Source organism: Rattus rattus, chromosome 11 (genome assembly GCF_011064425.1).
Source record: "Rattus rattus isolate New Zealand chromosome 11, Rrattus_CSIRO_v1, whole genome shotgun sequence".
Taxonomy (NCBI): Eukaryota; Metazoa; Chordata; class Mammalia; order Rodentia; family Muridae; genus Rattus; species Rattus rattus.
Window position 1 is genome coordinate 86297733 of NC_046164.1, and position 72089 is coordinate 86369821.

The 72089-nt window shown below is 40.2% G+C and overlaps 1 protein-coding gene across 2 annotated transcripts; it reads right to left on the reverse strand.

Annotated features, from left to right (window-relative positions):
* Positions 1–24988: 24988 nt before the first annotated feature.
* Etaa1 (ETAA1 activator of ATR kinase) lies at positions 24989–39501 on the reverse strand. 2 transcript variants are annotated; one of them, XM_032916549.1, is made up of 6 exons: positions 39192–39501; positions 38209–38334; positions 37872–37948; positions 33780–33892; positions 31600–33548; positions 24989–25255 (listed from the first exon to the last, which is right to left on the reverse strand). In XM_032916549.1, exons 1-6 carry the CDS (start codon positions 39412–39414, stop codon positions 25128–25130), a joined length of 2616 nt encoding a protein of 871 aa, XP_032772440.1. In that variant the 5' UTR covers positions 39415–39501; the 3' UTR covers positions 24989–25127. The 2 variants fall into 2 exon arrangements, with proteins under 2 accessions (XP_032772440.1, XP_032772441.1); XM_032916550.1 differs by having other exon boundaries at positions 38214–38334; positions 39192–39495.
* Positions 39502–72089: the final 32588 nt, after the last annotated feature.

Below are 72089 nucleotides of genomic sequence, written 5' to 3' on the forward strand. Positions count from 1 at the left end.
CTGTTTCCCCCTCCTCTCCCTCTTGCTTTCTTTGCCCTCTCTCCTTTGTCCCTTCTCTCCCCATTTCCCTTCCCCCTTCCCTCCACATGCCCATGGTTGGCTTTTCCTCTCTTCTTCTACTCTTCTTCTCTCATTAAACCTTTCCACATGGAACCATGTTGGCTTGATGTGTTTTGTCCAGACATGGGCCAAGATTTAAACCCCAACAAAGGTGTGCTATAGAATTGCATCAGATTCTCAGAAAAAAGAAACAAAGGTCATTAAAAAATACTATGAAAATATTCACCATCCTTTGCCATCAGAGAATCGCACATTACAATTGATTTTAGACTTCGTCTTACACAAATCAGCGTTGTTAAGATTAAGGGAAAAAACTACATCAGATTCTGCCATAGATGGAGGGGAAGAGGAATATCTATTCACTATTTGGGAGTGCAATACAATGCAGGTACTGTGGAAATCATTTCGGTGGTCCAGAAATAGATCTGCCATATGACCCAGATATACCACCACTTCTGGAATAGGACTATTTCCTACTCCAGAGACACATGCTTACCCATGCCCATTGCTGCTCTGTCCCTAACAGGTAGGACATAGTAAGAGCCCAGATGTCCATCAGCTGATGAACACATAATAAAAATATGGTACCTACACACTGAAATGTTATTCAGCTGTAAAGAGAAATGAAATTATAATTAATTATTGTTCAAAATATATGAGACTAATGTACCTTTCATTCAATTATATCAGAGTCTGGAAATCTAAAAATCCATTCTTTCTAAGACAAATGAAGGATGAAGTAAATCTATTTGGGAGAATATCCTATTTCTATTATACAACTGCTGTCAGGACTATGACTACAAACATTCAAAAATGTACTGAATGTTGGGGTAGCACATCATATCAAGGAAACAAAATAAATAGTTGACCCAAACCATTTAGAATCTGGTGAGGAGCACTTGGGCAAAACTCTGGAGCATAGTTACACAGTGCAATGGTCTAACAAGGAGGGGTACAGCTAGCAGCCAGATCACTCCCCGTACTGCTCAGAACCAAGAAAGAACTGCTGAAAGCTTCTAGTTGTCTTCTTGAGAATACAAATATTAAATAAAGGGGGATGTTTATGGCAGAAGGCAACTAAGATGGTGTGGTGACTCAGGGAAATTAATTACAGAGCATGCCTGTAAAGGTTTCATTGTGGTCATCATTGATGAGAGCTGCTTTGAGGGCATATGCCCTGAGGGATCTGCCCTCTTAGCAGCCCAAAAGAGAAGCAGGGGAGTCCCCAGGAGATGGAAATGTGTAGAAACTGAAATTATCTCTCATGCCTCCTTTGATATTAATTAATGTAGGAAAGAAAATTTTCTGAGAGTTGATTAAGATGGATGGAAATTGTTCAAATATGGACGTTATTGGCAGTTCAGAGAGTCTGTTCTGAAGCTCTGTCTCTTAATGGTCTGCTTTATATGGACTTCCGCTAGCTCTGAGTGACCACTTCACCTGATGACAAAACTACTCGTGTGTCATCTAGCACTAGGCTGGGAATTCAGGCTGCGAGATGATTTTATCCATATCAAGGATTTCATATTGTTTAAAAAGATGATGGAAACTATGTAAGTGGCTGTGGTAACTGCAGCCCTGAGGTTGCCAGCCACTGCTGCAAAACACACTTCTCAATCCCTCCGAGACGGCTGTGAGGTCTCTGGGGTATCTCTGCTCTCTCACATATCTGTGTCAGATCACACTGGTTTCAGGTTTTAGTGAGATACAACACAAGAAAGTGAAAATGCTCAAACTGTATAAACCCAGAATAAACCTGAATAATAACAATTGCAGAAAACACTCCTTTGAGGAGAGGGGTTGAGCAGAAGAGCTGCTTGGATATTTTTACGCTGACTCTCAGATATGGTTGGATCACACACTGACATTTGAAAAGCACACTTAAATGGTGTTAAAGAGAACCCTTGAGACAGGCAAAAATTTACTTAAAAATAACTAAATGAAACTCAAGGGCTCTTAAGTCTCACCATTTGGTGATTGAAAGTAAAATTCATATTCTAGTCACAGTCAATGTATTTGGAGTTCAGAAGGCTCTCGTAATATTGTATAAAACAATATTACACTCAGAAAGCATAATGGCAGGCATTTTATTCCCTAAAAAAATTGAACTTCTATATAACAAAAGGTAATTTTTTTATATTAGCATCTCCATGCAATATTCCCTTCAGTGTTAAAGAGGACAGGGGATATTTGGACGATTACTTCCAGAAGAGATTGTCTTGAAACGAAAGCAAATATAGAGAACCCTGGAGCAGCATAAACGTCTACAGACAGGTTGATATAGTTAAAAGATTCCTTGGGTAATTGATGCTTCCATGTGGTAAGATTGTAGCTCAAGGAACCAAGAGAGAGATAACACTCGATTGTTTTTAAATATCATGATACCAGATAAGCAGTTATTTTTATAAACTCACAGTGTTCTCCATCCATTCTTCTTTTAATATTTTCTTTGGGGCATTTAAAAAACTCTGTACACTCTTCCTCCAGAACAAAAATACAAATGCCTATAGGCATGGTGTCTTCTAGGAAGGTAGAAAGATTGTGCCCCCCTTGGAAAAGCAGGAGAAACTCTAGCAAATATAACAGTTTGAAGGAATTACTGTGGTAAAGAAATTCTACATGGAAACCCACAGAATCAACCAACCTGAGTCCATAGGAAGTCACAGAGACAAAACCTCCAATCAGGAATCCTGCATAGAAATGACCCAAGTCCCTCCACACATAAGTTACAATTGTATACCCTGATCTTCTTGTGGGACTTCTAACAGTGGGAATAGGGGCTGTCTTCTGATTATATTGCTTGTCTTTGGGATCCTTTCCCTCTACTGGGTTGCCATATCTAATCTTAAGAGAAGATATTATTTTTATTGCTGGTTGATATCTATCAAGGCTCATGCTTTTCCAAAGAGAAATGGAGTGGTAGGTGGGGGCAGGACAGGGATGGGAGGAGAGGAGAAAGGGGAAACTTAGGTTGGAATGTAAAATTAATAAAATTAAAATGAAGAAAGAAGGAAAGAAGAAGAAAGGAAGAAAGAAAGCAAGCAAGGAAGGAAGGAAGGAAGGAACTCACTTTCTCCAACTTAAATATACCCATACTATGCTTTAGGAGAAACCCATTTCCAGAACAGAGAGAGAGGGATTTTGAATGCATGCGCATTGCCACAACACCAGTATGTGAGCTTCGAACGGTTCCTATCTGCAGGCAGCCTGGTACTCTCAACTGCCCCCTTTTCACAGCAGCACATCTGAGTCCTATTTGTTTATGATCCAGAAAACCCTGAAGCCCATTGCTTTAGAGTTTGCCCACAGCTGTTCATGCCTGTGCGTGGAGCTATTGATGTAGGTTTTGAAAAATATTTAACAAATAGCCTCAATTCATTTTCCACACGAACAACATTTATTCCTGTTTCACAAGTTTTAAAATGTTTGGTAGTTCTAGGCAAAACTTCATTTTCCTCTAAAACTATAATGGAACATTCTGGAACCTGCCAGGAGTATAAATAATGACTCAGAGGCTTCTAATATAGTTTAAAGCTTAGGCCTTTTACTAGGGCAGGCTCCCAGCTATCTCATCTAATGTACTCAATTATTCTAGCCTAGGACCTGCGGCATGGCAATCTCTATACCTCTCTACTCCTCTGTGGTCCATGTCGGTTTCCCTCCAAATCAGCTCCTGAACCGCCTCCCCTCCCACCCCACACACACACACACACACACACACACACACACACACACACACACACACACACACACACACACACTGCCTTCTTCTCCCAGGGTTACTATCTCTGCCTGGAAGGCCCACCCCTACTTCCTGCTACACCCATTGGTCATCAGCTTTATATTACAACCAATCAGCAGTGAGACAACCTTTGATACATTTCTAGATAGCCTTTAAGCAGGTGAGGAGTGACAGATATTTACAAAATATGAGGTGGACGATGGTTCATAAAAATGACAATACCAGAATCCTTCCAGCACTTACTTCTCTGTTGTACAGAATAAATAATTGACAATACAGAGACTAGCTTTCAAACAAAGTCAAAGAGGTTATCCCAATATAAAACAAGATAGTAACGGTATTTATCTAAGAAGACTATAAGACTAAATAGAAGAGCACATGGGAAGTGGAGAGTAAAATGCCTGGTAAAGAGGAAATACTCACTCGGAACTGAACCTGTCCCACAGCTCTCTGCATTTAAAGCCAAACTCCCAGAAGTGCAGACAATCCTGAGATCTTAGGAGAGACCACCACTTCTGCCCAGTTCTGCTCACATTCCTGGCCCAAGAGGAACCTCTATAGCGGCCTCTGGATGCTGGAATATAAGAGCAGGCAGCTGCAGGAACCTGCTGGATTCTGCCTGCACTTAGAACTGAACAGAACCGGTCCCACCCCGCCCTGCACCCAAATCCCATGGTGGAGAGAGCTGGACCCTCAAAAGTGCAGACAATCCTGAGAACACAGAGGAGACAACTATTTCTGACCACATTCCTGACCCAAGAGGAAACTGTCAAGTGCCATTTGTGCCCTCTGGGCACAGGGACCTAGGAGCGATCAGGGTCAGAACCCTTCATGTTTCTGCCTATGCCTAGAGCTGAAAGTCAGATGCCAGGAGTGCCTACACACCTGAGAGCAGAGGAAAATCCAACTCTTCTGCCCCAAACAACCTACCTGGAGGTTCAGGTCACACAAACCCAGGAGCAGCTGTCTGTTCCCAGATGTGGCTGGAAGAAAGCAGGAGTGCTGACACACACAGGCCTACAGGAAGTTCAAGACACTGTCAGAGACAGCAAGACAAGCTAACACCAGAGACAACCTGATGGCAAGAGGCAATCGCAGGAACCTAAGCAACAGAAACCAAGAATACTTGACATCATCAGAGCCCAGTTCTCCCATCAAAGCAAATACTGGATATACAAACACACCGGAAAAGCAAGATATAGATTTAAAATCACATGTTATGATGATGATAGAGGACCATACGAAGGATTTAAATAACTCCCTTAAAGAAATACAGGACAACACAAATAAACAAGTAGAAGACCTGAAAGAGGAATCCCTTAAAGAATTACAGGAAAACACAACCACACAGGGGAAGGAATTGAAAAAACCATCCAGAATTTAAAAATGGAAATAGAAATAATAAAGAAAGCACAAAGAGAGAAAACCCTGGAGATAGAAAAATCTAGGGAAGAGATAAGGAATCATAGATGCAAGCATCACCAATAGAATACAAGAGATAGAAGAGAGAATTTCAGGGGCAGAAGATACCATAGAAAATACCAACATAACTGTCAAAGATAATGTAAAAGGCAAAAAGTTCCTAGCCCACAACATCTAGGAAATCCAGGAAACGAAAGTGAAGATCAAATCTAAAGATAATAGGTATAGAAGAGAGGAAAGATGTGCAACTTAAAGGGCCAGTAAATATCTCCAATAAAATTATAGAAGAAAACTTCCCTAACCTAAAGAAAAAGATGCCCATAAACATAAAAGAAGCCTACAGAACTACAAATAGATCAGACCAGAAGACAAATTCCTCTTGTTGCATAATAGTCAAAACACCAAATGCACAAAACAAAGAAAGAATATTAAAAGCAGTATGAGAAAAAAGTCAAGTAACATTTAAAGGCAAACCAATGAGAATTACACCAGACTTCTCACGAGAGACTCTGAAAGCCAGAAGGTCCTGGGCAAATGTCACACAGACCCTAAGAGAACACAAATGCCAACCCAAGCTACTATATCCATCAAAACTCTCAATTGACGCAGATGGAGAAACCAAGATATTCCAAGATAAAACCAAATTTACACAATGTTTTTCTACAAATTCATCCCTACAAAGGATAATAGATGGAAAACTACAACCCAAGGAGGGAAACTACACCCTAGAAAAAGCAAGAAAGTAATCTCCTTGCAATGAAACTAAAAGAAGAGAGACACATAAACATAATTCCACCTCTATCAACAAAAATAACAAGAAGCAACAACCAATATTCCTTAATATCTCTCAACATAAATGGACTCAATTCCCCAATAGAAAGACAGACTGGGTATATAAAGAGGACCCAGAATTTGGCTGCATACAAGAAACACACCTCAGAGACAAAGACAGACACTACCTCAAAGTAAAATACTGGAAAGCAACTTTCCAAGCTAATGGTCCAAAGAATCAAGCTGGAGCCATCCTAATATCAAATAAAATCAACTCTCAGCCAAAAATCATCAAAAAAGATAAGGAAGGACACTTCATATTCATCAAAGGAAAAATCCACCAAGATGAACTCTTAATCCTAAATATCTATGCTCCAAATGTAAGGGTACCTATATTCATAAAAGAAACCTTATTAAAGCTCAAAGCACACATTGCACCTCACACAATAACAGTAGGAGATTTCAACACCCCACTCTTGCCAATGAACAGATCATGAAAACAAAAAGAAACATAGAGAAACTAAGAGAAGTTATGAACCAAATGGACTTAACAGGTATTTATAGAACATTCCATCCCAAAACAAAAGAATATACCTTTTTCTCAGCACCTCATGGTACCTTCTCCAAAACTGACCATATAATTGGTCACAAAACAGGCCTCAACAGATACAGGAAGATAGAAATAATCCCATGCATCCTATCAGATCACCACAGACTAAGGCTGGTCTTCAATAACAACAAAAACCAGAAAGCCCACATATACATGAAAGTTGAACAACGCTCTACTCAATGACAACTTGGTCAAGGAAGAAATAAAGAAAGAAATTAAAGACTGCTTAGAATTTAATGAAATGAAGGTACAACATACCCAAACTTATGGGGCACAAAAAAAGTTGTGTTAAGAGGAAAACTCATGGGGTTGGGGATTTAGCTCAGTGGTAGAGCGCTTGCCTAGGAAGCGCAAGGCCCTGGGTTCGGTCCCCAGCTCCGGAAAAAAAAAAAAAAAAAAAAAAAAAAACTCATAGCTCTGAGTGCCTGCAAAAAGAAACATCAGCAGCTTGACAGCACACCTAAAAGCTCTAGAACAAAAAGAAGCAAATATACCCAAGAGGAGTAGAAGGCAGGAAATAATCAAACTCAGGGCTGAAATCAATCAAGTAGAAACAAAAAGGACTATATAAAGAATCAACAAAACCAGGAGCTTGTTCTTTGAGAAAATCAACAAGATAGATAAACCCTTAGCAAGACTAACCAGAGGGCACAGAGAGTGTATCTAAATTTAAAAAATCAGAAGTGAAAAGGGATACATAACAACAGAATCTGAGTAAATTCAAAAGCTCATCAGATCCTACTCCAAAAGCCTATATTCAACAAAATTCTACATATAGGTGAAAGGGCAAAATAGACAAATACTAGGTACTAAAATTAAATCAGGAACAGATAAACCATCTAAGCAACCCCATAACTCCTGAAAAAATAGAAGCAGTTATTAAAAGTCTCCCAAAGAAAAAGAGCTAGGAGCAGATGGGTTTAGTGCAGTATTCTATCAGACCTTCGTAGAAGACCTCACACCAATACTCTCCAAATTATTCCACAAAATAGAAACAGATGGAGCACTACCAAATTCCTTCTATGAAGCCACAATAACTCTTATACCTAAACCACACAAAGACCCAGCAAAAAAAAAGAAAACTTCAAACCAATTTCCCTTATGAATATTGACACAAAGATATTCAATAAAATTCTTGCAAATTGAATCCAAGAACACATCAAAACAATCATCCATCATGATCATGTAGGTTTCATCCCAGGGATGCAGAGACGGTTCAATACATGAAAATCCATCAACATAATCAACTATATAAACAAACTCAAAGATAAAAACCACATGATCATTTCATTAGGTGCTGAGAAAGCATTTGACAAAATTCAACACTCCTTCATGATAAAAGTCCTGGAAGGATCAGGAACTCAAGGCCCAAACCTAAACATAGTAAAAGCAATATACAGCAAACTGGTAGCTAACATTTCACTAAATGGAGAGAAACTTAAAGCGATACCATGAAAGTCAGGGACTAGACAAGGCTACCCACTCTCTCCCTACTTATTCAATATAGTTCTCAAACTCCTAGCCAGAGCAATCAGACAACGAAAGTGGGTCAATGAGATATAAATTAGAAAGGAAGAAGTCAAAATATCACTATTTGTAGATGATACAATAATATGCTTAAGTGACCCTAAAAGTTCCACCAGAGAACTACTAAGCCTGATAAACAACTTCGGCAAAGTGATTGGGTATAAAATTAACTCAAACAAATCAGTAGCCTTCCTCTATTCAAAGGATCAACAGGCTGAGAAAGAAATTATGGAAATGACGCCCTTCACAATAATCCCAAATAATATAAAATACCTCTGTGTGACTTTAACCAAGCAAGTGCAAGCTCTGTATGACAAGAACTACAAGTCTCTGAAGAAAGAAATTGAAGAAGATATCAAGAGAAGGAAAGACCTCCCATGCTCACGGATTGACAGGATTAGTATAGTAAAAATGGCCATTTTGCCAAAAGCAATCTACAGATTGATGGAATCCCCATCAAAATTCCAACTCAATTCTTCATGGAGGTAGAAAAAGCAATTCTCAATTTCATATAGAAGAACAAAACACCCAAGATAGCAAAAAATATTCTCGATAATAAAAGAACTTCTGGAGAATCTCCATTCCTCACTCAAGCAGTACTACATCATATACCTTAGCCAAAAGAGTGGGCCATCTGGATGTTGCTTGGAGACCTGGCAATAAAGCCTAGCAGTAGATCTGAAGACGCCCCCTACTTTTACCTGCATTGTAATCCCAGTCAGGTCATGTGAGGGAAAGGCAGCATCAATCAGGACAGGATTCTGGGTTTGGAACCCTGTCTTACACTGGGACAAATTTCCAAGCCTCTAGTAGAAGTCTTTCCCTCTCTTTGGTGGTGAAAAGGACCTGAAAGAGCTGTTGACAATCATCCTATGTGGGTTGGTGGGTGAAGAGAACAGTTTCTAAGAGACTTATTAATTCCTTTTGGGTTATCAGAGAATGTGTTTTGAGTACTCCGATTAAAGAGGTCTGCAACTGCAAAGGGCCAGTAATGGTGGGGTTAATTCCTTGTTGGTCGACAGGCCCCACTACCTGAAGAGGTAGGAAAATGGAATCTGCCTCAGGGACCTCAGCCCTTGGAGAAGCTCCTCTCTCACTCCCAGTTCCCTGGGCCTGTCTTTCACCTAGATTAGGGTTGACTGGGTGTTGGGGAGGGGCAGCATTGGGCTGGAGGAATGGGGTTTGGGGAAGGAGGTGTCAGAGAAGGAGGCTGGTAGGGTGGAAAATGACTTCCTTCAGCACAGAGTCCTGCAAGATGGGGTAAAGAAGAGCCGTGGGTGTTGGAGCCCACTGGTCTTCAAGTTTTGTCACCAAGGCAGGGGCAGTCTCCAGAGGTATGGTCTAGTCACCTGTAGAGGGGTCTAAGAAAGGTGTGGTCCATGAAGGAGTTTGGGTGACCATATCCTTCCAGACAACAATGTAAGGAACCTGGTCAGGATGTCCATGGACCCTTTGAAAACCCTGGATTCCATTGCTAAGATGGCAGAGGGTTCCCTCAGGGAGCCAGTTGACATAGACGTCTGGCCATTCAGAACAGCTGAAGGTCACCATTTTTCCCGTTTTTAACATCTAAAAAGGTTTTGGGCTCTGTCTGAACTCTCTGAAATGGGCCAGGATTAAGTCTAGGGGGTGGGAAATAGTCTGCCTCATGGTGTTTGTCATTGTCACAGTTTAACACAAGATGTAGATCAGCAAACGACAGACAGAAAAAAAAAGCAAAACTTAAGGAGACAGATGACCGGTGCCCTGGAAGCAAAAACTAAAAACTCGGTCTTGACACTCCTAGTTCCTCAGAGCAGCACAGGCATAGAGTCGATCAGCAGTGGGGCTCTCTGTCCTCCACCAAAGGGCTCTCTGTCCCCACATGGGAGTCAAGAACATCTCCTTGCCTCCCACGGCAGTGACCCTCCAGCATATCTGCTCCAGCCACGGTTAGCCATTTTTACAGAACTTCAAGTCTTTAAATACTTATCTTTTTTTCTGCGCACCTATCAGAAAGCAAAACGTTACTCACCAGCTGACTTATCTTCCTCTTGGCTCATGGTCCTTTGGAGTCTAGCAAGTCCCGGATAAGTCTCCAAATGTTATGCCTGATTTGTGAGACTCCCAAAAAGACCACCAAGGACTCAAGGTCTGATGCAAACACAAGGTTTATTTGCGAATTCGAGTGCAGACTGCAATCCACCCTGACACAGCAGGGTCAGAGGCTCAGGGGTTTATAAAGGAAATAAACCACGGAGGGGTGTCCATGACTTGGCATTACGTGATTGGGAAACAGTGTATGGGGGAATGGGCCAAACCAAAAGGGGTGTTTCTAATTTAAAAAAATAGAATAACTCATCTAACATAAAGTTAAATGTCAGTATCTTCCTTTCCATTCCCTGGTCCCTCAGGAAAGGTTGCTGCAAGTGATGGGAGAGCAAGACAGAGATGTAAGTCCTAGTATTTGCATTTACATGGGTTGTATTCTCGTCACCTTTTCTAAGTCCTTTCAACTGTATGTCTGCAAAAATTCTTGCTACCGTCTTCTCTGCACAGCTTTCCATTAATTCTGAGTTCCCTGAAACTTCTTAATAATCTGATTTTGTTCAACAGAAAGAGACAGAGGGAGAGAAAGGAGAGGAAGGAGGAGGAGAGGTGGAGCCGAGGTGGGAGAGGAAGAGGGAGAGAGAAAGAGAGAGAGAGAGAATAATAGAATTGGGTATTGATTTTCCGGCTGATGCAGTTGATTCAATTGGGAACTTATATCTTGTGGTTGTTCTTCGAACTGGGACATCCTGGTACCTGAGGAGGTGGAAGACTAGAGGGCCATGACAACCACCAATTTCCTCTTTCTTAAGCTCTCAGTGTAAATGTCATGTTTGCCTGCCTGCTGCCATGTTTCCTGCCATGATGGTCATGGACTGACTTTCTGAATTTATAAATAAAACATGCAGTTCTCTTTTCTTCACTATTATAGTTCTGCTTCATATCTAATGTCAGCTAAATTAACTATCTTTGCTTTGCCCTGTTCTTTTTTTCTCACATCTTACACACACCATATTATGTATGTTTTTTCTCTCCAAAATTATTGCAGCTAACAAATAATTTAATGGCTATTCATTATCATAGTGATTCTGCCCATTTGTTGTGATTACTTCCATAGTTAATAGTTTGCTTTCAGAGTTGGAAATAATAGAATTCTAGTGCCTAGAACATATGCTCTGAAGACTTACCTAATGAGCTACAACAGCAAGGCCAGTGAGGAAAACTGGAACTTCAAGTCAAATACAACCTAGTCACACTTAAATTGTGCAAATACTTTCATTGAAAGGTTAACAATTATTGATGAATAAAAACTAATCCATGGTTAAGGGTGTGGCTCAGTTGGTAACATGCTTGCCCAGCATATATGAAAGCCCTAGGTTCAATCCCAAGCACTACATAAACTGATTAAGGTGGCACACTCCTTTAATCTAGCACTTAGGAGATAGAGAAAGAAAAAAAACCCCAGATATACAGGATCACCTAGGTACTACACCATTGTATTCAAGACCAGTGTGGGTACAAAAACTGGTCTCAAAAATATTTAGATAGCAGAAAGGGGAAGGAGGAGAAGGAAGAGGAAAAGAAAGAAGAAGAGGGAGAGGGAGAAGGAAAAGAAGAAGAAGAGGGAGAAGGAGGAGAAGAAGAGGGAGGAGGAAAAGAAGAGAGAGAAGGAGGAGAAGGAGGAGGAGGAGGAGATGAAGGGGGATACTATATAAGGGCTTGAGACAACATAGATGAATTAGAATAGTCAACAAGGGCAAAAATAAAATGAACCGAAAATAAAATAGAACACACAAGATCTGTGATAAAATGTGAGGTTCAAATTGAACCTCTTCCAGGACCTCCTGAATGAGACTCACGGAGATGGTGATGGATGCAAAAGCAAGAGGAGTTTAATCATTCCAACATGTTGGGTTAACCAAAAGAGAGACAACCCAACAGATTTTAACAAGGGATTATATATCTTGCAAACAATTGGGGCAGAGTTCAAACAATTGAGGCAGAATTTGCACAATGGTAACTAGGCAGCGTAGTATGTGCATTTGGTGGAATGAGACAATTTTCAAATTGACTTAGTGTATTGGTCAGGACTTTCTGAGGTAGGGGATCGGTTGAGAGTCACAGGTAGCTTTGTGTGATAGTTTGGTAGTTTGGCTTGCAACTGTTCCGGGAACTAAACTAGCTTTTTTTTTTTTTCTTCCTAAAAGGGAGGAGCCCTTGTGCTCCGAGGTTTGCAGTGGAATTTTCCCACTGACCTTAGATTGACCCCAACTCTGGCTCTTTCAATACCATTGAAAATGGGCTTAGAAAGAGAAGTGTAAGTTAAAAGCATATAGCACTCAGAATACAGAATGAAGTGTAAATCTTGAAGTGAGTCTTAACTACTGGGAAATCCCTCAAGTGAGACACGAGAATGGGAGTTCGTTGCAAACAAAAGAGGTTGAATTTTCCAGCGACACTCAATCAGTCCTTCATGGCGAGTGACTAGAAGGTGACCCTGAATGACTATAACAAGCAATTTTCATACATTTTAGGGGTACAGGTTACATCAGCAAGGTTACAGTTTAAACTCTTTGGCTAAGCATATTGACCATTGAATCTATTGGCTAGCAAGCATATGACATGCATTTGAACTTTATCTGGGCCCAGAGGGTCAGGTGACTATCAGTACATTCTATGGGTTTTCAAGAATGTTCCTGCTCCTCCTGAGAACTGTGGGTGGAGAATGGAACTTGGCCTAGCCTTGAACTGAGGCAGGAAGCAGGTATTTGACCTAATCTTGACCTGAGGCAGTGGGTATAAGACTGGCAAAAGCCGCTAGGGTCCTTCAGAACCATACTGAAAGTTTTCAGAATAAAAGCAGATTTTTAACTACACACTGTAAAGGCTGGATAATGAAGGCACAATGTATGGTTTTGAGCTTGGCGTGGCCCTGGTGAGGGCAGAGGAACATTATTTCCTGCCCCTGGGACAGGGTCACCGTGTGAACCTCCATGACTGCCAATGGTTGTTGTGGGTGGAAGATTTGTTTGTGTAATAATGCACATATTTTCTGGACCCACTAGCAGTAGAGGACTCTTTCATGGTGTGGCTATGTCTCAGCAATATGACTGGGACCTACAGGACTGCTCTTAGGGCTGTGGGAAAGAGTTCTAAATACATGAGTTCGAAAACGATATAATTTCTCGACTATGCAAAAATAAGGGTACAATATGAATTATGAGGGGCTTCATGAGTCTCAAGGAGCAAAGGCAGCTGCGCTGTCAGCCAACATGTTAGGAAATTACTAAGGAAGGAGAGAAAGAGATTTGGGAAATGTTGATCACAGGAGATCCCACTCAACTGAGTTTCTTTGTTTGTGCTTACAAGAGCAGAGAGATTCCTGAGTTTAGCATAAGCCTAGAGCAGAGCAAATGTTAGGCTCTGAAGTGTTGGAAATGATAATTTCAGGACAGGGTCCCACCCAAAGAGTTTCTCGTCTGTGCTTGACCAAGGCAGACAGATCTCTGAATTCTTTTGAAATGTTAAGGAAAAAAATTGTATGCTTGTTGTCTCCAAATCAAAGGGCTGAGGTCGTGGGATGTTCATTTGTAAGACAATCAAAAGGAAAAGGTCAAGTAAATGACTGGAATGATATGGAAAATGAAAACTGGACCTGCGATTTGCAGGAGCTGGGTTACCCAGAGAACTTTTTCAGAATAAAAAGAACTGCACGGAGAACACACACACACACACACACACACACACACACACACACACACACACACACACAAAACAAACAAGCAGGACATGGACAGAAAGACCTCTTAATATAGCAAGCAGAATATAGACAGAGAAATCTCCAGAGAGAAAGCAGAACACAGAGAGAAGCAGCCTGGAAAAGCTGTAGCAAATAGAACACAGGTCATCAGCTTGGATCCATGATTGACTTCCAGTCATTCTTTTCACCACTACCAGACACCCATTCTCTCAGAACTCCTCTCCAAGCTGAGGCTGGTCCTTGGCAGTATAGCAAGTTCTGGATGATAGTAACTCCTAGTGCAGATGGCTATATCCAGAAAAGCTATTCTTCATAATTGACACAGAAAGAAAAAAAATCTCTACAGTAAACACTATAAGGGTCCAAAAATTGCTGAAGAAAGACCCCAGAATCAGATAGTATGCAAAAATAAAGAGCATTTATTCTGCAGAAATAACCAACATGCAGCAGTCAACCATTCTCTAAAATGTCGACCCTAGACGAAGGCATGCAGGCCTTAGAGGGAACAGAGAAACCCTCTTGAAGGACTAGGTAATCTAAAATTTCATTGGTGCATGCTAGGGTGTCATAGGTGGTCAGTGGTCTGCATTCCTATGTCATGAATGTACTACTATGTGATGAAATAGGGCCTCCCAACACAAATGGCCCATTCTCAGATAAGATATTTCCACATTTTTGTGGTTGTTCCCCAGGCTGTTCTTTGGGAGGGGGTTTTATGATCTTGTTCTGGATTTTATGGTCTGTTCTGAGAGCCGGTGTCTTATGATTTAGTTTAGTCTATTCCTAAAGCTGGTAACTTATGGCCTCTTTTAAAATCAGGCCTGGTCCTTAAATGAAAACAAATGGGGTCCTTAAATGGAGACAAATGGGGTTTATGTTGCCCTTTCATTCCCCCCCTTGAGAAAAGCCCATCTCAAATCCTTGAGATAGCTCCATGGGCTGACATTGCTGCTTAAGAGTCATCAACTGGATGCTAAGGATTATAAATTTAACTAGATCATTTACTGTTGGCATTTCCTCTATGCTCTGCCCAAGAGTTACTTAGCAACAGTCAGGTAGGCTTGGTTTGCTATACAAGGGTCTATTTGCCACACTCCCCTCTGACTCTCTGCCCCTTTTCTCTCTCTGACTCCCTTTGCCCTCTCTCCCTTTCCCTCTCCCACCTCTTTCCCCACATGTTCCTGGCTGGCCTTCCTCTTTCTTTCTCTCTGTTTTTACTCCCTTCTCAACTCCCCTTCACATTCTCCCAAATAAACTCTATTTTATATTACACCCATTATATTTCTGGTATCTGAGGGACTGGGTGCCTCAGCATGGGCTGGCTGAGGTATCCTGACCTACCACACCAAACCTCGATCTACAAAATGTACCATTGGTTTTATAAAACATATCATGACCAAGCACAAGGTCCACAAATCAGAACAGTTAGCAAGAGCAGTATTGGTCCCATTAGTACCTATATTATCATGTTCAACCAGAGGACCTTTTGAAATTAGGCCTGGTCCTTAAATGGAGACAAATGGGGTTTATGTTGCCCCTTCAAACACAACCAAAGAAACCATAACTATTAAAGGAGTACTCCAGAAGACACTTGAAGAAATCCTGCATCCTGGAGAGAAAGGTAAGAATATCCACAAAGCTATACAAGGAGCAAACTGAGTGAGGACAATGAATGGGTAGATACATAATGGGAGAGTACTAAGTACCACAGGAAAGCCCAAAGGATAGGATCAAGTACATCCACATAAACCAGATACACTGAATCTAATAGAAGAGAAAGTGGAGAAAAGCCTTGAACACATGGGCACAGGAGAAAATTACCTGAAATGAAGACCAATGGCGTATGCTCCAAGATCAACAATCAACAAATGGGACCTCAAAAAATTGCAAAGCTTCTGCAAGGCAAAGTACACTGCCAATAGGATAAAATGGCAACCACCAGATTGGGAAAAGATTTTTTACCAATCCTACATCCAATAGAGGGCAAATATTCATTATGTACAAAGATCTCAAGAAGTTAGACTTCAGAGAACCAAATAATCCTATTTAAAATGGGGTATAGTGTTAAACACAGAATTCTCAACTGAGAAAGATTGAATAAGTGAGAAGTACCTAAAGAAATATTAAATACCCTTAGGCATCTGGAAAATGCAAATCAAAACATCCCTGAGATTCCACTTCACACCAGTCAGAATGGCCAAGATCAAAAATCTCAGGTGACAGCAGATGCTGGCAAAGATGTGGAAAAAGAGGTACCCTCCTCCATTGGTGGTGGAATTGCAAGCTGGTACAACCACTTTAGAAATCATTCTGGCAGGTCCTCAGAAAATTGGTTTAGAGGCACATAAAAAGTGTTCAACATCCTTATTCATCAGAGAAATGCAAATCAAAACAACTCTGAGATTCTACCTCACACCACTCAGAATGGCTAAGATCAAAATCTCAGGTGATAGCAGATGTTGGCAAGGATGTGGAGAAAGAAAAACACTCCTCCATTTTTAGTGGGATTGCAAGCTGGTACAACCACTCTGGAAATGGGTCTGGAGGTTCCTCTGAAAATTGGACATACTACTATCTGAAGGCCCAGCTATACCACTATGGGCATATACCCAGAAGATGCTTCAATGTATAACAAGAACACATGTTCCATGATGTTCATAGTAGCCTTATTTATAATAGCCAGAAGCTGGAAAGGACCCAGATGTCCCTCAACAGAGGAATGGATACAGAAAATTTACCCAGTGGAATACTACTCAGGTATTAAAAACAATGACTTCATGAAATTCTTAGGCAAATAGATGATTGAACTAGAAAATATCATCCTGAGTGAGGTACCCCAGTCACAAAAGAACACATATGGTATGCACTCATTGATAAGTGGATATTATCCCAAAAGCTTTGAATACCCAAGATACAATTCACAGACCAAATGAAGCTCAAGAAGAAGGAAGACCGAAGTGTTGATGCTTCAGTCCTTCTTAGAAGGGGGAACAAAAATACTCACAGGAGGAAATACGGAGACAAAGTGTGGAGCAGAGACTCTAGGAAAGGCCATCCAGAGAATTAATTGTTCATTTGTAATGATCATAACTCTGAAGTTTGGTTATACATTCATTGTATTTGTTAATTTTATTTCAATTTCCTTTGTCTACAGTGTATAATATAAATTTCTTACTAGAAGAAAGTGAAGTACAAAACATGCTTTGCTTCAGATGAATTGTGGGTAGGGAACTGATCTCTGCCAGAAGTGAAATGATAATCTCTCATTATTATTCACATTGTGTACATAATAACCTAGGAACTGAGCAACCGATAGTCTGGATCTTTTGGGAAAATTCAACTCATGTATGGGATTGTCAATTATTGGTTATCAACTTAACCTGACTGAAACATCAAAAGAACTGGTAAAACTTCCAAGTGTGCCTGAATGAGCATTTGTGGAGATGATTGTTATGTGGGTCAACAACTAATGAAGACTTACCCTAGAGTGTATACAACTAGCCAGGAGTTGGGAATCAGGGTGGAACAAAAAGAGAAAAACAAAATTATCCATTTCTTTGAACCTTATAAGAATGTGACCATTTTGCTTTTGTTACTGTCCATACACATCTGTGTTAGTGTTTTCTAGAGAGACAGAACTGATAAAATGAATATCTTAAAAGTGGATTACACAGGTTTACATGATAAGGTCCAGATAATCCAACAATGGCTGTTTCATTTCACTGAGGCCAAGAATCCTTTAATTATTTAGTCTATGAGGCTGAAAGTCTGAGAAGTCCTGATCTGGCACTGGAGGTCTGTACTCCTGGAGAACTGCTAGTCTTCATTATACATTGGAAGTGTGAAAAGCTGCTTATATATTAGCAAAGGAATACAGTGGGAAGTAGATAGATTGCCAGCAATAGTGAATGCAGGGAGGTAAAGAGCAGTTTCCTTCTTTCATGTCTGTTTTCTGGGCTGCTAGCATGTGCCAACCACATTTAAGGTAGGTCTTCACACTTAAAATATCTGGTTAACAAAGACTCTCATAGGAGTCTCAAGGGGCTTGTGGTTAAGTTGATTTCATATCCAGCAACCAAGAGGGCAATCAAGATTAGCTATCACATCAGTCTCCAGTTCACTCAATCTCTGAATGTGGTTTCACATTAGCAACATTTCAGGAGCCCCTAAGACAGTAACCGTAAGCTGAGATTGTTTGGTTGTTGTTGTTGTTTGTTTGTTTGTTTTGTTTTGTTTTGTTTTGAGGTCTCAGATCCTAGGGCAAAGCAATTACTGGTTTCCCAACTAGATGGCTCTCGTGAAACTGTCTACCCTCTCAGCATAAAATTCACTTCTTTTTAGCACTGTATACATTGTGCTGATTTCTAGAGAATCCTAACACCCTGTAAACGGAAATTTGAAGGGTTGTTGATTGGTGATGCATTTATATCAATGATACAAAACGGAGACTAAAAAATCAAGTTTCAGAGATCAAGGACTCCATCTGAAATTGGGCTAAAGGCCATTGAGTATGTGGGGGAGGGGGAGCTTCATTTTTCCAAGGCCCCAAGAACTGGGACAAAGATGATTACAAGAATAATGAACTAATTTGTTTGGTAGAAAAAATTTCAAGGTAGGATACTTTTTAAATTTTGACATGACTACTGCTTATTATTCTGATCTAGGTCTGTAAAACAGCAAGCATACAATTTGGTGAAGGAGAGAGTATAATTTAACCTACAGGCAAGATGTCAAATTATTTGTTGTAAGTGGAGGTTCTGATACTAAGATCTAGTTCCCTACTTGGTTGTCAACAAAGAAGGCCCTGAGGCAATTGCTGTGTGGAATGTATAGGTGGGAAAGGCAGATACAAGTAAGGTGAGAGATTTTTCTACCATACTTTGGACCAAGAAGAAGGCAGCATGTAAGGGCTCAAGGCAGCTAGGGTCTATGGGTTCTGCTACTGGCAGATGGCCAAGGATGTTGGCAGGGGCTTCCTGATACTAGCCACTATGTTTAGGGCAGGAGAGATGGAGAAAATGAACTGGTAAGGGCACAAATTTCCAGGCAGGAGGTATTTGCACCCAGCAATTACGCATAGCAGGCAAGTTCGAAAGTAATAACGCTGTCTGTCTTTTATCCGGAGGATTCAGGCATCATGGGAGTGCTGGTAACTTGACCCCTCCTGGAGCAAAGGCAGGTAGAAAAGGGAGCCAGGTTAGGGCTGGCAGTGGTGGAGTCCTGGAACTACACCCAACAACTTGTGTCATTGAAGACATGCTTGACACTGCTGTGGTACAACAGAAAAGCGGATCAGAATAAGTCTCCATCGACTAAAGAATCCATTTTATTAAAGTTCAAATTGATTTGAAAAATCCTAAACTGAGAACACCAGGGAAGGGAAAATATTTCTGTTTCCCCAGAGAACAGATAACAGTGATCCTGAGCTGGCAGGAGAAACTGATGACATCATCCACATTGTTCGGCTGCTGCAAGCATAAAAGAGGCAGGATTGAGACGATCCATATTCCTGCATCATGGTTCCAGAGAAATGCTGAAGCTAGGCTATGTGGCAGGATTAGGGTCCTTCAATAAGGCCCTGATAGGGTAATTTGGGAGAATATGACGATGAAGCCAAAGCTGTAGTGGAGATCCACGATGACACTGTGAGGTCTGATTTGAACCTCTTCCAGGACCTCTTGAATGAGACTCAGGGAGGCAGTGATTAATGTAAAAGCAAGAAGAGTTTAATCATTCCAACATGTTGGGGTCATCCCACTTCAAAGCAAGACGACCTTGAGCAGACTCTAACAGAGAGTTATATACCTTGCAAACAACTGGAGCAGAATTCAAACAATTGGGACAGAATTTGCTCAGTGGTAACTAGGCAGGGTACTATGCACATTTGGTGGAGTGAAACAACTTTCAGATCAGACTCAGTGTACCATTCAATACTTTCCCAAGGGGGCATGGGGGTAGGTTGGAAGGCGCAGGTAGCTCTGTGACAGTTTGGCTTGCAGCTGTTCCAGGAACTAAACCAGCTTTTTTCTTCCTGGAAGGGAGGGGTCATTGTGCTCAGAGGTTTGTGGTGGGAATTTTCCCACTGGTCCCAGATTGGCCCCAACTCTGGGTCTTTCACTACAACTATGAGATGGTGTGCTGAGCAAAGCTGTAACCATGGAGTAGAACCATTCCACAGACAATGTGTGCTGCACCTTTGGGGCTTCTACCTTTGGAGCTCACAAAATTAATTCTAATGCAAGCTCCATAGTCTAGACACGAGCTGAAGGATATGGTGTTTACACTGATGAGTTTCAGTCTTGGTTTGCCTGATCTTTTCTTTTTTCAAATCATAACTAGTTTTACGGCAAACAGTTCCTGTAGACACCTTTAGTACCTTATTAGCTACCTAACAAGCTATTAATATACAGAAAGATGCATCATAAGAAGCAGCATGACCGGGCTGGAGAGATGGCTCGGTGGTTAAGAGCACTGACTGCTCTTCCAGAGGTCCTGAGTTCAATTCCCAGCAACTACATGGTGGTTCACAACCATCTGTAATGGGATCTGATGCCCTCTGGCATGTGGGTATATATGCAGCAGAGCACTCACACACACACACACACACACACACACACACACACACACACACACACACACACACACACACACACACACACATATATTCCACAGCCAGGTGCTCACATTAACTGACATCTGTGAAATCACTTTTTGTGTTTTTTTTCTGATATATAAGTTACTAAAGTACAACTGTAACATACAAAGTACATGTTTCCTCTTTATACAAACTGTAGCTTCATCAGAGAAACAGGACTGAAAAATGTATACTACTCCGATAAGACTTAATTATGAAAAAAATAAGTACATTAAATTCAATATATAAATTTGCTTTTACCTCTAACAAATGGCAAAATTATACACACGATCTAAGAAATGATTTCTTTCAAACATAAATTGAGGATTTATTTATAAAGGTTTGACTTGTATTTTTTATTCTGCAGGTTACCTAAAACTTCTCAGGTAAAAGGCATTGCAAATTGGAAAGTCCTACCATAGATGTCAGTCAATAGTTTTGGTTAGAGTTGATTACAACATGGCTACTGCAGTACCTCTAACTCTTATAAGGGTGTTAGACCCAGTTCTATAGCATTCCAGGTTTCAGGACAACTTTTTTCAAAGGCCAATGAGAAACAAAAGGTAGCAAGAACTTGGAGGTTGCTATTACCTATACCCTTCTATTCCCAGTCAGACACCAGAAACAGATGACAGAGCACACTGGTTACTGCCTGGGAGAGGGAGGGGGTCATAGTCAAGTTTTACTCACTATAAAATAAGGTTTTGAAAACCAGAGATTATTCCCAAACCCAGAAACAAATGCAGGAACTCTTCCCTCCTTTTCTCTATTAGGTTCCTGTTCTACTAAGAGGTGGTTGGGCTCAAAGACATCTTTTTCCAAAATGTGAAATTCAACTACTTGGATGTTTCAAATTTTCACTTTCTGCTTTTTCTTCATTAATTTTACTACAAAAAAAAAAAAATAACCTTACATGAGCTAGTCTTGCCTTGGATTAGTTTTACTACATCTGTCCTTAAAAAAAAAATCATAAAAAGAAAATGGCTAGATATAAGTTCAATTTGTATTTTACGAATATAGAATTTCCATGTTGCTATAAGATTTTCAGTTTTCAATCAGGCTTTGTGTAGGTGTTCAATAGTGTTTCATGACTTGACAGGAGGAAAGACCAGATTCACAGAAAGCTATTCATTTAAAAGATAAAAAGTAAAACTGTTGTCTAATGACTTTCTTACTGCATGTGTGTTTTGTCACAACAGCCTTACTTGTAAGTCCAGATACTTTCCACAAAAGCCTTTGTTTGTTCTTGTTAAGATACACAGCTGTGATTTCCTATTGTGGCATCAAGTTTCCAAGCTTTGATTACAGAATGACACCAACTCCTAACATTCGGCTCAAGTCACTTAATCTATTTAACTAGATTTCCCTCACATACAAAATGGGAATAGAAGTGTTATATGACTGTATTGAGAAGAGTTAAATATAAAGCTTAAGGCTATTTGTGTAAGTAAAACATTCAGCCATGTTAAATGCAGCTCGCCAATTGTGATTTATTATCCAATGGACTTTTAGAGAAACCAACACCTACTAAGTTCACCAGAAACAGCTATGAGAAGACACATTTGCTGTTTTGTGGATCCAGGCCTTCTGATCAATCCCACTGGCAAAAGCTGAACATCAAATTTGATCAATTTAAATTAAGCTTAATACTTCAATCAGCTATGTGTTAAATAAAATGTAAACTATTCCCAGAAACATTTTCTAATTCTAAAGCTCAATGAATAGTAGTTACAATGATCTAAGCAGAACAAGAAAAAAAAAATTCACAAGAAGAATCTGAGTTAAAATCATTCAAAATATAATCAGTAGCCATCACAGAGCAGTAGTAAGCAGAGTCAGGAAGGTATTTGTTCTTGATTATTTTATTTATTTACATTTCAAATGTTGTTCCCCTTCGTGCTCTCCCCTCCACCTCCATGCTCCTCCACTTTGCCTCTAAGAGGCACCCACCCACGCACCCACTCCCACCTCTCCCCTCTAGCACCCCCCTTCTCTGGGGAATCAAGCTGCAACAGGACCAAGTGCATCATCCCCTCCCTCACAGATAGGTCCATTTATGCCCACTGTTCAGTGGCTTAGTCCCCTGGAGCCCTGAGGGGTCTGGACAAAAGGGGAGCAGGATCAGGTACAGGGGTTCTTTTCTATAATAAGGGTCTTGCTTAATTAAACTTTCTGTGAAACACAAACAGTAAAAGAGCTTGAAACAATACTGATGCCAGGCCTACCAGCTGTTCCTTTGAGTTTTGAAGACGTTGTAGGAATTATTTAATCCTGACCTGGAGTTTCTACCCCACCTTGTCCATTCAATTCCTTCATAAAAGACATGCAACTTTTATTATTTACAGTAAGCCCTTAAACAGCATATTAGAATTTACTTTCCTATTGACAACCTCAATTATTACCTAATCGTTTTATTTGGGCTACTCTTAACTCCAATTGACCAGCCCTCAGGGCCATGTTTTCATGAACTCCACTAACCCATGGTGCATCTTTTTTCCTTCCTCCTTCACCTTCTTCTCTTTGTGGTTCTCCTCCAACCCCAAGCCCAGGAACTCTAAAATCCACCTATGTCAAAAATAACTTGAGGGCAAGGTCACAGTATCACTTGGATCTACATACAGATTCTTTCCCTCTGGGACAACCATGTCTTGGGGCTTAATATTAGCATTAGAATATAAGCAGCATCAGGCCAAACCATTATACAAAATCCCCAGGAGGCTGGGAAAGTTCCAACTCTTGTAAACAAGGTGGCCCTTTGCACAGTTTGCACACTAGTCCTTCCAAGGGCACTTAAGAGAATGAGGAGAGTAGAGTGGTGTGAAAGGCAGGGAGGGGTAACCTGCTGGACAGGACATCCCCACTATCCAGAAGTGCTTTTTATGTTTCCTTGAGAGAGAACAGAGTCATTTAGACAATATCAATTTCAGTGAGGATGATCAGACATAAACTCCAAAGAAACAGATTCACTAGACCAAGTGTAAAAGGATGGGCAGGATGATGTAAAAGAATTCTACAGAAAACAAGTGATGGGAGAACTCGAGCAAAAAGTAATCTAGTCTCTGCACTCTACTACACAGTAACTTGCAACACTTATTTAGACCTTTATAATATATTCTTTGATAATAGAGAAACTAATGCTTTACTGTCCTTATAACACTTGAAAAACGATACATAATAACTATCAGATTGTCAAAGCTCTCAGACACCTAAACAGTAGTGAACACCAGACCAAGATGAGTGTCTCATATCTACAATTTTCTTCCTATCTCTTAAAAAACAAAAACAAAAAATAACCCCAAACTACTAGCATCCTCACTGCCACACGCCCTCCCCTTAGTTAAGGCTTTTATTACTGGCTCATTGTTTTAAACCCCAAAGGGCAAGAATGACAGAGGAGAGACACTGAAGTTAAATAATTAATTAGAAGAATTACAGTAATAAGAAAACTGGAACAGAAAGTCTAATTTTGAATCCTAGAAGAATGTTTATAAGCACTGTTATAAGTCTTTAATGTACTTTAGATCATATTTAAGTGTTCATGCTCCTTCCAATTATTTAAAGTACTAACAGATTGAAGCAAACCATGTAACTGTTTAGATGTTCAGAAAAACCATTCTAACTTAAGGATAGGTCTGTGACTTTGAAAGTAATCCTATGAGTTGGGCATGGTGGCCTATATCTGTACTTAAGAGCACTGGGAAGGCTGAGACAAGAGGATCACTGTTAGTCAGGTGACAGCATGAGTTGAAGGCCAGCCTGGGCCACATAGTAAGACCCTAACTCAAACAAAGAGAAAAAGAACAGCTTGAACTGTTCAGTCTATGGGATATGATAAAGAAGCTGGATCAGACTATGTTTCTGCCATTTCCAAATGTCAATGATGCTTTATTACTTACATATTTTCTTTTCTTTTCTTTTTTTGCTAATCTAAACTTAATGCCTAGTCTGTGCTTTTCCTAATAGTGAAATGTATTCAAATTCAATCACATTTTAGAAATATTAAAATTACCTACTTCTGGATAGCAATTAAACACAGTTTTCTTCAAAATAAACAGAAATTTTCTACCTTTCAGCAATACCAGTGAGAATACGGGACTATTAGTTAAAAACTGACAATGTATAAAATCATTAACTGAAAATGACACTACAAAACCAAGTTGCTGTTTACTTAGCAATTTTAATATTTGTGCTAGAGAAAGTCTTCTACAGAAGCTGTACAGTTATTTTAATATCTGTGCTAGGGAAAGTCTTCTACAGAAGCTGTACAATTATTTTAATATCTGTGTAGAGAAAGTCTACAGAAGCTGTACAGTTATTCTTGATGCTCGTCTGCTACCATATTTATAAAGACAAGTACTTTTCCTCTGTATATACATAACTGCTAACTTTTCAAAAACTTATATACATGATTCACATACATCTGAGAAGGTTTCATTTACCATTGTAAACAGTGATTTATTAAATAATAAAGTAGCTCATGCTAAAAACTCAGCAGTAAACTTCTCATGGAGAAATCAGAACAAAGTCCTATCACAGATAGTTCTCACAGCTGTCAAACCGGCTCACTCGGCTTTCACCAAGGCAGTGAAACAGGAGCTGACTGCACAGTGTGCAACGCTTTGGCCTTTCTTCGAACCAGTGCTTCCTGCCTTTTCCGCTGAATTTCTTCAGGAGAATACTTCCTGTTTCTCTCTTCTTCGTCAAAAAATTAAACAGAGTATAGAATTAATCTCATAACCTTTAAGTCATCTGAATATCAGCTATAATCTTTCGCTTTTTCATCATGCTGGTTTGACTACTAAATCAAACAGGTATGTATGTTATGTATGTATAGTACATATACAATTACATTACATGCACATACATATTAAATAGAATGTTAATGAAGGGACATATTTCTCAAGGTATATTATCTATCTACCTTGTTTCTTGGTATAACTAGAAACGGGAAAGGATACTCAAGAATTGTTTACTTCAAATAACTTCCTCAGATAACTCTGATGTCTATTATTTTCTAAGCTAGATTTTATCTACCTTCCATAGCAGAGTCATACCAAAATATATTTTATAAAAAAACAAGCTATTTTTTTCCACAGGATAAAGTAAAATGTCTTTAAAATCGGTTTAATAATATGGAAAATAATTTCAAATGTATAAAATCATACTATAAAATTCTGATTTAGGGAGAGTTAAACATTTTCTCATTAGCCCTTCCACTAACACACACACACACACACACACACTTTTTTCTTTTCTGTGTGTGTATATAATATCAAACACTTACTAGGTCAAATTGCTACACAGTACTAAGCAACTAAATGCCTTAATTTTTATTTTATTTTAAGCGTAAGGGTTAGCAATTTCTATTCTCTACAGGACACCCCCTCCCAAAGTTAACTCTTGAGAGTAAAATGCTATCATTCCAACTGCTGACTACTCGTTTTAAACAACAATAGTCATGGATAATATGCAAACCAATTATCAGATACATTTGAATGAACATTATACAATTCACATTTTCAAGTCAATTATGCTCATGTATTTTTTAAAAAACACTAAAGTTTCAAATTTTAAAAATAATATTTAATGTACTAGTTGTACAAAAACAGGTTATAAATTGACTAACTCTAGCTTTAAGCTACTAACAGGTTTTTGTTTCAAGGATAAAACTTGGAAACCAGCTTGTGACACATAAAAGGGAAAGTGAATAATAATAAAAAAAAATACGAAACACAAGTGAGACTAACATTAACCAGGAAGATTAAGCATTATGAACAAACCTAAAAGAAAAATTGCAAGGATAAAAGGCAAATTATACATCTACCTAAAAATGAAGTCTGGATTAAGTCTTTACTGGAATTAAAAGTATATGCAATTCATTTTAGAAATTTCATTCTATTAGTTATAGTATATTCAGTTTAAGAGAAACATAATATTTACAACTATAATAGACTGACAATAATTTTTCATGTTTTAAGACATACTGGGCTATACCATCGAAAAATACTCATTGTCAGTACTGATAAAATCAAAATCTGTCTAGCCATTTAGAAGGAAATTTGGTAATATTTGTCTAAATTTACAATATTCTTACATTATGTTTTTCGAATTAACAAATACAATTACATAAAGTTCAGAAATCTGTAAAGAAGGACAAATCATACTGAACTGTCGTAATTGCAAAAAACTAACCCAATGAATCTCTATCATTATAGAAACGCAGTATCTACACAAGCAACATAACATACAATATGCAGACTCTAAAAGGACTAAAGGAAACCTACAGGTACTCACAAGAAATGACAGCTCTAACTTATCAAGGAAATAAAAAAAAATGATCACAACATGTAATGCCTTAGAAACAGAAGAGACATAATAAGCCAAGCATTTGTAGTCTACAAGAGGAAACAGACTAAAGGCACTGAAAGCCCACTCAATAAAATTAACACATAAAATTTAATAAATCTAGGGAAAGAAATACTGAGAAGTGACACAAGGAAGTACCAAGTTACACACAATGCTAAATCTCCAAGAACAGCAGACCTCTCAGAAAAAACTAAAACTAAAATTGCTGACACATCAACCAACACCCCCCTCACACACACACACAGGGATAGAGAGCGAGAAAGAGAGAGCAAAGTTATCCTTTCAAGTTATAGAACAAATATATTCAATGATAAAAATAAACTAAAACAACTGATGTCCATTAAGTCATCACTGCAGATAATATAGAAGAATACTATGCACAGATAAAGACAGATGAACAAGTTCAAGAGCTCTAGAAACAATACATTTTTAGAAATTTCATAAAAGAGTTAATAAAGGGATGAGTCTTAGAAAGGAATCAAGCATCAGTAAACAGGTAAACTAGGAAATCTCTAAGATGAAGAAAGAAATCATTACATACTGTGGAACAATCACACTAAATGTTAACAGCTGTTATCTCAATTAGAAGACACAGCCTTCCGAACATATTATAAAACAAGATACATATAAGTACCTCCTAGATCTGAGGAGCTCACACACACAGAATGAACTACAAAGACAAAAATGATTCTGAAAGCCAAGACAACAAAACCAGGCTTCAAGATAAAATGAAGAGTTTATAAAGAAGGTCATTGCAAATTATTAAATGGAATAATCCACCAGAAAGTACAATGAAGGCTGAGTGTGACAGTAATGTCAACATTCAAGGATACTAAAATGAAAGGAATGAACTTTTCAGGTCTGCCTGTGACTACATAATGAGTTTCAGGACAACCTAAGCCGAGGAAGATTCTATCTGAAAATCCAAAACAAAACAAACAAGCAAGTAAAAAATAAAAAAAACCAAAACAAACAAACAAACAAAAAAAAAACAACCAGGCCGCCAGAACATGTGTCCCAGTGGCTAAAAAGGCTCCCCATGATAGCCTAAGTTGAAAAATTGGACCCACAGAGAATTGAGGAGGTGCTTGCCACCAAGACTCCTGAGTCCAATCACTAAACTAATATGGCAGAAGATAAAAGTTGTCCTCTGACCTCTGCACTACTGTTGTGACACATGTGCACCCGTACACCTTTGGAACAAGCCACCTCAAGACAATAGTCAGTTACAAAAATCGTTATTTTTGTGCTACATTTTATCAGTAGATTGTTTGATCAGAAAAACAAGTAACAAAAGCAGCTAAGTTAAACTATTCTACAGATCACGTTAATTCAATGGAAATATACTAATATTCCATTCAACCCTGGCAGAAAGTCTCCTAACCCACTAAGCTTTCTCCAAAACAGATGCTATATTGTAAGTCTGAACACATGCACTCAAGCATGGTGCAGGCGCAGGCAGGCAGGCAGACACAGACACACACAGACAGACAGACAGACAGACAGACAGACAGACACACACACACACACACACACACACACACACACACACACACACACGGAGGTAAAAATAATTTTTTCTAAGATCAGCTAGTGGATTTCTTCTCTTACCAATCCATATGGGAAAAATGGGTCACTCAAGAAATCAGAAGGGAGTTTTAGAAATGTCTAGAATCAGGTAAAAATGAACACACGATTTACTACAGAACATTTAGAGTGCAGCTAAGTCACTGCTAAGAGAGAAGTATACAGCTCGGAGTTGCCTGTATTAAAAAAAAAACAACCCAGATCTTAAGTAACTCAAGTAAAGCTAGTATTACCTTGATATCAAAACTAGATAAGGATGTAACATTTCCTGGAAGACCATAGCAAAATTCACTCAATAAAATACTTGCAAATCAAATTCACTAACATGTAACAAGATCATGATCAAGCTGCCTTCATTCCAGGGATGCAAACACGACTCAGCCTACACAAATCAACAAACATAACACATAAATAAAATCAAGGTTTAAAAAAAAGAAATCACATGATCATCTCAACACATTCTCAGAAAGTTTTAAATAAAACTGAACAGTCCCTCATGATGCCAATCCTAAAGAATCTAAGAACAGAAGGATCTCACACCTCACCACAATAAAAAGTGTAGGAGACACACCTACAGCTAACATTATACCGTGGAAAACTGATACCACTGCGATATTAACATTAGATATGAAAGAAAGTTGTCTTTTCTGCTCTTACTCAACACAGTGCTGGATGTCTTAACAGTAGCCATAAAGCACTAAGAGGGAACAGAAACAACAAGTCACCAGATTATACCCACTTGCTAATATTATGATAATAGATAAAGGGCTCCAAAGACATTCTCAGTAATGTAACAGTATAAAAAAACCCTGACACATAAAAACTAGCAGCTCTTCTATATATCAAACTTAACTACAAAAGCATTCAACAATAAAATTCTAGGAGTAAACCAAGAAAGTGAAAGACCTACACTGTGGATTGCTGTGGATTACAACTATAGAACAAAGAAGAAATTTAAAACATTAGACGATGAATATATTTTCAATATTCATGCACAAGAAGAATTAAAACTGTGAAAATGGCCCTATAATCAAAATGGGTCTACAGATTCAATGCAATTCCCCATCAAAACTAGAGAAAAGCATTCTAAAATTTATACAGAAACATATGCAAGGACATGGATGGACAGACAGACACATACACACTCACACACAGGTAAAGCATTCATTAAAACACCAAAACAACCTGATTTCAAATTCAGTGACAGAGTAAAGTAACAAAATCAGCACAAAGTAACAAAGTCAGTCCCAAAGGCAGACATGAAAATATCTGCATGCAGCTGCAGCTGATTTTCTAAGGGTCTAAAAATTTAAAAAGAGCTTTTTAATAGATGATGCCAGAAAATTGGATATCCATATGTATATAGTATCTCTTACCCTTTTGAAAACCAATTCAATATGGATTGAAAATATTAAGCTCTGTTTGAGTCGCTAGAAATCAGGTAAAACATTTCAGAATACAGGCAATGGACAGTAGTTTCTGGAAGGGACTCTAAATAGCTCAGGGAAAAATAGCCAGAATTGAGGAGCAGGATTGTATCAAATTATAAAGAGTCTGCACAACAGAAGAAATGAATAACCACAGTGAATACACAAACTAGATAATGGGAGAATATCTTTGCTGGAGACTAACAACAGGGACTAATATCCAGAAAATATAATGGACTAAAAAAATACAAAAAGTACCCAGATAATCCAGAGAACAAGTGACAAGTTAAATAAGACCCCCAAAAGAAGTATAAATAAGCCAACAAATTACCACATTTTAGAAAAAGTTCAGCATCATTAGTCATCAAGGAAATACAAATCAAAACTACTCTTGCATTTCAGCTTACTTCAACTAGAATGGTTATCCAGGTAGGAAAAATCTTTATACACTGTTGGTGGGGAAAAGCCGAACACACACATACACACGCACGTGCATGCACACACTAAAACACTAACACACTAATTAGTGTGATCACTAGGACAATCGGTATAAAGGGTCCTCAAAGGCTAAGACTAGTTAAACTATTGGTACATTACTGATGGATTCAGAGTAAGCATTAGATAGGCTTGTATACCCATGTTTATTACAGAAATATGCATTTACAACAGCTAAGTCATGTGACCAACCTTAGTGTCCATAAATGAATGACTAAAGAATGTTGCAAACAACAACAAATGACACAAAGGGGGACCATTTGAGAAGAGAAAGGGACCAGTAGCAAAGGGGGTAGGGATAAAGCAACTAAGATAAAACTGTTATATACAAGCATGAAAATGTCATAATCAAACATCACTTTTTACAATATAAGATGATTAAAGTTTTGGAGTATTTACCAAACTAATAACAGTCGTCTTAAACAAAGTAATTAGTCCAAATTACTACACACCATTGCATTTCCTACGTTTTAGTAGTTAAGACAGGTTAAAGAAAGACAATAGTAGTTTTCAGATTATAGTTTAAGCTTTAGATTTCATGTAAAATGAACCATCCACTGAAGTTTGTTTTACACATATTTATCTCTCCCCACCCCCACCCCACCCCACTTTCTTTTAAATGCAGGTTTATTGGAAAGCTGCTCAGCTGCTCTCTGGTGAGTTTTCTGGCCCCAAGGATTGAGGCCAGGGGAGTCCCATGTGGGTCAGGGTGGGAAGAAAGGGCAAGTAGGCAGAGAGAGGAGGAGGAAGGGGGAGGAGGAGGAGGAAGGGGGAGGAGGAGGAGGAAGGGGGAGGAGGAGGAGGAGAAAGAGAGGATAAATGTCTTATGTGGGTTTAAAAGATTATTTTGCTGTGAATATTAAAATCTAAGGGGTCAAAGTTGAATTTAGGGTGGTAGCAATGTTTTAAACAGTTTCACGATGCAATTTTTGAGCTGTGATTAATGAAATATATGTACTGAAGGAATAACAATCCAGGAAAAGATGAACTGGAAGAATGAAAAGGGTTGCATCAAATAACTGTAAACTGGTTTACAATCATCAATGGTTTACCATCAAATGGTTGTAAACTGTCATAAGCAGCACTGAATTTTCTTTTGATACTAGTCAGTACCTGTTAGTCAAAACAAATACCATTAATACTTTTCAAAGAAAACTACTTCATACATACCTGGGGAAGATGGTTTCAAAGACTTAGCATGTTTTTGATTAGCTTCAGGCCATGAATTGACAGTTTCCCTTTTTCCTAAATCCTGTGAGATTTTACTAACAGGCATACTTCCTGCTAGATGATTTTGATTTAACTCAGAAAGAAGCTGAGGGTTCTTCTTTTTAAATGTGAATTTTGATGACTTCAGTATTTTGCTGTCACTCTGAGCTGTATCTGCTAAGCTGTGGTGGGACAGCTGAGAACTCAACTTCATATTAGTAGCGATCTTTGTGCTCACAGAACCCAAATTAACTTTCAGATGTGAACTTCCTACAAGAACAGAGTCTGAGCTATTCACGTGTACTGGTACGTGCTGATTATCACTTGAATTCTTAGAGCACACAGACAAATTTGTAGCACCCAAAATATTGGGACAATCTCCACATATGTTTCTTTTCTCTACTGTCACTGGCTTATTTATCTGTGATTTATTTGTTAAAGACAATGGCATTGGAGAACTGACAAGATTCCAATGTTTAGACGACACCAACTGACTTCCTTGTTCAGATGCAGAACAAGTATTTCTGGATCCATGTATGGAAGTATTACTTTTACTTTCTGACTCCTTGCTGCCCTTGTTTTCTTGCTGAGTTAGTCTTTCGATGTCATCACAAGCCTGATATAACAAATCATCATCTACATCATCTGCTTCCCAGGTAGTTTCTAATTGATGGCATGCTTTAATCATTTCACTGGCCAACAGTGGGTCATTCCAGTCATCGAAGGGAGAACTGAACTTTGATCCATGAGACTGATTTGTGTTACACACAATGTTTTCTTTGCCCACGAACACAGAATCAAATGGGTCAGTAGTGGGTACTTTCAAAGGCAGGTTAACACCAAGCTTGTGATTTTGTTCATTAGGATACCTTGTGTATGAAACAGACTTGTTAGAGGCATTAAGTATGCCCTTACCATGACCATCTTCTTTCACTTTTGTAAGATTAGAGACAGCAACATAATCTTCATTTTTACTAACAAAGTTAGTGACAGATTTCTCAAATCTCACTTTATTCCCAGTGAATGGTAACTTCCTTGGTTTATCACCTGGATGTGGTGAAAACCTACATTCTCCAGCATTTTTTAGTTCTCTGCTTCGTGTCTTTGAAGGAAGATCCAGTGTTACTTTTGAGTCTCTTAACCTTCCACCCAGATTCATATTTGCTCTTGATGTGATTGTATCATTTTCCCCAATAGAGGTACAAACTGCCTTCTGACCAGTACCTTGAGCAGTTGTAGAGGGAAAGAGTTCAAGCGTTTCAGCATTCTCCATAAGGAAGGGTTCACTGCTTAGTAAGCTTTCCCAATCATCCTCAAAATCATTAGCAGTCAATTCATCAAGATGTTTATTAGGTGCTGCTGGAGTCTTAGGACTGGGAGTCACACATGATTTTAGTATTATGGTAGTATCTACTTGAGGGGAAGGTGATACTGGAGTTTTATTTAGCAGGTTTTCTGTGAGCAGAGTTTCAGTAGTAATGATTTCCTCTTGTAGTAAGACATTTTCCTTTTTCATGGAAGTTTTACTATTGTTCAAAAAAGTATCTGACAGCTCCTGGCTTAGCTGTCCACTACACATCTGAGTGGAACCATCGAAAATAGCATTAAAGGCTGCTTCAACATTTCGGTCAAAGGGTTTCTGACTGCTGTCTTGCCCCTTTCCCAGAGATATTCTGCTGTCTCCTTCCACTTGCTTCTTTATTGGAGTACAACTGACTTCAGGAACTATATCATCTGATGCCATCTGCACAGAATTTTTATGGTTATGTAAATGTCCCATTTCTGAAGTCATCTGGATAAAATCATGATTCATCCCATCTTGCTCTTGAATCACATCAAGTTCTTCCATATTTTTATCAAACTGTTGGGCCAATTTCATAAGTTCTTTTTCTCGATTTTTTGTTTTTAACCTATTAAAATAACATTGAAGCATTTTAGTTAAAAAACTGTTTAAGAACTACTCAATTACTGTTTAGTATACTTTGGTGTGATTAAAACACCAATATTTTAACTCTCAGAATAACGTTTTTAACTCACATATTGAAACAAAAAAGGTTTACTATTTTGGCTTAATTCAAAACCTAAAATGTTAGCAAGAATACCTGACTTACGGAATTACAAGAAGTGAAGGCTGAACTCACTTTGTGCAGCTGATTTTCACTCTTGACTTTTCTTTTGCTACACCAGGAGTACAAGGAATAGCACTGTCACCAATCCATACACCCAGCATGGAGTTTGTCACTGGTTTTTCATCCTTTGAAAGAGGGAAGAGAAGAGAAGCATAAGAGCCCCATAAAACAAATAACACCCCTCCCTCTCTAAGAAGAGGAAGGGGGGAGGGGGGAGGGGGGGAGAGGGAGGGGGAAAGGGAGAGGGAGAGGGAGAGGGATTGATTGATTAGTGGAGAATTCTGTAGTAATCACTAAACAAACTCAAACAATGAGAAGCTGGAGAAAGGCAGTAAATCAGAAGCTATGATCCATTTATGCCCCACAAGTAAAAAGAAATATTCAAACTTAGGAATTCCATATTTATAAAAACCAAAGTTTGAAGTACATTGCCTATCAAATACATTTCGATGCTATATACATATAAAAGAACATTCAGTAGAAGGAAAAATAACATTAGTTGTAAGATGCTCATAAAACCAGAAGCAAACTAAATATAATTATCAGACCTGAAAATAGGAATATATTCAGAATTCTTTCTGCAGCACCCATTCTCCAAAGTTTTCTAATCTTCATAAACTCTTACCTAGAAATTGGGAGTTCTACCTTGACTAAACTGAGGGTATGGATAGAAGTAATGTCAGAACTGATTAAAGATTTTACAGCAAGGTCAAAGCTAAAACTAAAAATGGACAAACAGACAAAAGGACAAAGCAGAAAACGTCAAACAGGGAAAAAAAGCAACTTATTTTTGCTGTATTTTTATGCTCCTTAATTACAAAGTTATAAAATGAGCTTTATATTATAAATCAGTGGCTCTCAACCTGTGGGTCATGACCCCTCTGGCAATCCTCTATCTCCAAAAATATTTACATTATGATTCATTAATAGTAGCAAAGTTATAGTTATGAAGTAACAACAAAAATAATTTTGTTTGGGGGTCACCACAACATGTGGAACTGTAAAAGACTCACAGCATTAGGAAGCTTGAGAATCACTGTTATAAACCAAACTAGCAAACCAAATTACTTAATCAATCATACTTGTTTATAGTAACTAGAAATAAGTATGAAAGATGACACAAGGTTAATAGGTTGCCTCATTACTAGATTACAGGGTACTCTAATTTGAGCCTGGTATGGGAGAGCCCTCCATTGATCACCTTCTGATCTTTACAAAGTATGTGCCTGCATGCATACATCCATGGAAAACAACATTTTTAAAAAAGGAAAGGGTCATTTTACATTTATTTTCTTGAAAGTTTGGGTGAAAAGATCTTTAGTTTTGTAAAATAATAAAAATCAGTTAATTTCACTGGAAAACTCAATATTTCTGAGTTGTTTGTATAACACTCTTAATTCTTAATGACTTATTTTTGGAATATGTCCATTTAAAAATAAATTCATAAAGTTTCAAAAGGACACAACTTTATGTAGTCTCTGAGTGTGTATACCAAGAGTTCTCTGTATGTTTATGTACTACTTGTGCTTACATTTTAAATTATGATTACATAACTGATTCCTAAGTACATTCTAGGTGTCACACCAGTTGTCTAAGCCTTCAATTGACCTTAGCATTGTATAAAGTTTTATGAATGAGGAAAATAAAGACCTTGAACACCATAGAAGAAATCACTACAGAAAATGGAATGACTAATACACAAACATACGTCTTAAAAACTGAAATGGGAAATCATTAGGAAGAAATTGAATTATTTGAAGATAACTAAGAAAATCTCAAGTGTGTATGAGAGTATGACTTTCAAGAGATCTTAATGCTGCCAGCAATTAACCTGCTTTAAGAATGCCCAGCAGAAGAGTAATCCTAGCATTGCTGTCTTTTCTTCAGAGTTGCTATTTCCAGCCCATTTAGTTAAAGAGCCAACAGTACACTCAACATTGTATCATTTGTGTTAGGTTGGTCAGCCCAAACAAGTTTTATTGTGCGTCTTTGACTTAGTTAATAAAGATATATTGTTAACACACAGTAATAATATTATGGCATAAATGTCCTGGAGGAAGAGTTAATACAATGAATCCTATGGCATGACAATATGGGAGACAGAGCTACTAGCTATAAAGCTGTACTGACTGTTGATTATAAGTCTAGATTTCTATAGCCAGAGAAAAGCTGTAACTCCTATCTTCTCTTTTTGGATACAGTGACTCCTCATAACCATATTTTGGATCAGTAGCTTCTGTGGGTCATTACTATAGGCCAATAATACATAGCACTATCTGAAGGCATGTTAAGGAAAAATACAATTTCCTCAAAGACAACATTAAGCAAAACTTAAGATATTCTTTGAATTTAAGTGTCGTTATTTAAGAAAAGGAGGGTTGACAAAACAGCTCAGCGTGTAAAGGTACTTGCTACCAAGCCTTGTGATCTGACTTCATTCCCTCCTGGGACCAACATAAGCAGAAGAAGAGAACAGACTCCACTAAAGTGACGTCTTCCACACATGCTGTGGGTATGGGAAGACAAGTACGTACATACAGGTACACACACAATGTATACATATGTATACACACACACACACATATATACATATATGTTATACGCACATACATACACATACTTTTTAAAATGTAAAGAAAAAATTAAGAAAAAGAGAGAAAAAACTCAGAACAGCTTCTCTTCTGGGCTCATGCTGTCATTAACGGTGACAGGACTAAGAAAAGGGATGAATTACTGGACTCCTTTGTGTTAAATGATTGAACTAAAGAAAAAACTACAATAAGAAAATCACAATTAACATATTTCAGCACTCTATACTGAAGTCAAACTATATGTTCCTTAATCCTAATAATCCTCTGAAGAAAGCCAAAGTGGTAATAAATCTACCTTATGGTTGAACGAATTGGAGTTGGAAACATTTAGGTGACTCCCCAGGAATCACAGCGGGATGGGCTCATAAGGTCTACATCTAAATCTATTGATCTTCCTGACTTTACAGTGTTTCTGGGTAATTTCATAAGTCAGTAAGAATACTAAAGAGATGCTGCAATAGGGAAATTTTTCACTCCGGCCAGTGAGGAAGCACTGTAGAAACATGTACAGGAAAGCCTTTATGCATGGCTTTAAGTGATGTACACTAAGGCCCTTGTGTCTGGCTTTGAGTGAAATGTTACCGCAAAGACTTGGCCATGTTTGGGAAATCGGTAGAGGCTGAGAAATTCTGAGTCTGTTGAAATCTTTGAGAAATCTCTCTCTAAAGAATCTGCCCATGAAAGCTTACTTGCAGCTGCACCAACCTTGGTCCCAAGACACTCCTCACAAACCTGGAGCTCAGCCTCTGATTACGGCTGGCCGTGGTCAAAAGGGACGGAGATTTGTCTGCTCTCACGGGCAGCAAGGGCAAGGTATCTTTGGTAGCTGGAACCTTTCCCAGCCCCAATTAACCTTGTATAATGTTTGAATAAAGTACCTGGGGTGAGTTGAGCTAGCTGATGTCAGTCTTTTCCAAGAAGGCTAAACCCCTCTGCTACTTCAGAAAATGAAGACTTAGCATCTTGGTCAGCTTCTCTCTCTACTGTGGCACCTACGACTGACACTCATCAACGAAGCACTAACAATAAAAACTTCAGTACACCATAGCAACTAACTACTACATTATTTAAGAAATAAATAACCTAGAGATAACCTAAATAGTCAGAAGGGAGTGAAGGCATAGTTTAGTGGTAGGGCACTTGCCCAGTAAAAGTGAGTCCCTGAGTTTGAGTTTTAGCATTAGCAAATGAATGAATGAAAGAAGAGAGAGACAGTGTATATGAAAGGACTTGCACAGGTCACCATGCAAAATCACACCATTTTATGTAAAGAACTTCGGAATCTGTAGATCTGGATATCCAATGGAGTCATGAAACCATGCCCTATGGATTCTGACAGATGACTATACTGAACATTTTATAGTTCATTCGTTGTTTCAGAAGACAGGCACTCAGAAAAGCCAAACATAACCTTGTTTGCTCTAAACATGCTATTTTACATATGAAAGAACCACACAAGCATAGAACATACAATTTTTGCTGTTTTATAAACCACGAGCCTTGCCATACTTACCTGAGGAGCAATACGATTAACAATATGTGAAATCTCATCATTGTATGCACTGGAAATCCGCTTTGTTCTTCTTTTACCTAAAGAAGCAGGCATTTTTATCAATTTTAGACCAGGAATTTTAAAACCAGTTGTCATCTTTAAGGAAACAATTGGAGTCAGTACAACTTAAACAACTCCACATTAACATCGTGGCATATTTAGACAGAAAAAAATCACACGAGATTCTTAAAAACAAAACAAAACCAAGAACAATGAATTATGATGCCACTGGATTAAAATTTTACCAACACTAATCCTTCATCAAGCACTGACCCACATAAAAATAATAACAGATTACCTAACTGTTTTGTCATTGGAGAATTTTGATCCCAGAAGATATCAGTCTGTCCATCTGGATCATTTGGAGAACTGAAGGTACAGGACAATAAATTCACTTTCAGAACTTGTGTTGGTGTCTCCTTTTCTGCATAAGATGACAATCGTTGCATTTACTTCGTAAGAGCTAAAGTCAAATAACAGCTTAGACAAATTAATTTTTATGTCCAATATAAAACTTGTCTCTTTAAGACAAGTACTTTAACCACAATGGAAATGTTTCAATAAAAATAATGTCTCAATACTTCTTCAGTTTGGCACTGTAGTTAGGAAGTGTTTTTTGGAAATTCCATAGGCCCAGGAATGATACCACCTGGTCACTGAATTACTAACACCAGGCTCTAGGGACCAACAAGTTGGCAGCAGATGTATTGCAAATGCATCCAAACAGAATCCCACACTAAACTCTCACAAGCCCCTCCTGTAAACTCTACCCACATTTTCTACTCACTCCACTCTAAAGCCATTAGTGACTTGTTTCTAGGGAAGCTCTGTCTAGAATCACTTAAACTTTTACAATGTTACTGTTCTTTCCCCAGCTTTGGTTTATCAGGGCAGAAACAGGCAAGTTAATAGACGTTGTATTTTAAGAACACACTCTAGGATAGAGGTTATGAGTCTGGTCCTTACTGGGATAGAAATCTTTTAACTCCAAAAGTTTACAGAAAGGAATGCACCATAAGTTTACTAGGCTAACCGGATGTTACACTTAGCAAGTTCCGGGAGCACACAGTTCCTGAGGTGGCCCTTTTTGCAAAACAAAACAGCGAGGAAAACAGAAAAAAGGCTTAGGTGCCCAATTTCCTGGACGTAGTACAGGGCACAGACCCCGCCCACAACCAAAGAGTCAGCCAGAAAAGGCCCCATGGAGGGGACTTGGTGCTGCAGCTCTAAGCCTCCGGCCCGGTCCACATCGCCCGGCTCCGCTCCCCGCCCTCTTCTCACCCCCCGGGCTCCGCCCGCCGTCAGCCGCTGCCCGCCGTTGCGACCGCAGCGCAGACCGCGTTCCCGCCCGGCTAGGCTGGGAGCTGCGGGCCGCCCTGGACGCCCGGGGCCACAGTTCCGCTGCCGGGCAGCAGTTCTCGGCACCCGCCCGGCGGGTCCGCACAGGGCTGTCCGCATGCTTCCTTCGCCGACTCATTCCCGTGGCACCGTCCTTCAGCCGCATTCACATCTTGCTACGGAGGAGCGGGACAACCGCCCGGCAAAGGGGCCGCGCGCCACCGATCACCGCCATCTTTGCAAGTCGGGCGCGCAAAACACGCTGCTTCTGATTGGCTGCCTCCGTCTAGGGCGGGGTGACTAAGTCTGATACTGATTGGCTGTGTCGGTTTGAGAGGCGGGGTTGCGGAGGCTGCCTGCGGGACAAATGGCTGAGGCAGCTTCAGCAGAGGAAACTTGAGTGTTCAGAGGTGGATCTTCAACCTCCCCCAACTTAGGAGGAATTGCAGGACTCTTTTCTGGACATGTGGCTGGGACTTAGTATGTGAGACAGTAAAGAGATCAAATAGGATGACAGATTCTTATTAAATTTACAACTTAAATTGATTATGTCTAAAATTGAAATGATGGTGTGTTATTCGGTAATAATGAGAAAATAGATATATAAATAGTATAGGAGAGAATAATCTCAACAGTTTATAGATGTTATGTGTATAGAAAAATCCAAAATGTAGGAAGACTTATTAATTTAATGAACTAACATTCGCTGGAAACTGTACATGCAAAGCCGAGCTGTCATATTAGTGAGAATAAGACAGCATTTGTTTTGAATTAAGTAATAATTACCATGGCCAGGGAGCATTGATTCAGGTTGGCCTAAAAACATGTTTCAATATAAAAGCAATTGCACAGACCTTAACAATCACAGAACAAAAGACAAGGCATTTGCCAGGTTCTTAGTTGGGGACTAACTAGTTAGGTGTGTTACAGCAAAGCAGAAAAGAATTCTTTAGTCTTTAAGTAAGGATAGTTCGTGATATCCTTCCTGTTTGGTTGATGAAAGTTAGTGGACTGGTAACAATGTATTCCAAAGGTTTTACCTGATAGTCTACAGGATGCTATTCCTGGCAGCTGGGCCGGTAGTGGCTAGTTGGGGCACTGAAAAAAAGCCATAAAGATTATTTGGTTTTATACCTCCAGCTTCCTTATCATGAATTGTGTCAGTCTTTTTGTTTTGCAGACAATGTCTTATGTGTGCCCTGCCTCTTTATTTAATGCAGTCTAGCCGTAAACTCCTGGTCTTCCCGCCTCAGGCTAGTCAGTACTAGGACCTCAGGTGTAGGCCCTAAACAGTCAGTTGGGCCTTGTAGGATCATCAACACAGATGTGCCTTCTTCCATTCCAAGTATAAAGTGAAACTCAAAGGTCCATTGTGCCTTACCAAATTCTCAGTTTTAAGGGAATATAATTTGCAATAAGTAGTAAAATTAAAGAGTGCCGACTTCACAGAGAGAACCTTTGAAGTAAACTGAAGACCAAAATAAAAAGGATTATGCTGTGTTTGTGTGCTGTGTCACTCACTACATTTACAGGGTCAGTTCTTCCCCAATCTGTCTATAGTCAGTGCTGATGATGTCTCAGAACAGGGGCACATGCACATGCAATGGAGGATACCTTTATTCTAAGACATACATGGAAATGAAAAGGGAAAAATATAGACAAGAAACTCTTGATCTCTTAAGGAATAATGAAACTGAATTATCAGTCAAATGTCAGGAGAGTGGTTAAGAGTTAAGACAGTGTTCTAGTGGTGGTGAAGGGACAGACAAATAAATGAATGGAACAGAATAAAAACACTTCCACTGACTTCCATGTAAGTAGAGGCTTTGTATAATACATGTAAAGTCATCTAAATAATGAGAAAGGACTATGGTGTTGTTGTAAAAATATAAAAAATAAAAAGGGCTGTATTTTATCCCCACTAGGTCTACACTACAGTGCCCCCAAGATATCTGCTGGATATCTTTTTTTTTTTTTTTTTTTTTGGTTCTTTTTTTTTTTGAGCTGGGGACCCGAACCCAGGGCCTTGTGCTTCCTAGGTAAGCGCTCTACCACTGAGCTAAATCCCCAGCCCCTCTGCTGGATATCTTAATTCTCAGTCACCAAAGCATCTCACCCGCTCTGCTCCATCCCATATCACACAGCCAAAGGCTTCCCTCTGAGCCTGGCAGCAATCTCTCTCCCTATCTAGTTCCCAAGGTTTCCATGCCAGAAACACACATCCCAACTCTGTGGCGGTCCAGACCAGCCGCCACACACTTTCTTACACTTAAATTGCTACATGAAAGAACACACAACACAACAACCTTTGGCCCAATTGATAAGATATAATTGCCCACCTAAACATACAAAGCGCAATACACATCCATCCCTTAAAAACATTCGTAACACCCTGTAAAGGTACAGTGTGGAATCTTAACATCACCTGTGATATTGTCCTGCCACCGCTTCTCTCCCTGGCCATCCTGTCTCTCCTTCCTTTCCATTCCAGTCTCCTCCTCTTCCTTCAAACTTTTCTCCCGCCCATCCTTCCTTTTCATCCAATGACAGGCCTCCTACTTGTACCTGCCTCGCCTGTGACAACATCTCGCACTATGGGAGATAAATTGTACAGCCAGATGGAATGGTGCCACGTATGTATAATCTCCCATCATTCAGAGGGCCAAAGCAGTAGGATTGACAGTTTGAGGTTCTATTGAGTGATCTTATCTCAGAAAATAAGAAATAATAATTGAAAAACTATACATGATTCACACACGGAAAAAAAAATGTGGTGACTTTACCTCAATCCATATCCCTAAATCAGATACAAATTGATTCTTTTTCTAATTGTAAAGTAATTTTTATTTTATAAAGTTATGTATACTTCATAACAGAAAAAATTAAAATGAACAAAAGAACCCAATTTGTGCCCCAAAGAATTTCATCCTTTTTCCTTCGGTCTTGGACACCCAGTAATATTTTCCCTTACTGTACTATTATGTGAAAAGTTACCAGTGGGTGCAGCTTACAGCTCTGCACCTGCTCAAGAGCTCTGGATTCACAAATGAACACACACACATACACCCCCACACACCACCACCACCACCACCACCACCACCACCACCACCACAACAACAACAACAAAAACAACAAACAAAACCTTTATATTTTAATATGCCTAACTCTCTCTGGCTGGATACTTCCAAACTTCCCTGAGGCTAGCACATACTCCCCTCCGGTATTCCTGGTAACACTTTCTAAATCTATATTTTATCTTTACTCCCTGCTTCCTTCCGGGCAGCCCTCCCATGGTGGTGCTTTCCCTTTGTGTCTACATTTTGGCCTTCTTATCATCCTGCTCCTTCAAAGGTGTGGTCTGCCCCACACCCCCCCTCATGGCAGAATCCCTTTTTCTTCCATTGTCCCTTGTCCTGTCTCTCTTAATTTCTCTGCTATATATGCAGCTGGAGTCATGGGTCCCTCCATGTGTATTCTTTGGTTGGTGGTTTAGTCCCTGGGAACTCTGGGGGGGTCTGGTTGGTTGATACTGTTCTTCCTATGGGGTTGTGAACCCCTTTAACTCCTTCAGTCCTACCCCTAACTCCTCCATTGGGGTCCCCATGCTCAATCAAATGGTTGACTGCAAGCATCTGGCAGAGCCTCTCAGGATTCAGCTATATCAGGCCCCACCAGTCAGCAAGCACTTCTTGGTGTGAGCAAATGTCTGAGTTTGGCGACTACACATGGGATGGATCCCTGGGTGGGGTGGTCTCTGGTTGGCCTTTCTTTCACTCTCTGCTCCACTCTTTGTCCCTGTATTTCCTTTTCTGGGTTAAAATTTTGGGAAGGGTGGGTAGCCCCATCCCTCAACTGGGGGCTGTGCCTAACCTCTGGATATGGTCTCTACAGGTTCTCTCTCCCCTTTGTTAGGCAATTTAGCTAATGCCATCCCTGATGGGTCCTGGGAGCCTCCTGCTTTTCTGGCATCTGGGACTTTCTGGTGGCTACCCCTAGTTGCCCATCCCCCATTGCTACAAACCTCTTTTCAATTTCCTGGTTCTCAGTATATCATCCCTGGCTCCTCCCATACCTGATACTTATCCCCTTTTCCCCTCCCCCTCCTCTTTTCCTCCCAAGTCCCTCCTACTCTCTACCTTCTGTATGTATTTAGTTCCCCCTTCTAAGTAGGACTGAGGCACCCACACTTTGGTCTTCCTTCTTCTTGAGCTTCATGTAGTTTGTGAATTGTATCATGAGTATTCCAAGCTTTTAGGCTAATATCCACTTCTCAGTAAGTGCATACCATGTGTGTTCTTTTATGACTGGGTTAGCTTATTCAGGATGATATTTTCTAGTTGCATCCATTTGCCTATGAATGTCATGAAGTCGTCGTTTTTGATAGCTGAGTAGTACTCCACTGTGTAAATGTTCCACATTCTCTATATCCATTCCTCTGTTGAAGGACATCTGGGTTCTTTCCAGCTTCTGGCTATTATAAATAAGGCTGCTGTAAACATAGTGGAGCATGTGTCCTTGTTGTATGTTGGTGCATCTTTTGGGTATTATGCCCAGGAGTGGTATAGCTGTGTCCTCAGGTAGTACTATGCCAAATTTTCTGAGGACTCGCCAGACTGATTTCCAGTGTGGTTGTACCAGTTTGCAACCCCACCAACAATGGAGGAGTGTCCCTCTTTCTCCACATCCTCACCAGCATCTGCTGTCATCTGAGTTTTCTGTCTTAGCCATTCTGACTGGCGTGAGGTGGAATCTTAGGGTCATTTTGATTTACATTTCCCTGATGGCTAAGGATGTTGAACCTTTCTTTAAGTGCTTCTCAGCCAAATGAGATCCCTCAGTTGAGAACTCTCTGTTTAGATCTGGACCCCATTTTTAAATAGGATTATTTGTTTCTCTGGAGTCTAATTTCTTCAGGTCTTTGTATATTTTGAATATCAGCCTTCTATCGGATATAGGGTTGGTAAAGATTTTTTTCCTCAATCTGTGGGTTATCGTTTTTGTCCTAATGACAGTGTCCTTTGCCTATGTTATACTTGAAACAGGTTTCCTGATTGCTTTCTCTGGGTTTTTCTCTCTCTGGAGATCTCCTGACGACTCCTTCTGTATTTTCTGCTTGAGACAATTCTCTCTTGCTATTCAAAAAAAAAAAAAAAATTCTCTGGATAACATCTCTCGCAGATCAAAAGCCATCTTTTAGTTTACATAAAAATCTAGTCGTTTACTCCAGGCTCCTTTTTGATCATCCAATGAATCAGCGTCCTGTGACCGAAGCCCCTTAATTCTTTGGAAACAGCAAGTAGACATTTTCTTTTAACATTGCAAAAGAATTCAGAGATCTGTTTCCCTCTGCTAGCTGGGACTCTGTCCTGAAATTATAATTTCTACCACACCTGGTCCTAACCCTGAACTCAGGAATCTGTCTGACCTTGTAAGCATAAACAAACAAACAAACAAAAAACTTAGCTGGGTAGGATCTCCTGCTGCAATCACCACTCCCTAAATCTCCTTTTTTGGTTTTGTTTTTTGTTTTTTTGTTTTTTTTTTTTTTTTGGTTGTTTTTTTGGTTGTTTTTTTGTTTTTGATTTCCAACCTTAGTATCTTTCCGGCAAGTTGGCTTACAGCACAGCTGCTTTCAATCCTGTAAATTACATGAAGTCCCTCATATAATTCATATTGCACTCTTATTTTTTGAGAAATTTATCTATTTGAACCCATGTTTTTAGAGGTCTTTCCCACAGCCTCAAGGGTTGTACTGGAGGTCCCAGTGTCTACCATTTTGCTGAGAAATTAGCCACACCTTTGCATTCCCAACTTGTGAAGGTGGTCTCTGATTATCATGGAGTCATTAATGTTAATAGGAAGGATGTTTCTCAAAGGGAGAATGTAAAATATGTCCATTATTATGCAAGCAAGCCTACACCCACAGCAGACATCAAAACTCCTTGAGGCCCACATTTGATGGCTCCATCCTAGGGGCAGGAGCTGTGTCATTCTGTTCCTACCTAGGTCATGCCGGACCCAGCAAATGGGAGAGATTTTATTCAAGAGAGTATTTTTTGAGTTCTGTTGGTCTGAGTGAGGTGGGACTCTGCCTGTGCTGTGGTGCCCACAAGCATTAGAAGACATTTGTACATTGACAGTGCTCATTAGTTATCATAGCATTATGATAACTTCTGTAACTTAGAAGAGTTCCAGGTATCCAAATGTTATAAAGTAGCTGGAGAAGTAATCCAAAGCCCCTTTGCCTTTAGATGAGGACTCTCAATGCAATACCTTGTTATTGAGATACATTCCCCAAGGTTGGGGCTGACAATAATTTCTTTAGCTTTTGGGAATTTTTACCAACACTTATCATTATATAAGTTTACTTAGTAAGTGACTCTACGTTATTAAAGCAGAGAATGACGTTACAATATTAGAAGGAAAGGTAACATTTTTGCCTGTTACCCCTAGAGCTGCTTCAGGGACCTTCATAGAATCCTAAAGGCAAACTCTGGTATGGTAGACTGGAAAATTCAAGGAGCATCGATTCTAAACAGTGCCATATAACATGGGCCCCATCCTGGGTAGCCTGCCTCCAGGCCAATCCCCCATTTTCCTTTGATGTGTATTTCTTTGTGTGGTTCCTAAGGATAGCAGCAACAGTATCTACTAACTGATTGGAAATCCATATTCTGATACCATTCTATACTCATTGGATAGAGACCCAGTGTAGAGCCAGAAGGTATCTGAGCTTTGATAAGCCTGCAGCTAAATTTTATGATTCTGTAATATCTAAAACATGATCTTTCTGGGCGTTCTCAATGCCATGTGCAAAAATGTTCACACTTTATTTTGTAAATGTACTGCTGAGATACTGGGCTAACCTTCTAAAAATGTAACATTCTTGTTCTTACTATGTAAACAGCTGGTGTATAAAAGATTTTGTGTAACCAGGTGAACTGTTAAAAATGTATCTTAGTCGAGGAGAAAAGCAAGTTAGCAGTTATATAAGCTGCATATACTTCATTCATACAAATTTTAAAGGAAACATTCCGAATTCAGCTACATTTATCTTTTAATTCTGAAAGTGTACTAATGCTTATTTTTTAAAAGGTTGCTAATAAGTTCTCTACAATGAAGGTGCATTGCCTTTAAAGCTAGAAATAATGCATCCCAAGTATTATGTATAAGGTTTTCAAATAATCAGTATAATAATAAATTCCCCATGAAGAATAAAGGATTCTTACTAAAATATAAGTAAAATACAAGTATAAAACATGAAATTTCTGTGAGGTCCGACCTGACCCCTGTCTGGGACCCTTTGGTGCAAAAGCAAGAAGAGCTTTATTCCAACATGTTGGGGTCAACTCCCTTCCGGAGAGAGGTGACACTGAGCAGACTCTAACAGGGAGTTATATACCTTGCAAACAATTGGGGCAGAATTCAAACAGATGGTGCAGAATTTGCACAACGGTAACCAGGCAGGGTACTATTGGTGGGGCGAAGCGATCTCCAAACTGATTCCCACTCGGTGGACGGTTCCAGGACTTTCCGAAGGGGGTTGGATGGGGAGTTACAGGTGGCTTTGTTCAACAGTTTGACTTGTAGCTGTTCCAGGAACTAAACTAACTCTACTCCTCCTGGAAGAGAGTGGTCTTTCTGTGCTCGGAGGTTTGCGGTGGAATTTTCCCCCTGGCCTCAGATTGACCCCACCTCTGGTTCTTTCACTTCTTACAAGAATGTAAAGGATTTGTACTGTGCGCTAGCCTTCAGTCTTATTATACTGAATGTAGTCTCTGAAAATTTCTGTCTTCCACTCAAGCCTCAAATTTTCTCACGCCCTTGCAATTAGTTTTGTTTGCAATAGGGACCTTGACAAAAACTGACTTTCGATTAACGGTCACGGTTTAGCAACATTATGAGGCTCTCAAACTTCAGGAAACTACAGCAATTGTCACTCAGGAGCTAGCAGTGAACGGACCATCCAGAGTCACTGTTCCTGCTAATTAATGTTCATCCTCTGTTCTCCAGTTTAAGTAACTTCAGGGTCTTGAACTCATCTTACCTATTTGAAAGCTTTGTGCATTTTTTAAGGCTCTCAATCCTGTGGATGAACATTGATCTGAACTGAGAGAAACCTGTGCTGTGGGTCAGGCACACAAGTGAAGTTGAGCAGTGGCTGTTGAAGGACTCGAAAACACTGGAGCTGTGTAAAAGGGCTGCAATGCTAGCGGTAAGGAAGGTGGTAGTCTGTCACCCTTGGGAGTTCTTTTTGTGAGTGTCAGCAGGAGGGCAGAAGGAGATCAGGACACCCAGTTCTAAAGTGGGAAGGGGTATTTCCGAAGATGGTATTTTCTACAAATACCATGCAGAAATAGCAGCACTAACTGTCTTCAAAGTCACCAATCATTTCTGATGCCAAACTCTACCTAGCCTAAATGCACCTATGAGTAATAGCTGGGCTGTTGTGGAAGACCTTTCCTTTCCTGATATAAGTGAAAATTGCAGGAAAAAAATGTTAAAATTCACCAGCCCCAAATATCTTATTGTGGGTTAATGAACAATAGAATTTAGTCATCATTTGTGAGTTTTTGGTTCTTATGAACACCAGAAAGATGGTCTGATTTGGAAGCCTGTCCCTGACACTTCAAGTAGCAGAATTCAGATTTTCACTCAGTTGCCTTAAGCATTAGCCTAAAACTCTCCTAAACTATCCCTAGGACTATCAGAAATTTCTTTATTTCTTCATAAAAACAACATCTAAATTTCTTTACAACTCTTTAATTATATTTTTTGTTAGCCAATCTAAAGGCATGGTGGGAACCACTGAACTATTCTACATGTGAATAGTTGTTTTGGTAAGTGGCTGTTTACACTGAATGTCTGGCAAGTGTTGAAAATGGACTTTGTTTAGGAATAAAATCACAGCATTAAAATGCATTAAAGATTTAAATAACACCTTAGAGTGATTTGAGTGTAAAATATTGCATAGAAAAAAGTCAGTTAAATTGCAAAGCATGTATTTATGTGAAAACTTACCCTACTCATTTCAATTCCAACCAGTCCTAAGAAAATGTTCCTTTGATCATTCTTCTTCCTGCCTTTTAAACTGCTGGGGAAATGGGTATTTTATTTCACACAAACTGTAAATGCTTCTTTTGGCTTTATTCATGTTAATAATCTAGAAGACACGGGCAGGAGAGGTGGCTCAGCAGTTAAATGCTCTTCTGCTCTTCCAGAGGACCATGGTTCAGTTCTCAGTACCCATGCCACAACTGCCTATAACTTCAGCACCAGGGGATTACACACCAACACTCTCTTCTGGCCTATTCAGGTATATACATACACATACATGACACACATAAACACCTGAGTAAAAAGAAATCTTAATTTAAAAAATTATTTTTGATTAGTGTATGCATCATCAGTGTTTGTGTGTGTGTGTGTGTGTGTGTGTGTGTGTTTGTGTGTGTGGATACTGACTGCACCCCCATGAAGCTCTTCCTGATATCCTTCATAATACTTGGTGTCTTCATGAAAATTCCCTCCAAGAAGGCTGTACCTCCCAGTCCTTCCCAAACCATCCAATCAACTAGAGACCAACTATTCAAATACACGAATGAGCCTATGATAAGATTTTCACTCAAAACACCACATAATATTCTACATAATTTTCATTCAAAGCACCACATAATATTCTACAGTCCCTGCGTGGGGGCATGGGGGATTCTATAGCCCAAATAGGCTGCTTTAATATCATAGTGCAAAATACATTTAGTTCAACCTCAAAAGTTCCCCACAATCTTTAACAGTCTCTACATTGTTTCAAAATTTAATATTCAAATTCTTTTCTGAGACTCAAGGCAGTCTTTAAAAAAAAAAAAGAAAAAGAAAATTACATATTTCCAACATATAATGGTGCAGAATATACATCTGTTGGTATTCTGTCTAAGCTCCACCCCCACATACCTGGCAACAGCCAGGTATGCTCTGCCCCACAGTTGTCTGGCAACAGCCAGGTATGCTCTGCCCCACAGTTGTCAGGCAACAGCTAGCTGTGTCTGACTATAAAAAGGGCTACTTGCCCCCTCCACTTTCTCTTGCTTTCTCTTTGTTCTTCTCTTCTCTGCTCTCTTCCCCTCTGTCCCTGTCCCTTCTTTTTACCCCCCAACCCCCAACCTCCACGTGCTCATGGTTGGCCTTTCCTCTCTTCCTTTACTCATCTTCTCTCATTAAACCTTTCCACGTGGAACCATGTTGGCTTGGTGTGCTTTGTCTGGGCGTGGGCCGAGATTTAAATCCTAACATTGGTGGCCTGTACTGGGAGATTGATCTCCCCATGCCGACATGGCTTGGTGCCCCACTGCTGACCGCTGAGCAGAGGATAGGCCTTTCCCAGTGCATGCCTCAGCAGCTCACCACTGCTTGAGCAGAGCTGTGGGGCCAAGGGGGGAAGGGATGGAGCTGCACTCCTCCCTCCCCCTGCACCTGCTGGCCCACAGTGCTTGTGGTCACTCACCATTGGCCTGCACTCTCAAGGGCTGTGGTGAGGAGAAATGGAGCTGTGCGCAGCTTCTGCAGGCACCACTGCCAAGATCCTGCAGCTCGTCCCTCAGTTACATCCACCCGCTGCTTCTGTGTGCATGGCCCAAATTCGATTGCAGCTACTGCATCTGCTATGCCATCTATGCCATTCGACCACCACCACCACCACCACCACCACCACCACCACCACCACCACCACCACCCCCTGCTGGCTGCTGTGAGACTCAGAGTTTCCACCACGTGAGTTTCTGCTACAGCTAGCGCACATTCAGACTTCTGCATGAACTGCAGCCCTCCGTGGTTCACCACGTGGTGCCAGTTCTTGCTGCTTAGATAGGCCCTCCCCAAACACAGGGTCCCTCTTCTCCTGCTACCAGAAATTCCTCAATTTTATGGAATCTTCACAATTACTGCCAACAGTCTGGTAAACGGAAGAAGGTTCTTTATGCCCAAATATTCATCTACCTTTGGTCTAACCCCTCGCTGTGTTTCGCTTCCCGTGGCATTCTGCTGAGGTAACCTGTGTCCTGGGTACTGGCTGGTCAGTCCAGCAGGCCTCCTCATCGCCGTGAAGCCCTGTGTGCAGCTGCCTGCCAAGGAGAGCGCCCTCTTCAAGAATGTGCTGGTGATGGGGGCTGGAGAGATGGCTCAGTGGTTAAGAGCACCGACTGCTCTTCCAGATGTCCTGAGTTCAATTCCCAGCAACCACATGGTGGCTCACAACCATCTGTAAAGAGATCTGATGCCCTCTTCTGGTGTGACAGCTACAGAATACTTATATATAATAAATGAATAAATCTAAAAAAAAATATATATTTTTTTTAAGAATGTGCTGGTGAGCAGTGATCTCCTCGACCTCTGTGTACTTTCTTTACCTCAGAGCTTGACTTCTCATGATGTACACGTGGCCTCAGGGGAGCGCTCTTGAGCTTTGAGTTACCTGTGCTACCCCTGGGGATCCTTTCACTGACCCTCATTCTAGGACCTTTTTTCTTGGGTGAGAATTTTCCTCCCCCCCCCTTTTTTTTTCTTTTTAGGGGAGTTTAAAATGCCCTGCCGGGCCTGGATAAACTGCTCTCTGGCTCAGGAGCACTGGCTCTAAATGTAACCCCAACACTGGTAGGGGCAATTAATCCCTATTCTCACCCACGAGTCTATCGGTCTTGACCGCCTGGTCCTAGTTCCAGGGATGTTTTGGTCTAAGTTACACTAAGCAGAAAACACTATCTCTGTCTGCCTCCATCCCCAGGTCCCCCCCTCCTCCCTTCCTCGTTGCTTTAGCTCCTGGTTCGCGCCCCATGAAAATCAGGTCTGCGATCACGATGCCCCTATTCCTGCTCCACCATTGCCTTTCTAATTTTTCTTTTTTAATTAAACCAAAATGGGGGAATGTTGGTATTCTGTCTAAGCTCTAGCCCCACAGCTACCTGGCAACGACCAAGTATGCCCCGCCCCATAGTTTCCTGGCGACAGCCAGCTGTGCCTGACTGTGAAGGGGGCTGCTTGCCCTCTACTCTCCCTCTTTCCCCTCACTTGCTCTCTCTTGCTCTTCCTCTTCTCATGCCCTCTTTGTCCCTGTCCCTTCTCTCCCCACCCCTCCTTTCCCTCCGCATGCTCATCCAGCCTTTCCTCTCTTCTACTCGTCTTCTCTCATTAAACCTCTCCACGTGGAATCGTGTTGGCTTGGTGAGCTTTATCTGGGCGTGAGCCGAGATTTAAACAACGACAACATCGGCATCCAAAAAGGGTGAAACCAGGGCTTACTGAGAAGATGCTGGACCAAAGCAAGGCTGAAATCAAGCAGGGAAAACTCCAAATCCTATGAAGTCTTACCTACTGTCAAAAGGCTTGCAAGGCTCTGTCCTTCCAGCTTTACTGACTACAACATACTTCTCTCTTTTGGGATGCTCCCTAGCATGAAGCTTTCCTTGGCAGATATCCCCTAACTCTGGCATCTCGAACATCTTGAGGTCTCCAATGCAATTCGAGCTCCACGTTCTCAGTTTCACACAGTGATCTTTATGGGCCTCCATGCAGCGACTCTCCTGCCACATGTATGGCTTCAGTAGCTGTCTTTAAACATGGAGGAAGTTTCCCCAAGACCCTTACTCATGCAACCTTCATGATTCTAAGGCTGCCACGTTGGACTACCAGCTTGAGCCGCACCTGGCCACCTTGAATTACCTTGATGACAGCTTTGATTTATTGTTGCTTTTTAGCAGCAGAAAATTCTTCAGGCCTTTTCCTTACAAATTGGAAGCTTGGTTGGGTGGGTTCTTGCCCTGAGGGTTCCCCTTCATTCCATTTCAAATCAAGCCTCTCCTTAAACTCCTTATCTCTTTTAGCACAAGCCTTGTCTCCAACCTCAAGTTTCCAGAGGCTCTTTTTCTCAAACTGTACATTCTTCTATTTCTTTGTGTCCCATTTGCTCGTTTTCATTGTAGATCTGCTTAAGGGTGATTGTTAATAACCACAAGACAGAGTCGATATGCTGTTTTGAAATATCCTGTGCCAAGGAAATTAGTCTATTACTTTTAAATTTAGTGTCAGAAAAAGAAAAAAAAATACAAACAAAAAAACAGAGCGTGCCCCACATATGGCCCAAAATATACAACCACCAAACTAGATAAGATGGATGAAGCAAAGAAGTGCAGGCCTACAGGAACCGGATGTAGATCTCTCCTGAGAGACACACCCAGAATACAGCAAATACATAGGCGAATGCCAGCAGCAAACACCTGAACTGAGAACAGGACCCCCGTTGAAGGAATCAGAGAAAGGACTGAAAGAGCTTGAAGGGGCTCGAGACCCCATATGTACAACAATGCCAAGCAACCAGAGCTTCCAGGGACTAAGCCACTACCCAAAGACTATACATGGACTGACCCTGGGCTCCAACCTCATAGGTAGCAATGAATATCCTAGTAAGAGCACCAGTGGAAGGGGAAGCCCTGGGTTCTGCTAAGACTGAACCCCCAGTGAACGTGATTGTTGGGGGGAGGGTGGTAATGGGGGGGAGGATGGGGAGGGGAACACCCATATATAGAAGGGGAGGGGCAGGCGTTAGGGGTATGTTGGCCAGGAAGCCCAAATAGAAGGGGAGAGGTAGGGGTTAGGGGGATGTTGGCTGGAAACTGGGAAGGGGGAATAACAATCGAAATGTAAATAAGAAATACTCAAGTTAATAAAGATAAAACAACAACAACAACAACAAAAACCAAAAAACCACCACCAACAAAAAAACCTTTAGGAACAGGACAAAGAACAGCCACATAATTTGCCACAATATCAAAAGAATGGTCTCTAAAGTGTTATTAATGCTGTTGCTATCTGACACTCTAGAGCTTGGCCACCGTAGTCCACATTGCTCTCAGTACTATTGTCTTCCGAGCCTTTCCTAGGATCGTGCATTAAGCCAAGTCCCACTTACAGAATCCAACCGCATTTTCAGTCCAAACTCCCAATGTCTCCCACATCCATTCAAAACCCACATGGTTAGGCCCACCTGACATAGCAATAACACACTCCATGGTACCAATCTCTGTCTTAGTTACTTTTCTGTTGCTATAATAAAACATCAGGACTAAGACAACTTTCAAAAGAAAGTATTTTAACATGGGAACTATGGTTTCAAAAGGCTGTAGTCCTGCATGGCAATAGGTAGGCAGATACAACACTGTAGCTATAGCTGAGAGCTCACATTTTGGGACACAACCATGAAACAGAGTGGGGAGACGCTGGAAATGGCCCAGTTTTCTGCAGTGATTCACCTCCTCCAAAAGTCTGCCTCTTAATTCTTCCCAAAAAGTTCCACCAATGAGGAACCAGGTATTCAAACATAAGAGCTTATCGAAGTCATTCTCATTTAAGCCTATCTAATAATTCTTATTCTAAGTTCTTTCAGTAGTTGTGGTTTGGTTTAAAAAACACTTCCCACGGACTCAGGTGTTTGAATACTTGGTTTCTAATTGGTAGGGCTGTTTTTGGAAGTTGTTGAACTTGTGATAGGTTTGAGGCTCCAGATCCTTTGAGGTTTCATATTCTAGTCCCATGTCTTCTATGTTCCTGCTTCCTAATCTGTTGAGATATCAGCTCTCTCAACAACCACGTTCCAGTCACCATGGACTCTACCCTGTTTCTTCTGGTACAATAGATGTTTCCTCTGAGACCATGGGCCCAAAATAATCTCTCTTTCCTTTAATTGCCTCTTGTCAGGTACTAAAAATGTTACAGCAACGAAAAACTGACAAACGTTGGGTCAATATGTTTGAATATTTTAAGCTATTGTATAAGATAGCATAGAAACTGTTAACACATTCTTAGAGGCTACCTCGGTGGTTGTAATGTTGAAAAATTATTTTTAGTTTCTATTATTACTCTTTGACAACTTCATACATGTATATACTGAGTCTTCAGACCAGTTTTCTGTTCCTTCTCTCTTCCTGTTGAAACCTTTTGTCTTATAACAAACTGCCTCCTTGTCTGTTTGGTGAACCTACTGAGTTTAATTATGGTTACTTTCATGAGCATTATTAGTAATGCATTATTTACTGAAATGTGGACAATTTATCAGTAGCTACCCACTGGAAAAGAATGTCTTATCATATTTTGCATCCATTAATCGTCCATTGTGCCTTAGTGAAGGCCCTCAAGAGTTCTTTATCAATGCATGGCATAATGGAGTCAAAATTGTCCAGGTCTTGTGCAGGTGGCTATACTGCAGCCATGAGTACAGTGACCTTCTAATGTCTAGAAGACACTGTGTTGTAGCACTGCTCCTCAACCTCTGGCTCTGAAATTTTATCTACTCTTCTATTTTGTTAACAAAGCTCAGGAAGGAGAGATACAGGTACTCCATTAGGGAGGAGTACTGTCGCTTGCCCTGTGATTACTCGTAAGGGTCTGCATTAAGCACTGCCCAATGCAAAAAGAAGCTTCTCTCATGAATGTAGGAGGAACTTAGCTAAGCAAGCCCAGCCACAATGTTGGCATATGTGCCCCTGATACTTCCTCCCAGAGACTCTGACAGCACAGATAAAGTCGGCTTATGCTAGATCAGGTGATCCATGGAGCAAGGCTCTGAGAAAAAGACAGTGTCATACCTAGTTACTTAAGAGCCAATGAGATGCTGGGAGCAAGGTGTAAAAGGTCTGCCCAGTTCCTGTAATAAATGAATCTGCTTTTGCCACTTCCCTAACTCTCAGAGTCTGTGTTGTTGACTCTGTGCCTTCTTATCCCCACCCCCAAGAGTCTTGGTTGGGGTTGCAAACGAAGGCTGAAAGCAGCACTTTATTTTGGTTATAAAAATAAAATATATATAGATTATATACAAATATTCTATTTAGTAAAGCAACATTAGTGGGCTTCTCTCTGATGTCTATAGCTTCCCTAGCCATGGGATCATGACCAGAATTCATTCCTGTGGAACTAGCTTCAAATCCAATCAAGATTTTATCTCCATAATAGTCATGTCACTACTGCACGGGTGCCCATACTTTCCTTGTGGGTCATCACTGTAACCTGTGAGGCCCACCGATGGATAAGATAACTGATGACTTCCCCCCACCCTTCCTTAGCTTGTGTAGTACTTTCAGAACTATCAAAGCTAGCCAGTATGAAGGACCTTTCCACTCAGACACAGCTTGACATCTCAATTTCTTGCAGTGCAAGGAAATTACCAGTAGGGTTCATCATAGAGACATATTATCTTTTTTTGGATGGGCAACCAGGATCATTGACAGTAGCCTGAAGGTTTAAGGTGATTCTCTCATTCTTCCTGACCTACAGTTTATAGTGGAGTATTCCACACCCTGGACATGGATTTTTACGTGATTAATTTTATCTTCTTAAAGGAGCATTAAACCAACCATTCAGGAAGCTGTCATTTCAGGCTTTAAAAATTGTTTGCATGTATGTATGTATGAATGTATGTATATATGTTTGTATGTGTATTTATGTATGTATGTACAAATGTATCCATCCATCTATCTATTTATATCAACACACACACACACACACACACACACACACACACACACACGAGACAGAGAGTCTTAGTAGATAGCTATAGCTGGCCTAGTACTCCCTATGAAGGTACCAAGAGAAGACTGGCCTCAAAATTTGAGAGAATCTCTAGACTAGAGGTCTGAGTTCTTGATTAACAGACTAACAAGTCCTCCTTATGACTTTTCTCATGCATCCTCAGTTTTGCTTAACCTGAGTCAGCCTCTCTGTGTCTCTGTCTCTGTCTCTGTCTCTTTCTCCCTCTCTCTCCTTGATTTCTTCCCTTTCCATTACTTTTGTAAGATATACTTGTAATGAGGATTCTAGCCCTATTACAGTAGAAAAGTAGAAAATTAAGGCACTTCTTAAATGATTAGTTAAGAATCTTTCTTGCTAAGATAATCATACTACGATAACCGTGATTTTTCATTCCAATAGGGTATACCAAATGTCAAGTCTGCCATTAATATGAGGATCAGGAGGCTGCCTTACACTTTTGATTACTGATACACCGTTGCCCCTGAGAAGAATGTTATCTTCTTGCTAATGGATGAAGAGTAACTTTGGAAGTAGGGAAGGAAGAGAAGGGCTTAACAGTTCAGAAGACAATCCTTCAAAAACGGTGGGAGATTTCTGATAAATGTAACAGGAGCCCTAGAATTGATGGGCATCAAAGCTTTTCCTTCTTATCCTTTAAAAATTGAGGGACTAATTATTGTTGTTTTGGCTTTTTTTTTCTAATTTTTGTTGGTGTTAGGGAAACCCTGATACAGTGTTTCATGATGACATTTCTCTTCATGTGTATCATTGTTTATGTTCATCTTCCATACCTACTTTCACCATCCCTCCCACTCCCCTGTAGTCCATCCCTGCCCCAGTCCTAGGTCAAACTCTATTCAAATGCGAGCTAGTGCAATTCAAGATTAGTACATCCTATTGCTTACTGAGGCATTATACTTACCCCCCAAAAGCTAGAAAATGTTATTTTGTCTTTAGTCTCTGTATTTATTAGTTTCAGTATTTTTTTATGAATTTCATAAACATTTTCATTAGGTTTAGAAAAATCATACTTAAACTTTTAAAATCCTTCACTTGAAGGTTAAGAGTATCAGAATTTCAGTAGAAATGTCTATTATATTTATTCAGACTCACTAAATTTGTTGTACTTTTGCTCTCACTTATATTGAGTAGCTTTAAAAAATAATCCTTTTTTATTTATACTCCAGATTTTATTCTCCTCCTGGTTGGGACTGGAGGCATACCAAGAAGTTTTTTGTAGCCAACAAAATATGAATGGACCAATTATGTGTTACTGTCATTCCAAAGTTTTAAGAACCAGCTTGTCCCTGTCTCGAGGAACCAAGGACTGGTGATGTTGCTTAGTGGAAAATGCTTGCCTGGTACACACAAGCCTATATCATGAGAAAAGAAACTCAGTAAAATATCATCTTAAGCCTGGTATTTTCTAAGTTTTGGCATGTTCAACATAACTGAGTATGTGTGGAGTTACATCAAAAACAAATGTTATTAGCCTAGCATAGTGGTACATACCTTTATTCCCAGTGTAGAAGGCAGAGGCAGGCAATTTCTGAGTTTGAGGCTAGCCTGGTCTACAGAGTGAGTTCCAGCCAGGACTACACAGAACAACAAAAAATGTTTTTTTAAATCCGTTTAATTTAATGAAAGATTTATCTATATGATACTTTAATTCTACCCAAGATAATTTAGGCTACATTTCTGGGTCTGTGTTCTTATCACCCTGCCAATGTAGAGTCACAGCTTCTTATTCCGAGAAGCCACCATACACCCCCAACCCAATGTCAAAATATGCCCACTCTATAGTGGAATATTGTATATTGTATATTGTCTCATTTAAAACATAGTGATATGTAATCAAAACCAAAGAGGTGCACAAATTCTGAGAGGATTTCTTGCCTGTACAGTTTCCTTAGTCCTGGCCACACAAGAACAGTCGCACCTCAGCAAACCTGACTTGCAAAGCTGTCTTTCTTAGGACTGGAAGCAACAGGCTAGGAAGACGGTGCCCTAGAGTGAGGGGATTAGCAGTTCTAGAAAGTGGAAAGACCCTTTGGACTCTACAATTTACACAAGAGGGTACTCCAATTTATGTGCCTCTCCCAACCCTGACCCCCTTTCACTTCTCTGGACTGTCTTTCCCATGGGATTAGAGGACTAAAGAATGCACAGAGTGATACATTTCCGTTCATACTTGTGTACCATTTGTCGGGGGTTTGTATCGATATAAGTACTTGTCAGGAAAACATGGCAGTGTTTTCACTGCTAAAGGGACGAGTTATTTTTAATATTGTGTTTTAAACCATGTAATTGCACACATGTCCAAACCTGATGGCTTATGTTATGAATGTTTGATGGATTGTGATTCCGTATAACAACTGTCATAATCCGTTGGCTTGGCTTAGTCAATGGAATTACTGCACTGCTTTGGGAAAACAATTCTGGGCTCATTGCAAAATTTGTTTTACTGTCTGTGAGTGGCACCTGAAACTGTAAGTATTTAAGTGTCTGCTTCTCAGAAGGTGTTCATCTGAGTGCAAATGAGTTTGGCTCAGGGTGGCTTTTAGCGGGCATTTGACAGCTTGGATGACTGGCACGTTGTCATCTTCAGAGCACACCTCATGTGTGGAGTGCCAAAAATCACAAACAGGTTTGGTGTAGTTAAAGAGCTGAGAGCTTGTCCAACTTAGTTAATTTCTTAAAGCACGGCAGCAGAAATATGCCAACTTTAATTAAAAGTGTAATCCATAATATAGAACATGATTACCTTGTATGAAGATACATACTTGTATTTTATTGTTCTGTACTTTCTTAGAATGAACTGTTGATTCTGTCTGGTGCAGTCCAGTTGAAACCAATTGAGACCAGACCAGATCAGAACTGACCAGACCAGACTTGACCAGACCAGACCAGGCCAGACCAGACCAGACAGATCATAGTAATCAGCATGTCCTGTCTCTGACCATTTTTGGCTATTTAATTGTTTGCTGGAAGTCTGTATAGCTGGGGATTTAAATTAAATAATTAACCTAAGACACATGATATGGCTAAACAGCCCAAGCTGGCCTTGGACCTTGATCCTCCTGCTTCGGCTTCAGAGTGCTGGGATTTTCTGTATTCCCCAGCCACTTTGAAAAGTGTGTAGCTAAGAAACAACCCATTTCTTGTTACATCCTATGGTGACGACAGGTGCTATCAACATAGGAAGGTGAAGACCCTCACAGTCATTGGTTTATATTATGGACCGCCCCCTATGACAAAACAAAACAAAATCAGTAAAATAAAATTCTTGCCTCAAGAAATGCTAGGGGATGATTACAGGAGCTGTAATCATATCCTTCTCTCAGGCCCCTTGCCCCTGGTATACATGTGTGTGTGTGTCTCTCTCTCTCTCTCTCTCTCTCTCTCTCTCTCTCTCTCTCTCTCTCTCTCTCTCTCTGTGTGTGTGTGTGTGTGTGTGTGTGTTACCCCCTGGTATGTGTGCTTATGTTACCCCTGTGTGAGTGTGTGTGTGTGTATGTGTGCACTTGTGTGTATGCGTAGTGTGTGTGTGTGTATGTATGGTGTGTGTGTATGGTGTGTGTGTGTGTATGTGTGTGTTCTACTGTTTCATCAGTTAGTAAACTACAGAAGGTGGACAGGGGTAGTGAAGAGGATTTCATTAAAAAGTAAATTGCTCATGATTCTGATAGTCCTTACCTTGAACAAGTTAGACATCACAGTAACTCAACAAAATAAAGGCTACAGCTAACAAATGCTAACATTGTACTGAATGAGGGAAAATTAAAGCATTGCCTGTAAGATTAGAGACAAGAATATCAACTGCCAACTGTTTCTGTGCAATATAGTACTAGTAGTTTTAGCCAGAGGAATAAAGCAAGAGAAACAAACGGTTCATACATAGGAAAGAAGAAGTCAAATTTTCTATTTGGAGAAAATATGATGCTGTACATAGAAAATACCCAAAGACTCCACCAAGGTATTAGTCGAAGTAATAAACAAAATCTTTGTAGAAAAATATACAAACCAGTAGTTTTTCTATACAGAAATAACATATTTGGCAAGAAACAATTAAAACACAGCAACAGCAGGAAACCTAAGAAAAAGTTATCCAAGGAGAAGGATACTACATTGGAAATTACAGAGAACTGGCAGAAGACTTGAACCAGAGACTAAGAGATGGGAGAGACTCCCCCCATATTCATAGATGGAAGAATGAACTGTCCAAAATCACTACAGATTCAGTCCAATGCCCATCAAAATATCAATGACACTCTTCATAGATGTACTTCAAAAAATTGTAAAGTACACATGCAAGTCCAAAGCACCCTAGGTACAAAGAAAGTGATCTTAAGCAAATGGACAAGGCTGATGGCCTCACCAGTCCTCTCTTGACATATTCTAGAGGCACAATAAATAAAACAGTATGGTACTGGCAGAAAATAAGACACAGTGCAACAATGGAGTAGAATGGGAACTTCAGAAATAGACCTGCAAATCTAGAGCCAACCGATTCTCGGCAAGTGGACAAATCGTACATCATTTAAAGAGGGGTTAAAGGTCAACTCCAACCAGTAGTGCTAGGGAACTAGATAGCCACATGCAGAACATGGGAAAATGGCCGCCATGTCTCATCATCTACACAAATAAAATGAAGATGAATCAAAATGATCTCTATTTAATAAACCAAGACCCGCAGAGGAAGCTGGGAGAGAAAACACAAAAGCACACGAACCAAAAGCAAAATGTGAGAAAAAGGGATTGTAGACGACAGCAAACTGCAAAGCTTCTGTACGGGGAAGAAAACAAGCATCGGAGCCAAGAGAAAAGATGGCAGAAATATTTGCAGGCTGCTGCCTACGCATCCAAAGAATTTCAGTGTGTGACTGCTGAGAACGCTGTGAGCATGCGCAGACCACTGGCTGCTGCTTTGCTATCTCTTCCCTGAACTTCTGACCTGGTAGGGATGCTCTCTCACACTCATCCCGTTTCCACTGGGAAGTTGTCCTCTGCCCTCCAGATGCCTGGGTATATGCACGCACGCACGCACGCACGCACGTACGCACGCACACACGCACGCATGCATAAACGAATATTTAAATGTGAATCTTTTAATGCCTGCTATGTGTGCAGTTAACCTTCATTTTCCTGTTTTTATTTACTTACATTTTCTTTTATTAAAAAGCCCTGTTTGGTGGCTTTTCTGCCTTTGCTTTTGAAGCAGCATTTGTCTTTGTCACTCTATTTTTTTGTTGTTGCTAGGCCCTTCATTAGTTCCTGTGTTTATTTTTATTTGCCACTGTTAAAATTTGCATTTACCCTTGTTGCTCTCCTGGGTTAGACAGTAGAGTACTACTTCTTTTCTAAAATAAGTTTATTTTTTTCTAAAATAAGTTTTTAAGACCACAAAATTTCCCCAAGTATTAGTGTAATTGCACCTCATGATTTCAATATTTAGATGCTATACTGATGTTTAGTTAAAAATATCTTGATAGCTAGGACCATGGTTTATTTTGATGTTTACTTTACTGCCTGCATGTCTTAGTTAGGACTTCTATTACTCTGAAAAGACACCATGAACACAACTCCTATAAAGGACAACATTTAGTTTCAGAGGTTTATTCCGTTATCATCTAGATTAGCAGACAGCTGGAAACTGAGACACACTTACTCCAACAAGGCCACATCTCCTAATAGTGCCACTGCCTATGGGCCTATGCGGATCTGTGTTTCTGCCTTTGAGATCATATCTTAATGTTTTCACTAAGACATTGTGCTTTAGTGACAGGTTATTTATTTGGCATTTGCTTGGTGTACTAAGAGATGTTCAGCATTTGTAAATCTACGTGGGCTTGTACAAAATATTTCTGCTTTAGTTGATGGATACATTTTTACCCTCAACTCTTTAATTATTAAGATAATGATATTCAGGGCTGGAGAGATGGTTCAATGGTTAAGGGCACTGACTGCTCTTCCTGAGGTCCTGAGTTCAATCCCCAGCAACTACATGGAGTCTCACAACCATCTGTAATGAGATCTGATGCCCTCTTCTGGTGTGTCTGAAGACAGCTACAGTGTACTACTCATAAATAAAAAAAAATAAAAAATCTTTATAAAAATGTAATAATGTAAATAAAATAAAACACAAAGTGGGAAAAAAGATAAAGAATTCAAATCTCTCATTTTGACTATAGCATCACCAGCTGGTTCTTGCATTTAGTGTGCTTTTGAGACAGGGCTTTGCTCTGCTGTTCAGACTAACCTCGGAGTTGGGATCCTTCTTTCTCTGGGTCTGGAACATTGAGATCACAAGCAAGTGACACCACACCACAACACATGGGCAATTATATACATGGGTGTGTTGGACAAACCATTCAAGTGAGTAAACTGGTAAGAATGAGAGGAAAAGGGCTGAAAAGGGGCATCAGTGTTCAGTGGGTTTAAGAGCCAATAGAAAAGGGGTGTTAGTGAGAAGCAAGATTAAGAACCAATAGAAAAGACCAAACTAAGACTCTGGTAAGTTATGACTAGAAAGATAAGATGGGGAGAAGATCTGTAGAGGGCAGTGTCAAGTCTACCTGGTGGCACCATGGGAATGGAGGGCTATCAACATGGGGTGCTACTGTTTCTGTGGAAGGTGACTGCCCTGGTGGGTGGGTAAACAATCCTTGTTGGCAACTTTTTGTTTCAACAGAGTAGAAACAACATTGCTTCAAAAGAGTAGTAGTATCATTGTTCAACGGAGTAGTAGTAACAGAAATTTTATAGGCACATAAAAAGCTGGATACAGAATATCATCTTTGATTGAAAGATTTATGAGGATAGAGGAAAATTCACCAGGGGATAAAACCCATGTTAAGGTTTCATAGCAAAAATGTAATAGGACCAAGTAACCAGTGAACCAAAGTCTCGAAGAAGATGATGGTCTTAACTCTTCTTCCAGAGGCAGGCTTCTTTGTCGGAGTGCATTTAGGGACTGCGCAGATTACATGCCCAATTACAACTTAGAAGAAATGCACTATAAATGAGAGGGTGTCTCCACAGGCGGTGCTGATGAACCCATTAATTTTGGTATCGTTGATCAAGGGCTGTGACGTTAATCCTGCAATGTGGGTTGTATCAGAACATACATTAATAAATGCACTTGCACTTGACCTATAAAATGAATGATCAACATGTCCCACAGGGCTGGGGACTAGTGAGCTCTCTGAAGAATCATCACTATCACTAATCTGTTCTAAAGGCCTGGTTTTAGATTTTCATTAGGACAAATATCTCTGAATGCCCTCGTTAATGAAAACCAAGTGTCTAATTCCTGCTAAAATAGACTCAGAGCAATTAATAAGGTTTTTACTCTTTTAGTAAAAATACAGTACTTTTGCTCTACCTACAACTTTTGGCTCTTTTTTTTTTCTTTTAGAAGTAACTGTCATTACTGGTTCACACATATTTGATGAATGACACTGAACATGATATTCATCCCAACACTAGCTTCTCAACGGTTTAGGAGGTGCTATTTCTGTGTCATTTGAAAGGGACTCTCAGCTTCCTCCAGACATGTTTAACTATTTAGGAAAGCCTCCGATAATCCCCCAAATCAATGTGGAAAACGATGTTAAGATGAATATTATGAAATATCTACCCAGAATAAAAAGAGATCGTGAGTGTGTGTGTGTGTGTGTATGTGTGTGTGTATGTGTTTGTGGGTGTATGTGTGTGTGTATGTGTGTGTGTATGTGTATGTGTGCGTATGTGTGTGTGTATATGTGTGGATGTGTGTGTGGATGTGTGTGTATGTGTGTATGTGTGTGTGTGTGTATGTGTGTGTGTATGTATGTGTGTGTATGTGTGTGTGTATGTATGTGTGTGTCTGTGTGTGTGTATGTATGTGTGTGTCTGTGTGTGTGTATGTGTGTGTGTGTGTGTGTGTATATGTGTGTGTATGTGTGTATGTATGTGTGTGTGTGTGTGTGTAAGAAAAACCCCTTGATTATGAGAAAGAACGAAGCACCTATTTTCATCTAGGTTCTGAGGAGAGTAACAGGAATTGGGCCATTGCTTCTTCGCATGTCAGCAGTTACTTTAAGGTTTGAGCAATGTTCAAAGGGGTGGAGCAAGAACATCTCAGTGGCATGAGAACACGGTCAGTAAACAGGACCTAAGGAAGAGAGGAGGAGACAGCAAACAGCTCTAGGATTTAAAAATTCCACTTGTAATTGAATTTTGTCTGTGATGGAATCCAGTTTTTTTCCCCCATAATCTATGAATAGACCAGCAGGTTTGCAAAGTGGGTCTTACTGTGCGTGATATGTAAGAAGAATTCACCGTGTTTGAGACAAAGTGAAAATAGAGAATGTCTCCCCTCGGGGTAGAGTGACCCCTGGGCTAGAGTGATGTGGGATTTAGTTTCAGAAGGAGGGATTTGAAATCAAGGCCCATGCAGGAAAACATTGAGGGGGAGTCAGGGTTTCCCATAGAGAATGGTTTTGGATGAACTTAGGCTAAAAGGGTGACTTCTGATTCCAAAATGTCTGCAAACCCAGAGATTGTGTCTTATACCTAAAATACTGATGTCAATAATGACGCTGGTCATGTGATGCAGAGAATCCCTCCCCCCACACACATGAATACCTCCCACCCAGACACCCCCCCCATATCCATATGCATACATACAAATACACATGTATACACATGTACACATAATATACATATATAACAGTCACACATGGGCATACATCACATACACATACATACATTCACACAGATACAGGTGCACACACACACACACACACACACACAGATACTCGCACACTCTCACACACATGCACAGAGGCATATCCCCCTACTTATGCAGTGTGCAGAACCGGGGAGTGTGCAGAAACACAAAGAGGACAACCACACTTTGCTTTCCTGAGGGAGCTCATGCTGCCATTTTGGGAGGGTGTAAGGCTGACTTGTTCTTTTCTTCTTTATAACCTTTATAACCTTTCCCCTGCTCTATACCCTTTGAATAACATCTGAGAGAGGATGAAATAGACCCAAACTAAATACTGGGAAGCACAACTCCATCATAGCATGTAGTCCTTAGCAGAGAAATATGCGGCTGTAGGCATCTAAGTCCCCTGAGTTGACTGAGCAGCAGAGAGAACTCTGTCCCCTCAGGGAGGAAGGCCCTGCTGCGATGGCCTGCTTTGCTTCACAAGTCTGGAAGTGAGGAAGGAAACACTGGCCTCTGAGGGCAAGGAAATCGATAGAGTATAAAAGGGTACATTTTTTTTTTTTTTTATTAACTTGAGTATTTCTTATTTACATTTCATTGTTATTCCCTTTCCCGGTTTCGGGCCAACATCCCCTAACCCCTCCCCTCCCCTTCTTTATGGGTGTTCCCCTCCCCATTCTCCCCCCATTACCGCCCTCCCCCCAACAATCACATTCACTGGGGGTTCAGTCTTAGCAGGACCCAAGGCTTCCCCTTCCACTGGTGCTCTTACTAGGATATTCATTGCTACCTATGAGGTTGGAGCCCAGGGTCAGTCCATGTATAGTCTTTGGTAGTGGCTTAGTCCCTGGAAGCTCTGGTTGCTTGGCATTGTTGTTCATATGGGGTCTTGAGCCAAAAGGGGTACATTTTACAGCTACACCTTCACCCACTTGGACTGTGTCTTGTCCAGGTGAGCCTCCATCTACTTTCGGTATCATATAAACAACTGTACTTTTGGTCTCCAGAGTGTGTATGTGTGTGCAGTTTTTCATGTCTGAGAGAATAGGTTTTGTATTTAAAACACCCCACTCAGATTTGCTAATGGGAGGGTTGTAGAAGCAAGGCTGTGTGCGTTTCATTGTTTTAGCACTTGTGACTAAATGGCTCTGCGTCTGGCCACTGTGAGGACATCACTATTGATTAACCAGTGTGATGAGAGGGAACAGTGCTTATGTGTTGAGCGATTATTGCCAGAGACATGTCCCCAGCCAACAAAGTGCTGAAAGATGGCTGATGTGACAGTCTCATTGTGAGCTAACAATGAGCAGTGGTGAGGTGGACAGAGACTGTTCCAGGGGACATCCTTGTGTGCTGCCTACCTGTACCAAGAGGCACAAAGGACCACACATCTTGTTTACCATCTGAGCTCATTTATTGTTCTCTATCGTCATCGTCGTCGTTGTCATCGTCGTCGTCATCGTCATCATCATCATCATACTTCTGGAAATACAATGATCTACACCAATCTAATGGAAAAGGAACACAATTCTCGGGCATCAAACAGGAAATAATACAAAAACCCCAAGAAATACAATCGCCCCACACTTTACTGAAGTACTGAAACAGCCTACACCTCTCCACAAGGTTAGAGCATCCACCCACCGGATATGTTGCTTAGACCTGTGTGGGAGGAAACAGAATTATCCAAAAGCATAATTGGCATTTTATCTTCTACCCTGGAAAATTACTAGAGGACCACCAAAAAAATAGGTCCTAAAAAACAGAGGCAGCTGCAGCCCAATTCCTACTGAGGACGTCAGTATTCACGCTGTCTCACGCAGATAGGTCAGCCCCACAGAAAGGAAGCATGTAGGATTCTGTGTTGCTTTTAGTGACTGGATCTCAATGCTATTCTTGGGTGCTCTTCAGACGATTTCTCCTAATTTTCTGGGCTTTGTTACTATTATTTTTCACTCTTTTCTTACCTGCCTTCATTCTTTGTTTTCCTTTTCTCCTTCTCGAGGATATATAGTCCAGTGTAAAACCCACAAGACTTAGCGTGAAGTCTCTGTGCAGTGTGTGACCTTCGGAAGACCACTTGGCTTGTCTCTGTCTCATTTTCCACATTTATCAAACGGCCACAGCAATAAAGCATACTCCTTAAAGTTGCTCCAAGAACAAAATATCCCAAGGTATTTGAAGTGCTTAAGCACGTCTGACAAATATAATCGCTACCGAGCCTTTTGTATATTTAAACAACCAGTGAATACATTAGCTTGAGTCCTGTGGACATGAAAATATTTATTACTCTCACTCAAGACTTAAAGAATGATGCCAGGCTTATTAGATGGGAATTTAGGTATTCTATTATTATAGCAATGTGTTCCAGCATGCCTCATAGTTCAGACACATGGTCTTTTTGCCACATTGGCCGTGAATTTTTCTATTATTCCAAACTACTCATTCAGCCAGAATATCCCTCCCCATTCTTTCCTGCCACTCAAAATCTGGCCATGCATGTTTTCATCAGTTTCCTAAAAAAATTTAATCCTGTTAACATGTTAAAGCTTCCCATATATGTAAAGCTAGGGGCTGGATCACCTCGCCAAAATGCTCACAGTGTAGTCCCTCTAGCTGAGATTAAGTTAAAGTCCTTACGATAGCTTTAAAAGACAAATAAACAAGCAAACAAATAAAGAAAAAAACCCCAAATATTCACAAGTGCCTTCCCAAGAGGGAGGCAAAGGGAGATTGCACATAGAAAAGAAGTCCATAAAACCGTGATCCCAAGAATATAGTGATAGGTTATGACTTTTATCATAAACTAAAGAATATCAACTTTTACAAATTGAAAATGTGGAGAACAAGTTTTTTTCTGGTACCTCCATGGGACTATGAGTGTCTGATCACCGTGACAAAATGCCTGTGATAAACGACTTGAAAGAGAAAACACGGGCTGGAGAGATGGCTCAGCGGTTAAGAGCACTGACTGCTCTTCCAGAGGTCCTGAGTTCAATTCCCAGCAACCACATGGTGGCTCACAACCATCTGTAAAGAGATCCGATGCCCTCTTCTGGTGTGTCTGAAGACAGCTACAGTGTACTCATATACATAAAATAAATAAATAAATCTTTAAAAAAAAAGAGAGAGAGAAAAAGAGAAAGCCCTTCGTTTCAGTCTCTCCTCACTTTGCTTCCATTAACTCTGGGCCTGTAAAGTGAGCAGACCTCATAGAAGAAAGTGTATGTGTTGGAGAAAAGCATCATGGTAGGTGGAGGGACAGGGGCAGAGTGGGACAAAGAGAGAGAAAGAAGAGAGAGGGAGTGGGTGAGGGAGAGAGGGAGAGAGAGGAGGAGGGAGGACGGGAAGGAGAGAGGGAGGGGAGAGGGAGGAAGGAGAGGGGGGGAGAGGGAGGAAGGAGAGGAGGGGGGGAGGGAAGAGGGAAGAGAGGAGCTCAGCTCACTGGGTTTTCAGTTAAGAGACTTTTTCTTGTGTACAGGTGTCTAATTTCCTGTTACATCTTCACACGAGGAAAGAGGATAAAAATCTCTCTCCCGTGCTTTTTGAAGAATAAAGGCACCGTGAGCCAATCATCTTGCAACCTCTAACATCCCCACACAGGTATTTCAGACTTCAGTGTATACATTTTAGGATGACCTCAAGATTAAGTCCGCAGCACTTCACATTCGCTATGCATCGTCTCTAGAAGAATCAAATCTTGGAAGCGGCCAAGCATACGCAGGGCTTTTGTAGTGTTTGTTAACAGCATCGCAGCGTGTGGTGGTTCTTCTAGAAGCATGCCTTCACACATTTTGAAACTGGGCAAAGAGAACTTTACAGCATCAACTGGGCTTGTAACTGCCTCTGTTCTGTCAAGGTGCAGCCCCAGCACAATCTGCCTAGAGGGTAAATCGCGTCATCTTCTGAATTCTCCTAACCCCTGCCACTGCTAACTGGCCTTTTGTATTTCCACCGGAGTCGCCGGCGAGTCCATCACTCTGTGACGCAGTTCCAGTTTCATCACTTGGAATCGGCTGAGTTGATCTTTTACGTACTAGCCATTTCCTTAGAGCGCACGTTTTAAGAACTTCCAGAACATTCCGACTACATCGGTGCTTTAAAAAAGCTTCCCCGTCCGGATCTTCCGCTCTGTACCAAGAATCCTGCTTTTAATTGTAGCAAAGGATTTTTCTCTACAAAAGACTCCTAAGTCGTCACCCTTTAGGAGCAAATTATTTCTCTCTGTTTCATCTTGAGAATACAAATCCTTTGACACTCTTTCCAGAGGGTAAATGTCTTTGTGTCTTCTTCTATCGGAATGGGCTTTTGCATTCAGGCCACTATAATCTGAGCAACTCAGGTGGACGAATGGCCTCTACACTGCTTCTGTATGACAACTGTGTAGTGACAAAAGACTTTTCCTATGGCTGAGAGGAAAGTAAGAGTGTGCTAGCTAACTAACTGGACTTTATACTACAGCACGGACAATTTAAACTTTAGGGGCATTGTCTTACTTTTAGAATAGGTATAAAAGGTCACCTAGCACCATGGTTGGTTCTCATGCCTGGGTGGTTGTTTCTGCCTTTTGTTGTTCTTGCTCATTTGTTTCTTTGCTTGTTTGGATTGGTGTTGTGAGATGATAAGAGCTTCATTGTGCTGCCCAGGTTGGCCTTGAACTCAGAGTCTCCCTCTCATCCACGATCCTCTCTCTGCCTTGGATGCTGAGATCCAGGGTGTTTGCATGCCGCTAGCCTAGCTAGAAAATGTAGCAATGTATTTTGTAGCTCTTGCTTCCAATCGTGAAGCCCTTGCTTGGCCTATTTGAGAATTTTCTCTTTCAGGTCCTAATAACAACTCCCTTTGTAGAGCAGAGAGAGAGAGAGAGAGAGAGAGAGAGAGAGAGAGAGAGAGAGAGAGAGAGAGAGAGAGAGAGACAGAGACAGAGAGACAGAGAGAGACAGAGACAGAGAGACAGAGAGACAGAGACAGAGAGAGAGTGAGAGAGATGTCGAAATAGCTGCTTGTTGCTATATAGATGGATCTGAGTACCTGAAACCAAACTATTGATGTGCCTTGTGAAAGAAAAGGGGTTCGTGCTTTAAATGCTTTAAAGTGGTTGAAGAGGTCAGTGGGCTGGTTCAACTGTTAACAAAGAAAGAGAGCTGTTCTAAATGTTTTCATTCTCATCCTCATAAACTAAAGAAATAGTGAGGCTTTACTAAAACAGTCACGTCCTAATTATTTACATTGAAGAACTACAAATTGCGTCCACTCACACCGTCCCAGAAAGGGACATTTTTATAATTCATTTTTGCATTTTTGACCCTTAATGTATCGCAAATGTTTCTCCTTTGATAAATCTTAGCAATGTTTCAGCTGCTTTGGGCATAGTTTTACAGCTACAGCGACAAACTATGTTATGGTGTGGATAAGCTGCTACGTTACAGACCAATAGAGCCCTTGAATTTTCAGCATATCCTTCATATTCTGCGTTATACTTCCTGATTTCTGAAAGATCCGAGGTGCCACGGCTACACTGTCTTCTATGAGAGGAAGCATAAAAAGGGAACAGAAACTTCTCTCAAAGCATCCGTACAAACCCACTGGTGTGGTATGAATGAGGACGGACGACATTTATCCTCTTAATTATGTCTTGGTAAAGACCAATCACAAAAGCAATCTTCTAGGGAAAGACCAAGAAACTGTCTCAGAATAAAAGAGACTAAGGACAAATGAAAACCAAATGCAATGCATATTCCATGACTTCTTTTAAACCATAAAAGCATTATTAAAACACTTGGTGAAATCTGAATCAACTCTTTAAGTTAGACGAGAACATTACGTTATGCCAACGTTAATTTTCAGAGTTTGATTTGAATACAGATCCTTCAAACCAACTCAGTGACATAAACTTTTCTAGTTAATTTTAATACACGATAGAAATGCAAATTTCTGCCGCAGGTTCCTTCATCTTCTGTTATATTTGATAGCATGTTACGATGTGTCTGTTTTAATATTTATTTTTAATCATGCTTGTGTGTGCATGTCCATGTATGTACGGGTGCCTGTGTGTTGTGTGTCTTCTATGTATGCACTCCGGAGGGCAGTGCCCGAGGAGATCACAGGCATCAGGTCATTGGCAGCTGCAGCCACAGGTGTCTGGGAACTAAAGCTGGGCCTTCTGCATGGCAGTGTGTGCTCCTAACCCTAGCATCATCCCTGCAGTCTTTAGATAAAGACCATGAAGGTATTTTGGTGGTGAAGTTGAAATATGATAAATATTACTTTGTAAGTGAAAACCCTTAGTCACATCAGTGGAACTTTACATGTTCTACCTGCACGGACACTCCTGACCACTTCTCTGTTCCTCTGCCTTGAAAAGCATCATATATTTCAAAGTCCCTTTTGAAATAGAATCTGATGTACTGTAGTGTTTATTAAGGTACGGGTGCTGTTCCATTAGCCAGCAGTGAATATTACAATACTTAATTTACAATTTATAATACTCAAATAGTATTTATTTGAAACACACTGGCTTAGGAGTACCTATTGGCTTCAGCTGACTAATTCAGATACCTCCTAAACTTAGACAAGATCCCTCATTTAATCTTTATTTGTTCATTTTATGAATCACAAGCATTCTGGTGCCCATGGAGGCCAGAAGGGGACATTGGATTTTTTGGAACTAGTGTTATTGAACAGTTGTGAGCTACCATGTTGGTGCTGGGAATTGAACCCACGTCCTCTGGAAGAGCAGCAAGTGTTCTTTACCATTAGGCTATCATTTCACCTCTTAGCCTACTGCTTGTAGGTGCTGGTAACAGCACAGAGGTCAGCCTGTTTGCTGATTTGTTCCTATTTGAGTAGGTAAGACGAGGAATTTGGTTGAATATTTTTTCTCCTTTTTTTTGAATTTAAAAGAAAAATGGTTCAAGTAAATCACTTATTTAATAGCCTAAACTCCAGCAACAAACTGTCAACAAAAGCTAGGAACATTTGGATTTGTTCAATTTTGACGTTGATGTTAATGAAGTTGTGAAGATCCGTTGAAGTAATCTAGTCAGTAGAAAGTGTTTGGAATCTTGCATTGCATTTTCCTTGCTTTCTCCCAGGTTCCTCAGAGTAGACTCAGAGTTTTTCCTCAAAAGGTTTATCCATTTTAACTCACCTCTTTACGGCCTGTTTTCTGTCTGATTTGTGCTTTCCTAGTACAGTTAGTCACTCAGCTCTTAATGTACAGCAGGCCTTGGTCTCTCTGATTCTCTGTGGCATTCTTCCCATTAATTCTTCCCGCATCGCTGTAAACCAAGATTGCTCATTTCATTGAAGAATTATCTACTTTTAGCAACAGAGAAGTGATTATCATTGTTCTGTAAAAGCAGTAGCACGAAGAAAAATTCTAAACAAAATGCTCCAGAAAAAGCAAATAGTATAAAATAGCTTTCTATTTTCTGCCAGACCATGTGTTCAAAAAAAAAAAATCTTGTTCTTCCCCGAGTTATATTTTAAAGGGGTTAAGCAATCATTCAGATAATCGGACTTCATTGCTTTGAAATTTTATCAAAGTGTCCTCA

What these genes read in the sequence shown, in the direction of transcription:
- Etaa1 (XM_032916549.1), bottom strand. Translation starts at nt 39,414, where the DNA reads ATGCGGCTGAAGGACGGTGCCACGGGAATGAGTCGGCGAAGGAAGCAT. An exon ending in TCCAATGACAAAACAGTTAG is followed by an intron (nt 37,949 to 38,208) that starts GTAATCTGTTAT and finishes CTGCTTCTTTAG; the next exon opens with GTAAAAGAAGAACAAAGCGG. An exon ending in GTGAAAATCAGCTGCACAAA is followed by an intron (nt 33,549 to 33,779) that starts GTGAGTTCAGCC and finishes TTATTTTAATAG; the next exon opens with GTTAAAAACAAAAAATCGAG.